The sequence below is a fragment of the Delphinapterus leucas genome, chromosome 11 (genome assembly GCF_059928025.1).
Source record: "Delphinapterus leucas isolate spDelLeu-1000000601 "Yukka" chromosome 11, BTC_Dleu_Yukka2, whole genome shotgun sequence".
Lineage (NCBI taxonomy): Eukaryota > Metazoa > Chordata > Mammalia > Artiodactyla > Monodontidae > Delphinapterus > Delphinapterus leucas.
This window is the reverse complement of record NC_143139.1, coordinates 83,725-153,034: the sequence shown is the minus strand read 5'-3', so window position 1 is coordinate 153,034 and position 69,310 is coordinate 83,725.

Here is a 69,310-nt window from a genome sequence, read left to right as displayed (position 1 = left end):
TAGGGTACGACAACGGTTTAGGGTGAGCGTACGTGTTAGGGTACGGGTTAGTGTTAGCGTACGGGTTAGGATTAGGGGACGGGTAAGGGTAAGGCTTCGGGTAAGGGTTAGGGTTAGGGTTAGGGTTAGGGTTAGGGGACGGGGACTGTTTAGGGTACAGGTTAGGGTACGACAACGGTTTAGCGTGAGCGTACGTGTTAGGGCACGGGTTAGTGTTAGCGTAAGGGTTAGGATTAGGGGACGGGTGAGGGTAAGGCTTCGTGTAAGGGTAAGGGTTAGGTTTAGTGTTAGGGTTAGGGGACGGGGACGGTTTAGGGTACAGGTTAGGGTACGACAACGGTTTAGGGTGAGCGTACGTGTTAGGGTACGGGTTAGTGTTAGCGTACGGGTTAGGATTAGGGGACGGGTGAGGGTAAGGCTTCGGGTAAGGGTTAGGGTTAGGGTTAGGGTTAGGGTTAGGGTTAGGGGAAGGGGACGGTTTAGGGTACAGGTTAGGGTACGACAACGGTTTATGGTGAGCGTACGTGATAGGGTACGGGTTAGTGTTAGCGTACGGGTTAGGATGAGGGGACGGGTGAGGGTAAGGCTTCCGGTAAGGGTTAGGGTTAGGGTTAGGGTTAGGGTTAGGGTTATGGGGCGGGGACGGTTTAGGGTACAGGTAAGTGTACGGCGACGGTTTAGGGTGAGCGTACGTGTTAGGGTACGGGTTATTGTTAGCGTACGGGTTAGGATTAGGGGACGGGTGAGGGTAAGGCTTCGGGTAAGGGTTAGGGTTAGGGTTAGGGTTAGGGTTAGGGGACGGGGACGGTTTAGGGTACAGGTTAGGGTACGACAACGGTTTAGGGTGAGCGTACGTGTTAGGGTACGGGTTAGTGTTAACGTACGGGTTAGGATTAGGGGACGGGTAAGGGTAAAGCTTCGGGTAAGGGTTTGGGTTAGGGTTAGGGTTAGGGTTAGGGGACGGGGACTGTTTAGGGTACAGGTTAGGGTACGACAACGGTTTAGGGTGAGCGTACATGTTAGGGTACGGGTTAGTGTTAGCGTATGGGTTAGGATTAGGGGACGGGAGAGTGTAAGGCTTCAGGTAAGGGTTAGGGTTAGGGTTAGGGTTAGGGGACGGGGACGGTTTAGGGTACAGGTTAGGGTACGACAACGGTTTAGTGTGAGCGTACGTGTTAGGGTACGGGTTAGTGTTAGCGTACGGGTTAGGATTGGGGACGGGTGAGGGTAAGGCTTCGGGTAAGGGTTAGGGTTAGGGTTAGGGTTAGGGTTAGGGTTAGGGATACGGGACGGGGACGGTTTAGGGTACAAGTTAGTGTACGACAACGGTTTAGGGTGAGCGTACGTGTTAGGGTATGGGTTATTGTTAGCGTACGGGTTAGGATTAGGGGACGGGTGAGGATAAGGCTTCGGGAAAGGGTTCGGGTTAGGGTTAGGGTTAGGGTTAGGGTTAGGGGACGGGGACGGTTTAGGGTACAGGTTAGGGTACGACAACGGTTTAGGGTGAGCGTACGTGTTAGGGTACGGGTTAGTGTTAGCGTACGGGTTAGGATTGGGGACGGGTGAGGGTAAGGCTTCCGGTAAGGGTTAGGGTTAGGGTTAGGGTTAGGGTTAGGGTTAGGGTTACGGGACGGGGACGGTTTAGGGTACAAGTTAGTGTACGGCAACGGTTTAGGGTGAGCGTACGTGTTAGGGTACGGGTTATTGTTAGCGTACGGGTTAGGATTAGGGGACGGGTGAGGATAAGGCTTCGGCTAAGAGTTCGGGTTAGGGTTAGGGTTAGGGTTAGGGTTAGGGGACGGGGCCGGTTTAGGGTACAGGTTAGGGTACGACAACGTTTTAGGGTGAGCGTACGTGTTAGGGTACGGGTTAGTGTTAGCGTACGGGTTAGGATTAGGGGACGGGTAAGGGTAAGGCTTCGGGTAAGGGTTAGGGTTAGGGTTAGGGTTAGGGTTAGGGGACGGGGACTGTTTAGGGTACAGGTTAGGGTACGACAACGGTTTAGGGTGAGCGTACGTGTTAGGGTACGGGTTTGTGTTAGCGTATGGGTTAGGATTAGGGGACGGGTGAGGGTAAGGCTTCGTGTAAGGGTTAGGGTTAGGTTTAGTGTTAGGCTTAGGGGACGGGGACGGTTTAGGGTACAGGTTAGGGTACGACAACGGTTTAGGGTGAGCGTACGTGTTAGGGTATGGGTTAGTGTTAGCGTACGGGTTAGGATTAGGGGACGGGTGAGGGTAAGGCTTCGGGTAAGGGTTAGGGTTTGGGTTAGGGTTAGGGTTAGGGTTAGGGGACGGGGACGGTTTAGGGTACAGGTTAGGGTACGACAACGTTTTAGGGTGAGCGTACGTGTTAGGGTACGGGTTAGTGTTAGCGTACGGGTTAGGATTAGGGGACGGGAGAGGGTAAGGCTTCAGGTAAGGGTTAGGGTTAGGGTTAGGGTTAGGGTTAGGGGACGGGGACGGTTTAGGGTACAGGTTAGGGTACGACAACTGTTTCGGGTGAGCGTACGTGTTAGGGTACGGGTTAGTGTTAGCGTACGGGTTAGGATTAGGGGACGGGTGAGGGTAAGGCTTCGGGTAAGGGTTAGGGTTAGGGTTAGGGTTAGGGGACGGGGACGGTTTAGGGTACAGTTTAGGGTACGACAACGGTTTAGGGTGAGCGTACGTGTTAGGGTACGGATTAGTGTTAGCGTACGGGTTAGGATGATGGGACGGGTGAGGGTAAGGCTTCGGGTAAGGGTTAGGGTTAGGGTTAGGGTTAGGGTTTGGGTTAGGGGACGGGGACGGTTTAGGGTACAAGTTAGGGTACGACAACGGTTTAGGGTGAGCGTACGTGTTAGGGTTCGGGTTAGTGTTAGCGTACGGGTTAGGATGAGGGGACGGGTGAGGATAAGGCTTCGGGTAAGGTTTAGGGTTAGGGTTAGGGTTAGGGTTAGGGTTAGGGGACGGGGACTTTTTAGGGTACAGGTTACGGTACGACAACGGTTTAGGGTGAACGTACGTGTTAGGGTACGGATTAGTGTTAGCGTACGGGTTAGGATTAGGGGACGGGTGAGGGTAAGGCTTCGGTTAAGGGTTAGGGTTAGGGTTAGGGTTACGGGACGGGGACGTTTTAGGGTACAGGTTAGGGTATGACAACGGTTTAGTGTGAGCGTACGTGTTAGGGTATGTGTTAGTGTTAGCGTACGGGTTAGGATTAGGGGACGGGTGAGGGTAAGGCTTCGGGTAAGGGTTAGGGTTAGGGTTAGGGATAGGGTTAGGGGACGGGGACGGGGACGGTTTAGTGTAGAGGTTAGGGTACAACAACGGTTTAGGGTCAGCGTACGTGTTAGGGTACGGGTTTGTGTTAGCGTACGGGTTAGGATTAGGGGACGGGTGAGTGTAAGGCTGCGGGTAAGGGTTAGTGTTAAGGTTAGGGATAGGGTTAGGGTTAGGGGACGGGGACGGTTTAGGGTACAGGTTAGCGTACGACAACGGTTTAGGGTGAGCGTACGTGTTAGGGTACGGGTTAGTGTTAGCGTACGGGTTAGGATTAGGGGACGGGTGAGGGTAAGGCTTTGGGTAAGGGTTAGGGTTAGGGTTAGGGTTAGGGTTAGGGTTACGGGACGGGGACGGTTTAGGGTACAAGTTAGAGTACGACAACGGTTTAGGGTGAGCGTACGTGTTAGGGTACGGGTTATTGTTAGCGTACGGTTTAGGATTAGGGGACGGGTGAGGATAAGGCTTCGGGTAAGGGTTCGGGTTAGGGTTAGGGTTAGGGTTAGGGTTAGGGGACGGGGACGGTTTAGGGTACAGGTTAGGGTACGACAACGGTTTATGGTGAGCGTACGTGATAGGGTACGGGTTAGTGTTAGCGTACGGGTTAGGATGAGGGGACGGGTGAGGGTAAGGCTTCCGGTAAGGGTTAGGGTTAGGGTTAGGGTTAGGGTTAGGGTTATGGGGCGGGGACGGTTTAGGGTACAGGTAAGTGTACGGCGACGGTTTAGGGTGAGCGTACGTGTTAGGGTACGGGTTATTGTTAGCGTACGGGTTAGGATTAGGGGACGGGTGAGGGTAAGGCTTCGGGTAAGTGTTAGGGTTAGGGTTAGGGTTAGGGTTAGGGGACGGGGACGGTTTAGGGTACAGGTTAGGGTACGACAACGGTTTAGGGTGAGCGTACGTGTTAGGGTACGGGTTAGTGTTAACGTACGGGTTAGGATTAGGGGACGGGTAAGGGTAAGGCTTCGGGTAAGGGTTTGGGTTAGGGTTAGGGTTAGGGTTAGGGGACGGGGACTGTTTAGGGTACAGGTTAGGGTACGACAACGGTTTAGGGTGAGCGTACATGTTAGGGTACGGGTTAGTGTTAGCGTATGGGTTAGGATTAGGGGACGGGAGAGTGTAAGGCTTCAGGTAAGGGTTAGGGTTAGGGTTAGGGTTAGGGGACGGGGACGGTTTAGGGTACAGGTTAGGGTACGACAACGGTTTAGTGTGAGCGTACGTGTTAGGGTACGGGTTAGTGTTAGCGTACGGTTTAGGATTGGGGACGGGTGAGGGTAAGGCTTCGGGTAAGAGTTAGGGTTAGGGTTAGGGTTAGGGTTAGGGTTAGGGATACGGGACGGGGACGGTTTAGGGTACAAGTTAGTGTACGACAACGGTTTAGGGTGAGCGTACGTGTTAGGGTATGGGTTATTGTTAGCGTACGGGTTAGGATTAGGGGACGGGTGAGGATAAGGCTTCGGGAAAGGGTTCGGGTTAGGGTTAGGGTTAGGGTTAGGGTTAGGGGACGGGGACGGTTTAGGGTACAGGTTAGGGTACGACAACGGTTTAGGGTGAGCGTACGTGTTAGGGTACGGGTTAGTGTTAGCGTACGGGTTAGGATTGGGGACGGGTGAGGGTAAGGCTTCCGGTAAGGGTTAGGGTTAGGGTTAGGGTTAGGGTTAGGGTTAGGGTTACGGGACGGGGACGGTTTAGGGTACAAGTTAGTGTACGGCAACGGTTTAGGGTGAGCGTACGTGTTAGGGTACGGGTTATTGTTAGCGTACGGGTTAGGATTAGGGGACGGGTGAGGATAAGGCTTCGGCTAAGAGTTCGGGTTAGGGTTAGGGTTAGGGTTAGGGTTAGGGGACGGGGCCGGTTTAGGGTACAGGTTAGGGTACGACAACGTTTTAGGGTGAGCGTACGTGTTAGGGTACGGGTTAGTGTTAGCGTACGGGTTAGGATTAGGGGACGGGTAAGGGTAAGGCTTCGGGTAAGGGTTAGGGTTAGGGTTAGGGTTAGGGGACGGGGACTGTTTAGGGTACAGGTTAGGGTACGACAACGGTTTAGGGTGAGCGTACGTGTTAGGGTACGGGTTTGTGTTAGCGTATGGGTTAGGATTAGGGGACGGGTGAGGGTAAGGCTTCGTGTAAGGGTTAGGGTTAGGTTTAGTGTTAGGCTTAGGGGACGGGGACGGTTTAGGGTACAGGTTAGGGTACGACAACGGTTTAGGGTGAGCGTACGTGTTAGGGTATGGGTTAGTGTTAGCGTACGGGTTAGGATTAGGGGACGGGTGAGGGTAAGGCTTCGGGTAAGGGTTAGGGTTTGGGTTAGGGTTAGGGTTAGGGTTAGGGGACGGGGACGGTTTAGGGTACAGGTTAGGGTACGACAACGTTTTAGGGTGAGCGTACGTGTTAGGGTACGGGTTAGTGTTAGCGTACGGGTTAGGATTAGGGGACGGGAGAGGGTAAGGCTTCAGGTAAGGGTTAGGGTTAGGGTTAGGGTTAGGGTTAGGGGACGGGGACGGTTTAGGGTACAGGTTAGGGTACGACAACGGTTTCGGGTGAGCGTACGTGTTAGGGTACGGGTTAGTGTTAGCGTACGGGTTAGGATTAGGGGACGGGTGAGGGTAAGGCTTCGGGTAAGGGTTAGGGTTAGGGTTAGGGTTAGGGGACGGGGACGGTTTAGGGTACAGGTTAGGGTACGACAACGGTTTAGGGTGAGCGTACGTGTTAGGGTACGGATTAGTGTTAGCGTACGGGTTAGGATGATGGGACGGGTGAGGGTAAGGCTTCGGGTAAGGGTTAGGGTTAGGGTTAGGGTTAGGGTTTGGGTTAGGGGACGGGGACGGTTTAGGGTACAAGTTAGGGTACGACAACGGTTTAGGGTGAGCGTACGTGTTAGGGTTCGGGTTAGTGTTAGCGTACGGGTTAGGATGAGGGGACGGGTGAGGATAAGGCTTCGGGTAAGGTTTAGGGTTAGGGTTAGGGTTAGGGTTAGGGTTAGGGGACGGGGACTTTTTAGGGTACAGGTTACGGTACGACAACGGTTTAGGGTGAACGTACGTGTTAGGGTACGGATTAGTGTTAGCGTACGGGTTAGGATTAGGGGACGGGTGAGGGTAAGGCTTCGGTTAAGGGTTAGGGTTAGGGTTAGGGTTACGGGACGGGGACGTTTTAGGGTACAGGTTAGGGTATGACAACGGTTTAGTGTGAGCGTACGTGTTAGGGTATGTGTTAGTGTTAGCGTACGGGTTAGGATTAGGGGACGGGTGAGGGTAAGGCTTCGGGTAAGGGTTCGGGTTAGGGTTAGGGTTAGGGTTAGGGGACGGGGACGGTTGAGGGTACAGGTTAGGGTACGACAAAGGTTTAGGTTGAGCCTACGTGTTAGGGTACGGGTTAGTGTTAGCGTATGGGTTAGGATTAGGGGACGGGTGAGGGTAAGGCTTCGGGTAAGGGTTAGGGTTAGGGTTAGGGTTAGGGTTAGGGTTAGGGGACGGGGACGGTTGAGGGTACAGGTTAGGGTACGACAACGGTTTAGGGTGAGCGTACGTGTTAGGGTACGGGTTAGTGTTAGCGTACGGGCTAGGATTAGGGGACGGGTGAGGGTAAGGCTTCGGGTAAGGGTTAGGGTTAGGGTTAGTGTTAGGGGACGGGGACGGTTTAGGGTACAGGTTTGGGTACGACAACGGTTAAGGGTGAGAGTACGTGTTAGGGTACGGATTAGTGTTATCGTACGGTTTAGGATGATGGGACGGGTGAGGGTAAGGCTTCGGGTAAGGGTTAGGGTTAGGGTTAGGGTTAGGGTTTGGGTTAGGGGACGGGGACGGTTTAGGGTACAGGTTAGGGTACGACAACGGTTTAGGGTGAGCGTACGTGTTAGGGTTCGGGTTAGTGTTAGCGTACGGGTTAGGATGAGGGGACGGGTGAGGATAAGGCTTCGGGTAAGGTTTAGGGTTAGGGTTAGGGTTAGGGTTAGGGTTAGGGGACGGGGACTTTTTAGGGTACAGGTTAGGGTACGACAACTGTTTAGGGTGAACGTACGTGTTAGGGTATGGATTAGTGTTAGCGTACGGGTTAGGATTAGGGGACGGGTGAGGGTAATGCTTCGGTTAAGGGTTAGGGTTAGGGTTAGGGTTAGGGTTAGCGTTAGGGGACTGGGACGTTTTAGGGTACAGGTTAGGGTATGACAACGGTTTAGTGTGAGCGTACGTCTTAGGGTATGTGTTAGTGTTAGCGTACGGGTTAGGATTAGGGGACGGGTGAGGGTAAGGCTTTGGGTAAGGGTTAGGGTTAGGGTTAGGGTTAGGGTTAGGGGACGGGGACGGGGACGGTTTAGGGTAGAGGTTCGGGTACAACAACGGTTTAGGGTCAGCGTACGTGTTAGGGTACGGGTTTGTGTTAGCGTACGGGTTAGGATTAGGGGACGGGTGAGGGTAAGGCTGCGGGTAAGGGTTAGTGTTAGGGTTAGGGTTAGGGTTAGGGTTAGGGGACGGGGACGGTTTAGGGTACAGGTTAGGGTACGACAACGGTTTAGGGTGAGCGTACGTGTTAGGGTACGGGTTAGTGTTAGCGTACGGGTTAGGATTAGGGGACGGGTGAGGGTAAGGCTTTGGGTAAGGGTTAGGGTTAGGGTTAGGGTTAGGGTTAGGGTTAGGGGACGGGGACGGTTTAGGGTACAGGTTAGTGTACGACAACGGTTTAGGGTGAGCGTACGTGTTAGGGTACGGGTTAGTGTTAGTGTACGGGTTAGGATTGTGGACGGGTGAGGGTAAGGCTTCGGGTAAGGGTTAGGGTTAGGGTTAGGGTTAGGTTTAGGGGACGGGGACGGTTTAGGGTACAGGTTAGGGTACGACAACGGTTTAGGGTGAGCGTACGTGTTAGGGTACGGGTTAGTGTTAGCGTACGGGTTAGGATGAGGGGACGGGTGAGGGTAAAGCTTCGGGTAGGGGTTAGGGTTAGGGTTAGGGTTAGGGTTAGGGTTAGGGGACGGGGACGGTTTAGGGTACAGGTTAGTGTACGACAACGGTTTAGGGTGAGCGTACGTGTTAGGGTACGGGTTAGTGTTAGCGTACGGGTTAGGATTAGGGGACGGGTGAGGGTAAGGCTTCGGGTAAGGGTTAGGGTTAGGGTTAGGGTTAGGGTTAGGGTTAGGGGAAGGGGACGGTTTAGGGTACAGGTTAGGGTACGACAACGGTTTATGGTGAGCGTACGTGATAGGGTACGGGTTAGTGTTAGCGTACGGGTTAGGATGAGGGGACGGGTGAGGGTAAGGCTTCCGGTAAGGGTTAGGGTTAGGGTTAGGGTTAGGGTTAGGGTTATGGGGCGGGGACGGTTTAGGGTACAGGTAAGTGTACGGCGACGGTTTAGGGTGAGCGTACGTGTTAGGGTACGGGTTATTGTTAGCGTACGGGTTAGGATTAGGGGACGGGTGAGGGTAAGGCTTCGGGTAAGGGTTAGGGTTAGGGTTAGGGTTAGGGTTAGGGGACGGGGACGGTTTAGGGTACAGGTTAGGGTACGACAACGGTTTAGGGTGAGCGTACGTGTTAGGGTACGGGTTAGTGTTAACGTACGGGTTAGGATTAGGGGACGGGTAAGGGTAAGGCTTCGGGTAAGGGTTTGGGTTAGGGTTAGGGTTAGGGTTAGGGGACGGGGACTGTTTAGGGTACAGGTTAGGGTACGACAACGGTTTAGGGTGAGCGTACATGTTAGGGTACGGGTTAGTGTTAGCGTATGGGTTAGGATTAGGGGACGGGAGAGTGTAAGGCTTCAGGTAAGGGTTAGGGTTAGGGTTAGGGTTAGGGGACGGGGACGGTTTAGGGTACAGGTTAGGGTACGACAACGGTTTAGTGTGAGCGTACGTGTTAGGGTACGGGTTAGTGTTAGCGTACGGTTTAGGATTGGGGACGGGTGAGGGTAAGGCTTCGGGTAAGGGTTAGGGTTAGGGTTAGGGTTAGGGTTAGGGATACGGGACGGGGACGGTTTAGGGTACAAGTTAGTGTACGACAACGGTTTAGGGTGAGCGTACGTGTTAGGGTATGGGTTATTGTTAGCGTACGGGTTAGGATTAGGGGACGGGTGAGGATAAGGCTTCGGGAAAGGGTTCGGGTTAGGGTTAGGGTTAGGGTTAGGGTTAGGGGACGGGGACGGTTTAGGGTACAGGTTAGGGTACGACAACGGTTTAGGGTGAGCTTACGTGTTAGGGTACGGGTTAGTGTTAGCGTACGGGTTAGGATTGGGGACGGGTGAGGGTAAGGCTTCCGGTAAGGGTTAGGGTTAGGGTTAGGGTTAGGGTTAGGGTTAGGGTTACGGGACGGGGACGGTTTAGGGTACAAGTTAGTGTACGGCAACGGTTTAGGGTGAGCGTACGTGTTAGGGTACGGGTTATTGTTAGCGTACGGGTTAGGATTAGGGGACGGGAGAGGGTAAGGCTTCAGGTAAGGGTTAGGGTTAGGGTTAGGGTTAGGGTTAGGGGACGGGGACGGTTTAGGGTACAGGTTAGGGTACGACAACGGTTTCGGGTGAGCGTACGTGTTAGGGTACGGGTTAGTGTTAGCGTACGGGTTAGGATTAGGGGACGGGTGAGGGTAAGGCTTCGGGTAAGGGTTAGGGTTAGGGTTAGGGTTAGGGGACGGGGACGGTTTAGGGTACAGGTTAGGGTACGACAACGGTTTAGGGTGAGCGTACGTGTTAGGGTACGGATTAGTGTTAGCGTACGGGTTAGGATGATGGGACGGGTGAGGGTAAGGCTTCGGGTAAGGGTTAGGGTTAGGGTTAGGGTTAGGGTTTGGGTTAGGGGACGGGGACGGTTTAGGGTACAAGTTAGGGTACGACAACGGTTTAGGGTGAGCGTACGTGTTAGGGTTCGGGTTAGTGTTAGCGTACGAGTTAGGATGAGGGGACGGGTGAGGATAAGGCTTCGGGTAAGGTTTAGGGTTAGGGTTAGGGTTAGGGTTAGGGTTAGGGGACGGGGACTTTTTAGGGTACAGGTTACGGTACGACAACGGTTTAGGGTGAACGTACGTGTTAGGGTACGGATTAGTGTTAGCGTACGGGTTAGGATTAGGGGACGGGTGAGGGTAAGGCTTCGGTTAAGGGTTAGGGTTAGGGTTAGGGTTACGGGACGGGGACGTTTTAGGGTACAGGTTAGGGTATGACAACGGTTTAGTGTGAGCGTACGTGTTAGGGTATGTGTTAGTGTTAGCGTACGGGTTAGGATTAGGGGACGGGTGAGGGTAAGGCTTCGGGTAAGGGTTAGGGTTAGGGTTAGGGATAGGGTTAGGGGACGGGGACGGGGACGGTTTAGTGTAGAGGTTAGGGTACAACAACGGTTTAGGGTCAGCGTACGTGTTAGGGTACGGGTTTGTGTTAGCGTACGGGTTAGGATTAGGGGACGGGTGAGTGTAAGGCTGCGGGTAAGGGTTAGTGTTAAGGTTAGGGATAGGGTTAGGGTTAGGGGACGGGGACGGTTTAGGGTACAGGTTAGCGTACGACAACGGTTTAGGGTGAGCGTACGTGTTAGGGTACGGGTTAGTGTTAGCGTACGGGTTAGGATTAGGGGACGGGTGAGGGTAAGGCTTTGGGTAAGGGTTAGGGTTAGGGTTAGGGTTAGGGTTAGGGTTACGGGACGGGGACGGTTTAGGGTACAAGTTAGAGTACGACAACGGTTTAGGGTGAGCGTACGTGTTAGGGTACGGGTTATTGTTAGCGTACGGTTTAGGATTAGGGGACGGGTGAGGATAAGGCTTCAGGTAAGGGTTCGGGTTAGGGTTAGGGTTAGGGTTAGGGTTAGGGGACGGGGACGGTTTAGGGTACAGGTTAGGGTACGACAACGGTTTAGGGTGAGCGTACGTGTTAGGGTACGGGTTAGTGTTAGCGTACGGGTTAGGATTAGGGGACGGGTAAGGGTAAGGCTTCGGGTAAGGGTTAGGGTTAGGGTTAGGGTTAGGGTTAGGGGACGGGGACTGTTTAGGGTACAGGTTAGGGTACGACAACGGTTTAGCGTGAGCGTACGTGTTAGGGCACGGGTTAGTGTTAGCGTAAGGGTTAGGATTAGGGGACGGGTGAGGGTAAGGCTTCGTGTAAGGGTAAGGGTTAGGTTTAGTGTTAGGGTTAGGGGACGGGGACGGTTTAGGGTACAGGTTAGGGTACGACAACGGTTTAGGGTGAGCGTACGTGTTAGGGTACGGGTTAGTGTTAGCGTACGGGTTAGGATTAGGGGACGGGTGAGGGTAAGGCTTCGGGTAAGGGTTAGGGTTAGGGTTAGGGTTAGGGTTAGGGTTAGGGGAAGGGGACGGTTTAGGGTACAGGTTAGGGTACGACAACGGTTTATGGTGAGCGTACGTGATAGGGTACGGGTTAGTGTTAGCGTACGGGTTAGGATGAGGGGACGGGTGAGGGTAAGGCTTCCGGTAAGGGTTAGGGTTAGGGTTAGGGTTAGGGTTAGGGTTATGGGGCGGGGACGGTTTAGGGTACAGGTAAGTGTACGGCGACGGTTTAGGGTGAGCGTACGTGTTAGGGTACGGGTTATTGTTAGCGTACGGGTTAGGATTAGGGGACGGGTGAGGGTAAGGCTTCGGGTAAGGGTTAGGGTTAGGGTTAGGGTTAGGGTTAGGGGACGGGGACGGTTTAGGGTACAGGTTAGGGTACGACAACGGTTTAGGGTGAGCGTACGTGTTAGGGTACGGGTTAGTGTTAACGTACGGGTTAGGATTAGGGGACGGGTAAGGGTAAGGCTTCGGGTAAGGGTTTGGGTTAGGGTTAGGGTTAGGGTTAGGGGACGGGGACTGTTTAGGGTACAGGTTAGGGTACGACAACGGTTTAGGGTGAGCGTACATGTTAGGGTACGGGTTAGTGTTAGCGTATGGGTTAGGATTAGGGGACGGGAGAGTGTAAGGCTTCAGGTAAGGGTTAGGGTTAGGGTTAGGGTTAGGGGACGGGGACGGTTTAGGGTACAGGTTAGGGTACGACAACGGTTTAGTGTGAGCGTACGTGTTAGGGTACGGGTTAGTGTTAGCGTACGGGTTAGGATTGGGGACGGGTGAGGGTAAGGCTTCGGGTAAGGGTTAGGGTTAGGGTTAGGGTTAGGGTTAGGGTTAGGGATACGGGACGGGGACGGTTTAGGGTACAAGTTAGTGTACGACAACGGTTTAGGGTGAGCGTACGTGTTAGGGTATGGGTTATTGTTAGCGTACGGGTTAGGATTAGGGGACGGGTGAGGATAAGGCTTCGGGAAAGGGTTCGGGTTAGGGTTAGGGTTAGGGTTAGGGTTAGGGGACGGGGACGGTTTAGGGTACAGGTTAGGGTACGACAACGGTTTAGGGTGAGCGTACGTGTTAGGGTACGGGTTAGTGTTAGCGTACGGGTTAGGATTGGGGACGGGTGAGGGTAAGGCTTCCGGTAAGGGTTAGGGTTAGGGTTAGGGTTAGGGTTAGGGTTAGGGTTACGGGACGGGGACGGTTTAGGGTACAAGTTAGTGTACGGCAACGGTTTAGGGTGAGCGTACGTGTTAGGGTACGGGTTATTGTTAGCGTACGGGTTAGGATTAGGGGACGGGTGAGGATAAGGCTTCGGCTAAGAGTTCGGGTTAGGGTTAGGGTTAGGGTTAGGGTTAGGGGACGGGGCCGGTTTAGGGTACAGGTTAGGGTACGACAACGTTTTAGGGTGAGCGTACGTGTTAGGGTACGGGTTAGTGTTAGCGTACGGGTTAGGATTAGGGGACGGGTAAGGGTAAGGCTTCGGGTACGGGTTAGGGTTAGGGTTAGGGTTAGGGTTAGGGGACGGGGACTGTTTAGGGTACAGGTTAGGGTACGACAACGGTTTAGGGTGAGCGTACGTGTTAGGGTACGGGTTTGTGTTAGCGTATGGGTTAGGATTAGGGGACGGGTGAGGGTAAGGCTTCGTGTAAGGGTTAGGGTTAGGTTTAGTGTTAGGCTTAGGGGACGGGGACGGTTTAGGGTACAGGTTAGGGTACGACAACGGTTTAGGGTGAGCGTACGTGTTAGGGTATGGGTTAGTGTTAGCGTACGGGTTAGGATTAGGGGACGGGTGAGGGTAAGGCTTCGGGTAAGGGTTAGGGTTTGGGTTAGGGTTAGGGTTAGGGTTAGGGGACGGGGACGGTTTAGGGTACAGGTTAGGGTACGACAACGTTTTAGGGTGAGTGTACGTGTTAGGGTACGGGTTAGTGTTAGCGTACGGGTTAGGATTAGGGGACGGGAGAGGGTAAGGCTTCAGGTAAGGGTTAGGGTTAGGGTTAGGGTTAGGGTTAGGGGACGGGGACGGTTTAGGGTACAGGTTAGGGTACGACAACGGTTTCGGGTGAGCTTACGTGTTAGGGTACGGGTTAGTGTTAGCGTACGGGTTAGGATTAGGGGACGGGTGAGGGTAAGGCTTCGGGTAAGGGTTAGGGTTAGGGTTAGGGTTAGGGGACGGGGACGGTTTAGGGTACAGTTTAGGGTACGACAACGGTTTAGGGTGAGCGTACGTGTTAGGGTACGGATTAGTGTTAGCGTACGGGTTAGGATGATGGGACGGGTGAGGGTAAGGCTTCGGGTAAGGGTTAGGGTTAGGGTTAGGGTTAGGGTTTGGGTTAGGGGACGGGGACGGTTTAGGGTACAAGTTAGGGTACGACAACGGTTTAGGGTGAGCGTACGTGTTAGGGTTCGGGTTAGTGTTAGCGTACGGGTTAGGATGAGGGGACGGGTGAGGATAAGGCTTCGGGTAAGGTTTAGGGTTAGGGTTAGGGTTAGGGTTAGGGTTAGGGGACGGGGACTTTTTAGGGTACAGGTTACGGTACGACAACGGTTTAGGGTGAACGTACGTGTTAGGGTACGGATTAGTGTTAGCGTACGGGTTAGGATTAGGGGACGGGTGAGGGTAAGGCTTCGGTTAAGGGTTAGGGTTAGGGTTAGGGTTACGGGACGGGGACGTTTTAGGGTACAGGTTAGGGTATGACAACGGTTTAGTGTGAGCGTACGTGTTAGGGTATGTGTTAGTGTTAGCGTACGGGTTAGGATTAGGGGACGGGTGAGGGTAAGGCTTCGGGTAAGGGTTAGGGTTAGGGTTAGGGATAGGGTTAGGGGACGGGGACGGGGACGGTTTAGTGTAGAGGTTAGGGTACAACAACGGTTTAGGGTCAGCGTACGTGTTAGGGTACGGGTTTGTGTTAGCGTACGGGTTAGGATTAGGGGACGGGTGAGTGTAAGGCTGCGGGTAAGGGTTAGTGTTAAGGTTAGGGATAGGGTTAGGGTTAGGGGACGGGGACGGTTTAGGGTACAGGTTAGCGTACGACAACGGTTTAGGGTGAGCGTACGTGTTAGGGTACGGGTTAGTGTTAGCGTACGGGTTAGGATTAGGGGACGGGTGAGGGTAAGGCTTTGGGTAAGGGTTAGGGTTAGGGTTAGGGTTAGGGTTAGGGTTACGGGACGGGGACGGTTTAGGGTACAAGTTAGAGTACGACAACGGTTTAGGGTGAGCGTACGTGTTAGGGTACGGGTTATTGTTAGCGTACGGTTTAGGATTAGGGGACGGGTGAGGATAAGGCTTCGGGTAAGGGTTCGGGTTAGGGTTAGGGTTAGGGTTAGGGTTAGGGGACGGGGACGGTTTAGGGTACAGGTTAGGGTACGACAACGGTTTATGGTGAGCGTACGTGATAGGGTACGGGTTAGTGTTAGCGTACGGGTTAGGATGAGGGGACGGGTGAGGGTAAGGCTTCCGGTAAGGGTTAGGGTTAGGGTTAGGGTTAGGGTTAGGGTTATGGGGCGGGGACGGTTTAGGGTACAGGTAAGTGTACGGCGACGGTTTAGGGTGAGCGTACGTGTTAGGGTACGGGTTATTGTTAGCGTACGGGTTAGGATTAGGGGACGGGTGAGGGTAAGGCTTCGGGTAAGGGTTAGGGTTAGGGTTAGGGTTAGGGTTAGGGGACGGGGACGGTTTAGGGTACAGGTTAGGGTACGACAACGGTTTAGGGTGAGCGTACGTGTTAGGGTACGGGTTAGTGTTAACGTACGGGTTAGGATTAGGGGACGGGTAAGGGTAAGGCTTCGGGTAAGGGTTTGGGTTAGGGTTAGGGTTAGGGTTAGGGGACGGGGACTGTTTAGGGTACAGGTTAGGGTACGACAACGGTTTAGGGTGAGCGTACATGTTAGGGTACGGGTTAGTGTTAGCGTATGGGTTAGGATTAGGGGACGGGAGAGTGTAAGGCTTCAGGTAAGGGTTAGGGTTAGGGTTAGGGTTAGGGGACGGGGACGGTTTAGGGTACAGGTTAGGGTACGACAACGGTTTAGTGTGAGCGTACGTGTTAGGGTACGGGTTAGTGTTAGCGTACGGTTTAGGATTGGGGACGGGTGAGGGTAAGGCTTCGGGTAAGGGTTAGGGTTAGGGTTAGGGTTAGGGTTAGGGTTAGGGATACGGGACGGGGACGGTTTAGGGTACAAGTTAGTGTACGACAACGGTTTAGGGTGAGCGTACGTGTTAGGGTATGGGTTATTGTTAGCGTACGGGTTAGGATTAGGGGACGGGTGAGGATAAGGCTTCGGGAAAGGGTTCGGGTTAGGGTTAGGGTTAGGGTTAGGGTTAGGGGACGGGGACGGTTTAGGGTACAGGTTAGGGTACGACAACGGTTTAGGGTGAGCGTACGTGTTAGGGTACGGGTTAGTGTTAGCGTACGGGTTAGGATTGGGGACGGGTGAGGGTAAGGCTTCCGGTAAGGGTTAGGGTTAGGGTTAGGGTTAGGGTTAGGGTTAGGGTTACGGGACGGGGACGGTTTAGGGTACAAGTTAGTGTACGGCAACGGTTTAGGGTGAGCGTACGTGTTAGGGTACGGGTTATTGTTAGCGTACGGGTTAGGATTAGGGGACGGGTGAGGATAAGGCTTCGGCTAAGAGTTCGGGTTAGTGTTAGGGTTAGGGTTAGGGTTAGGGGACGGGGCCGGTTTAGGGTACAGGTTAGGGTACGACAACGTTTTAGGGTGAGCGTACGTGTTAGGGTACGGGTTAGTGTTAGCGTACGGGTTAGGATTAGGGGACGGGTAAGGGTAAGGCTTCGGGTAAGGGTTAGGGTTAGGGTTAGGGTTAGGGTTAGGGGACGGGGACTGTTTAGGGTACAGGTTAGGGTACGACAACGTTTTAGGGTGAGCGTACGTGTTAGGGTACGGGTTTGTGTTAGCGTATGGGTTAGGATTAGGGGACGGGTGAGGGTAAGGCTTCGTGTAAGGGTTAGGGTTAGGTTTAGTGTTAGGCTTAGGGGACGGGGACGGTTTAGGGTACAGGTTAGGGTACGACAACGGTTTAGGGTGAGCGTACGTGTTAGGGTATGGGTTAGTGTTAGCGTACGGGTTAGGATTAGGGGACGGGTGAGGGTAAGGCTTCGGGTAAGGGTTAGGGTTTGGGTTAGGGTTAGGGTTAGGGTTAGGGGACGGGGACGGTTTAGGGTACAGGTTAGGGTACGACAACGTTTTAGGGTGAGCGTACGTGTTAGGGTACGGGTTAGTGTTAGCGTACGGGTTAGGATTAGGGGACGGGAGAGGGTAAGGCTTCAGGTAAGGGTTAGGGTTAGGGTTAGGGTTAGGGTTAGGGGACGGGGACGGTTTAGGGTACAGGTTAGGGTACGACAACTGTTTCGGGTGAGCGTACGTGTTAGGGTACGGGTTAGTGTTAGCGTACGGGTTAGGATTAGGGGACGGGTGAGGGTAAGGCTTCGGGTAAGGGTTAGGGTTAGGGTTAGGGTTAGGGGACGGGGACGGTTTAGGGTACAGTTTAGGGTACGACAACGGTTTAGGGTGAGCGTACGTGTTAGGGTACGGATTAGTGTTAGCGTACGGGTTAGGATGATGGGACGGGTGAGGGTAAGGCTTCGGGTAAGGGTTAGGGTTAGGGTTAGGGTTAGGGTTTGGGTTAGGGGACGGGGACGGTTTAGGGTACAAGTTAGGGTACGACAACGGTTTAGGGTGAGCGTACGTGTTAGGGTTCGGGTTAGTGTTAGCGTACGGGTTAGGATGAGGGGACGGGTGAGGATAAGGCTTCGGGTAAGGTTTAGGGTTAGGGTTAGGGTTAGGGTTAGGGTTAGGGGACGGGGACTTTTTAGGGTACAGGTTACGGTACGACAACGGTTTAGGGTGAACGTACGTGTTAGGGTACGGATTAGTGTTAGCGTACGGGTTAGGATTAGGGGACGGGTGAGGGTAAGGCTTCGGTTAAGGGTTAGGGTTAGGGTTAGGGTTACGGGACGGGGACGTTTTAGGGTACAGGTTAGGGTATGACAACGGTTTAGTGTGAGCGTACGTGTTAGGGTATGTGTTAGTGTTAGCGTACGGGTTAGGATTAGGGGACGGGTGAGGGTAAGGCTTCGGGTAAGGGTTAGGGTTAGGGTTAGGGATAGGGTTAGGGGACGGGGACGGGGACGGTTTAGTGTAGAGGTTAGGGTACAACAACGGTTTAGGGTCAGCGTACGTGTTAGGGTACGGGTTTGTGTTAGCGTACGGGTTAGGATTAGGGGACGGGTGAGTGTAAGGCTGCGGGTAAGGGTTAGTGTTAAGGTTAGGGGTAGGGTTAGGGTTAGGGGACGGGGACGGTTTAGGGTACAGGTTAGCGTACGACAACGGTTTAGGGTGAGCGTACGTGTTAGGGTACGGGTTAGTGTTAGCGTACGGGTTAGGATTAGGGGACGGGTGAGGGTAAGGCTTTGGGTAAGGGTTAGGGTTAGGGTTAGGGTTAGGGTTAGGGTTACGGGACGGGGACGGTTTAGGGTACAAGTTAGAGTACGACAACGGTTTAGGGTGAGCGTACGTGTTAGGGTACGGGTTATTGTTAGCGTACGGTTTAGGATTAGGGGACGGGTGAGGATAAGGCTTCGGGTAAGGGTTCGGGTTAGGGTTAGGGTTAGGGTTAGGGTTAGGGGACGGGGACGGTTTAGGGTACAGGTTAGGGTACGACAACGGTTTATGGTGAGCGTACGTGATAGGGTACGGGTTAGTGTTAGCGTACGGGTTAGGATGAGGGGACGGGTGAGGGTAAGGCTTCCGGTAAGGGTTAGGGTTAGGGTTAGGGTTAGGGTTAGGGTTATGGGGCGGGGACGGTTTAGGGTACAGGTAAGTGTACGGCGACGGTTTAGGGTGAGCGTACGTGTTAGGGTACGGGTTATTGTTAGCGTACGGGTTAGGATTAGGGGACGGGTGAGGGTAAGGCTTCGGGTAAGGGTTAGGGTTAGGGTTAGGGTTAGGGTTAGGGGACGGGGACGGTTTAGGGTACAGGTTAGGGTACGACAACGGTTTAGGGTGAGCGTACGTGTTAGGGTACGGGTTAGTGTTAACGTACGGGTTAGGATTAGGGGACGGGTAAGGGTAAGGCTTCGGGTAAGGGTTTGGGTTAGGGTTAGGGTTAGGGTTAGGGGACGGGGACTGTTTAGGGTACAGGTTAGGGTACGACAACGGTTTAGGGTGAGCGTACATGTTAGGGTACGGGTTAGTGTTAGCGTATGGGTTAGGATTAGGGGACGGGAGAGTGTAAGGCTTCAGGTAAGGGTTAGGGTTAGGGTTAGGGTTAGGGGACGGGGACGGTTTAGGGTACAGGTTAGGGTACGACAACGGTTTAGTGTGAGCGTACGTGTTAGGGTACGGGTTAGTGTTAGCGTACGGTTTAGGATTGGGGACGGGTGAGGGTAAGGCTTCGGGTAAGAGTTAGGGTTAGGGTTAGGGTTAGGGTTAGGGTTAGGGATACGGGACGGGGACGGTTTAGGGTACAAGTTAGTGTACGACAACGGTTTAGGGTGAGCGTACGTGTTAGGGTATGGGTTATTGTTAGCGTACGGGTTAGGATTAGGGGACGGGTGAGGATAAGGCTTCGGGAAAGGGTTCGGGTTAGGGTTAGGGTTAGGGTTAGGGTTAGGGGACGGGGACGGTTTAGGGTACAGGTTAGGGTACGACAACGGTTTAGGGTGAGCGTACGTGTTAGGGTACGGGTTAGTGTTAGCGTACGGGTTAGGATTGGGGACGGGTGAGGGTAAGGCTTCCGGTAAGGGTTAGGGTTAGGGTTAGGGTTAGGGTTAGGGTTAGGGTTACGGGACGGGGACGGTTTAGGGTACAAGTTAGTGTACGGCAACGGTTTAGGGTGAGCGTACGTGTTAGGGTACGGGTTATTGTTAGCGTACGGGTTAGGATTAGGGGACGGGTGAGGATAAGGCTTCGGCTAAGAGTTCGGGTTAGGGTTAGGGTTAGGGTTAGGGTTAGGGGACGGGGCCGGTTTAGGGTACAGGTTAGGGTACGACAACGTTTTAGGGTGAGCGTACGTGTTAGGGTACGGGTTAGTGTTAGCGTACGGGTTAGGATTAGGGGACGGGTAAGGGTAAGGCTTCGGGTAAGGGTTAGGGTTAGGGTTAGGGTTAGGGGACGGGGACTGTTTAGGGTACAGGTTAGGGTACGACAAAGGTTTAGGGTGAGCGTACGTGTTAGGGTACGGGTTTGTGTTAGCGTATGGGTTAGGATTAGGGGACGGGTGAGGGTAAGGCTTCGTGTAAGGGTTAGGGTTAGGTTTAGTGTTAGGCTTAGGGGACGGGGACGGTTTAGGGTACAGGTTAGGGTACGACAACGGTTTAGGGTGAGCGTACGTGTTAGGGTATGGGTTAGTGTTAGCGTACGGGTTAGGATTAGGGGACGGGTGAGGGTAAGGCTTCGGGTAAGGGTTAGGGTTTGGGTTAGGGTTAGGGTTAGGGTTAGGGGACGGGGACGGTTTAGGGTACAGGTTAGGGTACGACAACGTTTTAGGGTGAGCGTACGTGTTAGGGTACGGGTTAGTGTTAGCGTACGGGTTAGGATTAGGGGACGGGAGAGGGTAAGGCTTCAGGTAAGGGTTAGGGTTAGGGTTAGGGTTAGGGTTAGGGGACGGGGACGGTTTAGGGTACAGGTTAGGGTACGACAACGGTTTCGGGTGAGCGTACGTGTTAGGGTACGGGTTAGTGTTAGCGTACGGGTTAGGATTAGGGGACGGGTGAGGGTAAGGCTTCGGGTAAGGGTTAGGGTTAGGGTTAGGGTTAGGGGACGGGGACGGTTTAGGGTACAGGTTAGGGTACGACAACGGTTTAGGGTGAGCGTACGTGTTAGGGTACGGATTAGTGTTAGCGTACGGGTTAGGATGATGGGACGGGTGAGGGTAAGGCTTCGGGTAAGGGTTAGGGTTAGGGTTAGGGTTAGGGTTTGGGTTAGGGGACGGGGACGGTTTAGGGTACAAGTTAGGGTACGACAACGGTTTAGGGTGAGCGTACGTGTTAGGGTTCGGGTTAGTGTTAGCGTACGGGTTAGGATGAGGGGACGGGTGAGGATAAGGCTTCGGGTAAGGTTTAGGGTTAGGGTTAGGGTTAGGGTTAGGGTTAGGGGACGGGGACTTTTTAGGGTACAGTTTACGGTACGACAACGGTTTAGGGTGAACGTACGTGTTAGGGTACGGATTAGTGTTAGCGTACGGGTTAGGATTAGGGGACGGGTGAGGGTAAGGCTTCGGTTAAGGGTTAGGGTTAGGGTTAGGGTTACGGGACGGGGACGTTTTAGGGTACAGGTTAGGGTATGACAACGGTTTAGTGTGAGCGTACGTGTTAGGGTATGTGTTAGTGTTAGCGTACGGGTTAGGATTAGGGGACGGGTGAGGGTAAGGCTTCGGGTAAGGGTTAGGGTTAGGGTTAGGGATAGGGTTAGGGGACGGGGACGGGGACGGTTTAGTGTAGAGGTTAGGGTACAACAACGGTTTAGGGTCAGCGTACGTGTTAGGGTACGGGTTTGTGTTAGCGTACGGGTTAAGATTAGGGGACGGGTGAGTGTAAGGCTGCGGGTAAGGGTTAGTGTTAAGGTTAGGGATAGGGTTAGGGTTAGGGGACGGGGACGGTTTAGGGTACAGGTTAGCGTACGACAACGGTTTAGGGTGAGCGTACGTGTTAGGGTACGGGTTAGTGTTAGCGTACGGGTTAGGATTAGGGGACGGGTGAGGGTAAGGCTTTGGGTAAGGGTTAGGGTTAGGGTTAGGGTTAGGGTTAGGGTTACGGGACGGGGACGGTTTAGGGTACAAGTTAGAGTACGACAACGGTTTAGGGTGAGCGTACGTGTTAGGGTACGGGTTATTGTTAGCGTACGGTTTAGGATTAGGGGACGGGTGAGGATAAGGCTTCGGGTAAGGGTTCGGGTTAGGGTTAGGGTTAGGGTTAGGGTTAGGGGACGGGGACGGTTTAGGGTACAGGTTAGGGTACGACAACGGTTTAGGGTGAGCGTACGTGTTAGGGTACGGGTTAGTGTTAGCGTACGGGTTAGGATTAGGGGACGGGTAAGGGTAAGGCTTCGGGTAAGGGTTAGGGTTAGGGTTAGGGGACGGGGACTGTTTAGGGTACAGGTTAGGGTACGACAACGGTTTAGCGTGAGCGTACGTGTTAGGGCACGGGTTAGTGTTAGCGTAAGGGTTAGGATTAGGGGACGGGTGAGGGTAAGGCTTCGTGTAAGGGTAAGGGTTAGGTTTAGTGTTAGGGTTAGGGGACGGGGACGGTTTAGGGTACAGGTTAGGGTACGACAACGGTTTAGGGTGAGCGTACGTGTTAGGGTACGGGTTAGTGTTAGCGTACGGGTTAGGATTAGGGGACGGGTGAGGGTAAGGCTTCGGGTAAGGGTTAGGGTTAGGGTTAGGGTTAGGGTTAGGGTTAGGGGAAGGGGACGGTTTAGGGTACAGGTTAGGGTACGGCAACGGTTTATGGTGAGCGTACGTGATAGGGTACGGGTTAGTGTTAGCGTACGGGTTAGGATGAGGGGACGGGTGAGGGTAAGGCTTCCGGTAAGGGTTAGGGTTAGGGTTAGGGTTAGGGTTAGGGTTATGGGGCGGGGACGGTTTAGGGTACAGGTAAGTGTACGGCGACAGTTTAGGGTGAGCGTACGTGTTAGGGTACGGGTTATTGTTAGCGTACGGGTTAGGATTAGGGGACGGGTGAGGGTAAGGCTTCGGGTAAGGGTTAGGGTTAGGGTTAGGGTTAGGGTTAGGGGACGGGGACGGTTTAGGGTACAGGTTAGGGTACGACAACGGTTTAGGGTGAGCGTACGTGTTAGGGTACGGGTTAGTGTTAACGTACGGGTTAGGATTAGGGGACGGGTAAGGGTAAGGCTTCGGGTAAGGGTTTGGGTTAGGGTTAGGGTTAGGGTTAGGGGACGGGGACTGTTTAGGGTACAGGTTAGGGTACGACAACGGTTTAGGGTGAGCGTACATGTTAGGGTACGGGTTAGTGTTAGCGTATGGGTTAGGATTAGGGGACGGGAGAGTGTAAGGCTTCAGGTAAGGGTTAGGGTTAGGGTTAGGGTTAGGGGACGGGGACGGTTTAGGGTACAGGTTAGGGTACGACAACGGTTTAGTGTGAGCGTACGTGTTAGGGTACGGGTTAGTGTTAGCGTACGGGTTAGGATTGGGGACGGGTGAGGGTAAGGCTTCGGGTAAGGGTTAGGGTTAGGGTTAGGGTTAGGGTTAGGGTTAGGGATACGGGACGGGGACGGTTTAGGGTACAAGTTAGTGTACGACAACGGTTTAGGGTGAGCGTACGTGTTAGGGTATGGGTTATTGTTAGCGTACGGGTTAGGATTAGGGGACGGGTGAGGATAAGGCTTCGGGAAAGGGTTCGGGTTAGGGTTAGGGTTAGGGTTAGGGTTAGGGGACGGGGACGGTTTAGGGTACAGGTTAGGGTACGACAACGGTTTAGGGTGAGCGTACGTGTTAGGGTACGGGTTAGTGTTAGCGTACGGGTTAGGATTGGGGACGGGTGAGGGTAAGGCTTCCGGTAAGGGTTAGGGTTAGGGTTAGGGTTAGGGTTAGGGTTAGGGTTACGGGACGGGGACGGTTTAGGGTACAAGTTAGTGTACGGCAACGGTTTAGGGTGAGCGTACGTGTTAGGGTACGGGTTATTGTTAGCGTACGGGTTAGGATTAGGGGACGGGTGAGGATAAGGCTTCGGCTAAGAGTTCGGGTTAGGGTTAGGGTTAGGGTTAGGGTTAGGGGACGGGGCCGGTTTAGGGTACAGGTTAGTGTACGACAAGGTTTTAGGGTGAGCGTACGTGTTAGGGTACGGGTTAGTGTTAGCGTACGGGTTAGGATTAGGGGACGGGTAAGGGTAAGGCTTCGGGTAAGGGTTAGGGTTAGGGTTAGGGTTAGGGTTAGGGGACGGGGACTGTTTAGGGTACAGGTTAGGGTACGACAACGGTTTAGGGTGAGCGTACGTGTTAGGGTACGGGTTTGTGTTAGCGTATGGGTTAGGATTAGGGGACGGGTGAGGGTAAGGCTTCGTGTAAGGGTTAGGGTTAGGTTTAGTGTTAGGCTTAGGGGACGGGGACGGTTTAGGGTACAGGTTAGGGTACGACAACGGTTTAGGGTGAGCGTACGTGTTAGGGTATGGGTTAGTGTTAGCGTACGGGTTAGGATTAGGGGACGGGTGAGGGTAAGGCTTCGGGTAAGGGTTAGGGTTTGGGTTAGGGTTAGGGTTAGGGTTAGGGGACGGGGACGGTTTAGGGTACAGGTTAGGGTACGACAACGGTTTCGGGTGAGCGTACGTGTTAGGGTACGGGTTAGTGTTAGCGTACGGGTTAGGATTAGGGGACGGGTGAGGGTAAGGCTTCGGGTAAGGGTTAGGGTTAGGTTTAGGGTTAGGGGACGGGGACGGTTTAGGGTACAGGTTAGGGTACGACAACGGTTTAGGGTGAGCGTACGTGTTAGGGTACGGATTAGTGTTAGCGTACGGGTTAGGATGATGGGACGGGTGAGGGTAAGGCTTCGGGTAAGGGTTAGGGTTAGGGTTAGGGTTAGGGTTTGGGTTAGGGGACGGGGACGGTTTAGGGTACAAGTTAGGGTACGACAACGGTTTAGGGTGAGCGTACGTGTTAGGGTTCGGGTTAGTGTTAGCGTACGGGTTAGGATGAGGGGACGGGTGAGGATAAGGCTTCGGGTAAGGTTTAGGGTTAGGGTTAGGGTTAGGGTTAGGGTTAGGGGACGGGGACTTTTTAGGGTACAGGTTACGGTACGACAACGGTTTAGGGTGAACGTACGTGTTAGGGTACGGATTAGTGTTAGCGTACGGGTTAGGATTAGGGGACGGGTGAGGGTAAGGCTTCGGTTAAGGGTTAGGGTTAGGGTTAGGGTTACGGGACGGGGACGTTTTAGGGTACAGGTTAGGGTATGACAACGGTTTAGTGTGAGCGTACGTGTTAGGGTATGTGTTAGTGTTAGCGTACGGGTTAGGATTAGGGGACGGGTGAGGGTAAGGCTTCGGGTAAGGGTTAGGGTTAGGGTTAGGGATAGGGTTAGGGGACGGGGACGGGGACGGTTTAGTGTAGAGGTTAGGGTACAACAACGGTTTAGGGTCAGCGTACGTGTTAGGGTACGGGTTTGTGTTAGCGTACGGGTTAGGATTAGGGGACGGGTGAGTGTAAGGCTGCGGGTAAGGGTTAGTGTTAAGGTTAGGGATAGGGTTAGGGTTAGGGGACGGGGACGGTTTAGGGTACAGGTTAGCGTACGACAACGGTTTAGGGTGAGCGTACGTGTTAGGGTACGGGTTAGTGTTAGCGTACGGGTTAGGATTAGGGGACGGGTGAGGGTAAGGCTTTGGGTAAGGGTTAGGGTTAGGGTTAGGGTTAGGGTTAGGGTTACGGGACGGGGACGGTTTAGGGTACAAGTTAGAGTACGACAACGGTTTAGGGTGAGCGTACGTGTTAGGATACGGGTTATTGTTAGCGTACGGTTTAGGATTAGGGGACGGGTGAGGATAAGGCTTCGGGTAAGGGTTCGGGTTAGGGTTAGGGTTAGGGTTAGGGTTAGGGGACGGGGACGGTTTAGGGTACAGGTTAGGGTACGACAACGGTTTAGGGTGAGCGTACGTGTTAGGGTACGGGTTAGTGTTAGCGTACGGGTTAGGATTAGGGGACGGGTGAGGGTAAGGCTGCGGGTAAGGGTTAGTGTTAAGGTTAGGGTTAGGGTTAGGGTTAGGGGACGGGGACGGTTTAGGGTACAGGTTAGGGTACGACAACGGTTTAGGGTGAGCATACGTGTTAGGGTACGGGTTAGTGTTAGCGTACGGGTTAGGATTAGGGGACGGGTGAGGGTAAGGCTTTGGGTAAGTGTTAGGGTTAGGGTTAGGGTTTGGGTTAGGGTTAGGGGACGGGGACGGTTTAGGGTACAGGTTAGGATACGACAACGGTTTAGGGTGAGCGTACGTGTTAGGGTACGGGTTAGTGTTAGCGTACGGGTTAGGATTGGGGATGGGTGAGGGTAAGGCTTCGGGTAAGGGTTAGGGTTAGGGTTAGGGTTAGGGTTAGGGTTAGGGGACGGGGACGGTTTAGGGTACAGGTTAGGGTACGACAACGGTTTAGGGTTAGCGTACGTGTTAGGGTACGGGTTAGTGTTAGCGTACGGGTTAGGATGACGGGACGGGTGAGGATAAGGCTTCGGGTAGGGGTTAGGGTTAGGGTTAGGGTTAGGGTTAGGGTTAGGGGACGGGGAAGGTTTAGGGTACAGGTTAGTGTACGACAACGGTTTAGGGTGAGCGTACGTGTTAGGGTACGGGTTAGTGATAGCGTACGGGTTAGGATTAGGGGACGGGTGAGGGTAAGGCTTCGGGTAAGGGTTAGGGTTAGGGTTAGGGTTAGGGGACGGGGACGGTTTAGGTTACAGGTTAGGGTACGACAACGGTTTAGGGTGAACGTACGTGATAGGGTACGGGTTAGTGTTAGCGTACGGGTTAGGATGAGGGGACGGGTGAGGGTAAGGCTTCCGGTAAGGGTTAGGGTTAGGGTTAGGGTTAGGGTTAGGGTTATGGGGCGGGGACGGTTTAGGGTACAGGTTAGTGTACGGCGACGGTTTAGGGTGAGCGTACGTGTTAGGGTACGGGTTATTGTTAGCGTACGGGTTAGGATTAGGGGACGGGTGAGGGTAAGGCTTTGGGTAAGGGTTAGGGTTAGGGTTAGGGTTAGGGTTAGGGTTAGGGGATGGGGACGGTTTAGGGTACAGGTTAGTGTACGGCGACGGTTTAGGGTGAGCGTATGTGTTAGGGTATGGATTAGTGTTAGTGTACGGGTTAGGATTAGGGGACAGGTGAGGGTAAGGCTGCGGGTAAGGTTTAGGGTTAGGGTTAGGGTTAGGGTTAGGGGACGGGGACGGTTTAGGGTATAGGTTAGGGTACGACAACGGTTTAGGGTGAGCGTACGTGTTAGGGTACGGGTTAGTGTTAGCGTACGGTTTAGGATTAGGGGACGAGTGAGGGTAAGGATTCGGGTAAGGGTTAGGGTTAGGGTTAGGGTTAGGGTTAGGGTTAGGGGACGGGGAAGGTTTAGGGTACAGGTTAGGGTACGACAACATTTTAGGGTGAGCGTACGTGTTAGGGTACGGGTTAGTGTTAGCGTACGGGTTAGGATTAGAGGACGGGTGAGGGTAAGGCTTCGGGTAAGGGTTAGGGTTAGGGTTAGGGTTAGGGGACGGGGACGGTTTAGGGTACAGGTTAGGGTACGACAACGGTTTAGGGTGAGCGTACGTGATAGGGTACGGGTTAGTGTTAGCGTACGGGTTAGGATGAGGGGACGGGTGAGGGTAAGGCTTCCGGTAAGGGTTAGGGTTAGGGTTAGGGTTAGGGTTAGGGTTAGGGTTACGGGATGGGGACGGTTTAGGGTACAGGTTAGGGTACGACAACGGTTTAGGGTGAGCGTACGTGTTAGGGTACGGGTTAGTGTTAGCGTACGGGTTACGATTAGGGGACGGGTAAGGGTAAGGCTTCGGGTAAGGGTTAGGGTTAGGGTTAGGGTTAGGGTTAGGGTTAGGGGACGGGGACTGTTTAGGGTACAGGTTAGGGTACGACAACGGTTTAGGGTGAGCGTACGTGTTAGGGTAGGGGTTAGTGTTAGCGTACGGGTTAGGATTAGGGGACGGGTGAGGGTAAGGCTTCGGGTAAGTGTTAGGGTTAGGGTTAGGGTTAGGGTTAGGGGACGGGGACGGTTTAGGGTACAGGTTAGGGTACGACAATGGTTTAGGGTGAGCGTACGTGATAGGGTACGGGTTAGTGTTAGCGTACGGGTTAGGATGAGGGGACGGGTGAGGGTAAGGCTTCCGGTAAGGGTTAGGGTTAGGGTTAGGGTTAGGGTTAGGGTTACGGGACGGGGACGGTTTAGGGTACAGGTTAGTGTACGACAACGGTTTAGGGTGAGCGTATGTTTTAGGGTACGGGTTATTGTTAGCGTACGGGTTAGGATTAGGGGACGGGTGAGGGTAAGGCTTCGGGTAAGGGTTAGGGTTAGGGTTAGGGTTAGGGTTAGGGTTAGGGGACGGGGACGGTTTAGGGTACAGGTTAGGGTACGACAACGGTTTAGGGTGAGCGTACGTGTTAGGGTACGGGTTAGTGTTAGCGTACGGGTTAGGATTAGGGGACGGGTGAGTGTAAGGCTTCGGGAAAGGGTTAGGGTTAGGGTTAGGGGACGGGGACGGGGACGGTTTAGGGTACAAGTTAGGGTACGATAACGGTTTAGGGTGAGCGTACGTGATAGGGTACGGGTTAGTGTTAGCGTACGGGTTAGGATGAGGGGACGGGTGAGGGTAAGGCTTCCGGTAAGTGTTAGGGTTAGGGTTAGGGTTAGGGTTAGGGTTAGGGTTAGGGTTACGGGACGGGGACGGTTGAGGGTACAAGTTAGGGTACGACAACGGTTTAGGGTGAGCGTACGTGTTAGGGTACGGGTTATTGTTAGCGTACGGGTTAGGATTAGGGGACGGGTGAGGGTAAGGCTTCGGGTAAGGGTTAGGGTTAGGGTTAGGGTTATGGTTAGGGGACGGGGACGGTTTAGGGTACAGGTTAGGGTACGACAACGGTTTAGGGTGAACGTACGTTAGGGTACGGATTAGTGTTAGCGTACGGGTTAGGATTATGGGACGGGTGAGGGAAAGGCTTCGGTTAAGGGTTAGGGTTAGGGTTAGGGTTAGGGTTAGGGGACGGGGACGTTTTAGGGTACAGGTTAGGGTACGACAACGGTTTAGGGTGAGCGTACGTTTTGGGGTATGTGTTAGTGTTAGCGTACGGGTTAGGATTAGGGGACGGGTGAGGGTAAGGCTTCGGGTAAGGGTTAGGGTTAGGGTTAGGGTTAGGGTTAGGGGACGGGAACGGGGACGGTTTAGGGTACAGGTTAGGGTACAACAACGGTTAAGGGTCAGCGTACGTGTTAGGGTACGGGTTTGTGTTAGCGTACGGGTTAGGTTTAGGGGACGGGTGAGGGTAAGGCTGCGGGTAAGGGTTAGAGTTAGGGTTAGGGTTAGGGTTAGGGTTAGGGGACGGGGACGGTTTAGGGTACAGGTTAGGGTACGACAACGATTTAGGGTGAGCGTACGTGTTAGGCTACGGGTTAGTGTTAGCGTACGGGTTAGGATTAGGGGACGGGTGAGGGTAAGGCTTTGGGTAAGGGTTAGGGTTAGGGTTAGGGTTAGGGTTAGGGTTAGGGGACGGGGACAGTTTAGGGTACAGGTTAGGGTACGACAACAGTTTAGGGTGAGCGTACGTGTTAGGGTACGGGTTAGTGTTAGCGTACGGGTTAGGATTGGGGACGGGTGAGGGTAAGGCTTCGGGTAAGGGTTAGGGTTAGAGTTAGGGTTAGGGTTAGGGTTAGGGGACGGGGACGGTTTGGGTACAGGTTAGGGTACGACAACGGTTTAGTGTGAGCGTACGTGTTAGGGTACGGGTTAGTGTTAGCGTACGGGTTAGGATGAGGGCACGGGTGAGGGTAAGGCTTCGGGTAGGGGTTAGGGTTAGGGTTAGGGTTAGGGTTAGGGTTAGGGGACGGGGACGGTTTAGGGTACAGGTTAGTGTACGACAACGATTTAGGGAGAGCGTACGTGTTAGGGTACGGGTTAGTGTTAGCGTACGGGTTAGGATTAGGGGACGGGTGAGGGTAAGGCTTCGGGTAAGGGTTAGGGTTAGGGTTAGGGTTAGGGTGAGGGGACGGGGACGGTTTAGGGTACAGGTTAGGGTACGACAACGGTTTAGGGTGAGCGTACGTGTTAGGGTACGGGTTAGTGTTAGCGTACGGGTTAGGATTAGGGGACGGGTGAGGGTAAGGCTTCGGGTAAGGGTTAGGGTTAGGGTTAGGGTTAGGGTTAGGGTTAGGGGACGGGGACGGTTTAGGGTACAGCTTAGGGTACGACAACGGTTTAGGGTGAGCGTACGTGTTAGGGTATGGATTAGTGTTAGCGTACGGGTTAGGATGATGGGACGGGTGAGGGTAAGGCTTCGGGTAAGGGTTAGGGTTAGGGTTAGGGTTAGGGTTTGGGTTAGGGGACGGGGACGGTTTAGGGTACAGGTTAGGGTACGACAACGGTTTAGGGTGAGCGTACGTGTTAGGGTTCGGGTTAGTGTTAGCGTACGGGTTAGGATGAGGGGACGGGTGAGGATAAGGCTTCGGGTAAGGTTTAGGGTTAGGGTTAGGGTTAGGGTTAGGGTTAGAGGACGGGGACGGTTTAGGGTACAGGTTAGGGTACGACAACGGTTTAGGGTGAACGTACGTGTTAGGGTACGGATTAGTGTTAGCGTACGGGTTAGGATTAGGGGACGGGTGAGGGTAAGGCTTCGGTTAAGGGTTAGGGTTAGGGTTAGGGTTAGGGTTAGGGTTAGGGGACGGGGACGTTTTAGGGTACAGGTTAGGGAACGACAACGGTTTAGGGTGAGCGTACGTGTTAGGGTATGTGTTAGTGTTAGCGTACGGGTTAGGATTAGGGGACGGGTGAGGGTAAGGCTTCGGGTAAGGGTTAGGGTTAGGGTTAGGGTTAGGGTTAGGGGACGGGAACGGGGACGGTTTAGGGTAGAGGTTAGGGTACAACAACGGTTTAGGGTCAGCGTACGTGTTAGGGTACGGGTTTGTGTTAGCGTACGGGTTAGGATTAGGGGACGGGTGAGGGTAAGGCTGCGGGTAAGGGTTAGGGTGAGGGTTAGGGTTAGGGTTAGGGGACGGGGACGGTTTAGGGTACAGGTTAGGGTTACGCCAACAGTTTAGGGTGAGCGTATGTGTTAGGGTACTGGTTAGTGTTAGCGTACGGGTTGGGATGAGGGGAAGGGTGAGGGTAAGGCTTCGGGTAAGGGTAGGGTTAGGGTTAGGGTTAGGGTTAGGGTTAGGGGACGGGGACGGTTTAGGGTACAGGTTAGGGTACGACAACGGTTTAGGGTGAGCGTACGTGTTAGGGTACGGGTTAGTGTTAGCGTACGGGTTATTATTATGGGACGGGTGAGGGTAAGGCTTCGGGTAAGGGTTAGGGTTAGGGTTAGAGTTAGGGGACGGGGATGGTTTAGGGTACAGGTTAGGGTACGACAACGGTTTAGGGTGAGCGTACGTGTTAGGGTACGGGTTAGTGTTAGCGTACGGGTTAGGATTTGGGGACGGGTGAGGGTAAGGCTTCGGGTAAGGGTTAGGGTTAGGGTTAGGGTTACGGTTAAGGTTAGGGGACGGGGACGGTTTAGGGTACAGGTTAGGGTACGACAACGGTTTAGGGTGAGCGTACGTGTTAGGGTACGGATTAGTGTTAGCGTACGGGTTAGGATTAGGGGACGGGTGAGGGTAAGGCTTCGGGTAAGTGTTAGGGTTAGGGTTAGGGTTAGGGTTAGGGTTAGGGGACGGGGATGTTTTAGGGTAAAGGTTAGGGTACGACAACAGTTTAGGGTGAGCGTACGTGTTAGGGTATGTGTAAGTGTTAGCGTACGGGTTAGGATTAGGGGACGGGTGAGGGTAAGGCTACGGGTAAGAGTTAGGTTTAGGGTTAGGGTTAGGGTTAGGGTTAGGGGACGGGGACGGTTTAGGGTACAGGTTAGCGTACGGCAACGGTTTAGGGTGAGCGTACGTGTTAGGATACGGGTTAGTGTTAGCGTACGGGTTAGTATTAGGGGACGGGTGAGGGTAAGGCTTCGGGTAAGGGTTAGGGTTAGGGTTAGGGTTAGGGTTAGGGGACGGGGACGGTTTAGGGTACAGGTTAGGGTACGACAACGGTTTAGGGTGAGCGTACGTGTTAGGGTACGGTTTAGTGTTAGCGTACGGGTTAGGATTAGGGGACGGGTGAGGGTAAGGCTTCGGGTAAGGGTTAGGGTTAGGGTTAGGGTAAGGGTTAGGGGACGGGGACGGTTTAGTGTACAGGTTAGGGTACGACAACCGTTTAGGGTGAGCGTACGTGTTAGGGTACGGGATAGTGTTAGCGTACGGGTTAGGATTAGGGGACGGGTGAGGGTAAGGCTTCGGATAAGGGTTAGGGTTAGGGTTAGGGTTAGGGTTAGGGGACGGGGACGGTTTAGGGTACAGGTTGGGTACGACAACGGTTTAGGGTGAGCGTACGTGTTAGGGTACGGGTTAGTGTTAGCGTACGGGTTAGGATTAGGGGACGGGTGAGGGTAAGGCTTCGGGTAAGGGTTAGGGTTTGGGTTAGGGTTAGGGTTAGGGGACGGGGACGGGGACGGTTTAGGGTACAGGTTAGGGTACGACAACGGTTTAGGGTGAGCGTACGTGTTAGGGTACGGGTTAGTGTTAGCGTACGGGTTAGGATTAGGGGACGGGTGAGGGTAAGGCTTCGGGTAAGGGTTAGGGTTAGGGTTAGGGTTAGGGTTAGGGTTAGGGGACGGGGACGGTTTAGGGTACAGGTTAGTGTACGAGAACGGTTTAGGGTGAGCATACGTGTTAGGGTATGGGTTAGTGTTAGCGTACGGGTTAGGATTAGGGGACGGGTGAGGGTAAGGCTTCGGGTAAGGGTTAGGGTTAGGGTTAGGGTTAGGATTAGGGTTAGGGGACGGGGACGGTTTAGGGTACAGGTTAGGGTACGACAACGGTTTAGGGTGAGCGTACGTGTTAGGGTACGGGTTAGTGTTAGCGTACGGGTTAGGATGAGGGGACGTGTGAGGGTAAGGCTTCGGTTAAGGGTTAGGGTTAGGGTTAGGGTTAGGGTTAGGGTTAGGGGACGGGGACGATTTAGGGTACAGGTTAGGGTACGACAACGGTTTAGGGTGAGCGTACGTGTTAGGGTACGGGTTAGTGTTAGCGTACGGGTTAGGATTAGGGGACGGGTGAGGGTAAGGCTTCGAGTAAGGGTTAGGTTTAGGGTTCGGGTTAGGGTTAGGTTTAGGGGACGGGGACGGTTTAGGGTAGAGGTTAGGGTACAACATCTGTTTATGGTGAGCTCACGTGTTAGGGTACTGGTTAGTGTTAGCGTACGGGTGAGTATTAGGGGACGGGTGAGGGTAAGGCTTCGGGTAAGGGTTAGGGTTAGGGTTAGGGTTAGGGTTAGGTTTGGGGGACGGAGACAGTTTAGGGTACAGGTTAGGGTACGACAACGGTTTAGGGTGAGCGTACGTGTTAGGGTACGGGTTAGTGTTAGCGTACGGGTTAGGATTAGGGGACGGGTGAGGGTAAGGCTTTGGGTAAGGGTTAGGGTTAGGGTTAGGGTTAGGGTTAGGGGACGGTTACGGTTTAGGGTACAGGTTAGGGTACGACAACGGTTTAGGGTGAGCGTACGTGTTAGGGTATGGGTTAGTGTTAGCGTACGGTTTAGGATTAGGGGACGGGTGAGGGTAAGGCTTCGGGTAAGGTTTAGGGTTAGGGTTAGGGTTAGGGTTAGGGGACGGGGACGGTTTAGGGTACAGGTTAGGGTACGACAACGGTTTAGGGTGAGCGTACGTGTTAGGGTACGGGTTAGTGTTAGCGTACGGGTTAGGATTAGGTGACGGGTGAGGGTAAGGCTTCGGGTACGGTTTAGGGTTAGGGTTATGGTTAGGGTTAGGGTTAGGTGACAGGGACGGTTTAGGGTACAGGTTAGGGTACGACAACGGTTTAGGGTGAGCGTACGTGTTAAGGTTCGGGTTAGTGTTAGCGTACGGGTTAGGATGAGGGGACGGGTGATGGTAAGGCTTCGGGTAAGGGTTAGGGTTAGGGTGAGGGTTAGGGGACGGGGACGGTTTAGGGTACAGGTTAGTGTGCGACAACGTTTTAGGGTGAGCGTACGTGTTAGGCTATGGGTTAGTGTTAGCGTACGGGTTAGGATTAAGGGACGGGTGAGGGTAAGGCTTCGGGTAAGGGTTAGGGTTAGGGTTAGGGTTAGGGTTAGGCGACGGGGACGGTTTAGGGTACAGGTTAGGGTACGACAACAGTTTAGGGTGAGCGTACGTGTTAGGGTACGGGTTAGTGTTAGCGTACGGGTTAGGATTAGGGGACGGGTGAGGGTAAGGCTTCGGGTAAGGGTTAGGGTTAGGGTTAGGGTTACGGTTAAGGTTAGGGGACGGGGACGGTTTAGGGTACAGGTTAGGGTACGACAACGGTTTAGGGTGAGCGTATGTGTTAGGGTACGGATTAGTGTTAGCGTACGGGTTAGGATTAGGGGACGGGTGAAGGTAAGGCTTCGGGTAAGGGTTAGGGTTAGGGTTAGGGTTAGGGTTATGGTTAGGGGACGGGGACGGTTTAGGGTACAGGTTAGGGTACGACAACGGTTTAGGGTGAGAGTACGTGTTAGGGTACGGGTTAGTGTTAGCGTACGGGTTAGGATTAGGGGACGGGTGAGGGTAAGGCTTCGGGTAAGGGTTAGGGTTAGGGTTAGGGTTAGGGATAGAGTTAGGGGACGGGGATGTTTTAGGGTAAAGGTTAGGGTACGACAACAGTTTAGAGTGAGCGTACGTGTTAGGGTACGGGTAAGTGTTAGCGTACGGGTTAGGATTAGGGGACGGGTGAGGGTAAGGCTTCGGGTAAGGGTTAGGTTTAGGGTTAGGGTTAGGGTTAGGGTTAGGGGACGGGGACGGTTTAGGGTACAGGTTAGCGTACGGCAACGGTTTAGGGTGAGCGTACGTGTTAGGGTACGGGTTAGTGTTAGCGTACGGGTTAGGATTAGGGGACGGGTGAGGGTAAGGGTTAGGGTTAGGGTTAGGGTTTGGGTTAGGGGACGGGGACGGTTTAGGGTACAGGTAAGGGTACGACAACGGTTTAGGGTGAGCGTACGTGTTAGGGTACGGGTTAGTGTTAGCGTACGGGTTAGGATTAGGGGACGGGTGAGGGTAAGGCTTTGGGTAAGGGTTAAGGTTAGGGTTAGGGTTAGGGTTAGGGTTAGGGTTAGGGGACGGGGACTATTTAGGGTACAGGTTAGGGTACGACAACGGTTTCGGGTGAGCGTACGTGTTAGGGTACGGGTTAGTGTTAGCGTACGGTTTAGGATTAGGGGACGGGTGAGGGTAAGGCTTCGGGTAAGGGTTAGGGTTAGGGTTAGGGTTAGGGTTAGGGGACGGGGACGGTTTAGGGTACAGGTTAGTGTACGACAACGTTTTAGGGTGAGCGTACGTGTTAGGATACGGGTTAGTGTTAGCGTACGGGTTAGGATTAGGGGACGGGTGAGGGTAAGGCTTCGGCTAAGGGTTAGGGTTAGGGTTAGGGTTAGGGTTAGGGGACGGGGACGGGGACGGTTTAGGGTACAGGTTAGGGTACGACAACGGTTTAGGGTGAGCGTACGTGTTAGGGTACGGGTTAGTGTTAGCGTACGGGTTAGGATTAGGGGACGGGTGAGGGTAAGGGTTAGGGTTAGTGTTAGGGTTAGGGTTAGGGTTAGGGGACGGGGACGGTTTAGGGTACAGGTAAGGGTACGACAACGGTTTAGTGTGAGCGTACGTGTTAGGGTACGGGTTAGTGTTAGCGTACGGGTTAGGATTAGGGGACGGGTGAGGGTAAGGCTTTGGGTAAGGGTTAGGGTTAGGGTTAGGGTTAGGGTTAGGGGACGGGGACGGTTTAGGGTACAGGTTAGGGTACGACAACGGTTTAGGGTGAGCGTACGTGTTAGGGTACGGGTTAGTGTTAGCGTACGGTTTAGGATTAGGGGACGGGAGAGGGTAAGGCTTCGGGTAAGGGTTAGGGTTAGGGTTAGGGTTAATGTTAGGGGACGGGGACGGTTTAGGGTACAGGTTAGGGTACGACAAAGGTTTAGGGTGAGCGTACGTGTTAGGGTACGGGTTAGTGTTAGCGTACGGGTTAGGATTAGGTGACGGGTGAGGGTAAGGCTTCGGGTAAGGGTTAGGGTTAGGGTTAGGGTTAGGGTTAGGGTTAGGGGACGGGGACGGTTTAGGGTACAGGTTAGGTTACGACAACGGTTTAGGGTGAGCGTACGTGTTAAGGTTCGGGTTAGTGTTAGCGTACGGGTTAGGATGAGGGGACGGGTGAGGGTAAGGCTTCGGGTAAGGGTTAGGGTTAGGGTTAGGGTTAGGGTTAGGGGACGGGGACGGTTTAGGGTACAGGTTAGTGTACGACAACGGTTTAGGGTGAGCGTAAGTGTTAGGGTACGGGTTTGTGTTAGCGTATGGGTTAGGATTAGGGGACGGGTGAGGGTAAGGCTTCGGGTAAGGTTTAGGGTTAGGGTTAGGGTTAGGGGACGGGGACGGTTTAGGGTACAGGTTAGGGTACGACAACGGTTTAAGGTGAGTGTACGTGTTAGGGTACGGGTTAGTGTTAGCGTACGGGTTAGGATGAGGGGACGGGTGAGTGTAAGGCTTCGGGTAAGGGTTAGGGTTAGGGTTAGGTTTAGGGTTAGGGTTAGGGGACGGGGACGGTTTAGAGTACAGGTTAGGGTACGACAACGGTTTAGGGTGAGCGTACGTGTTAGGGCACGGGTTAGTGTTAGCGTACGGGTTAGGATAAGGGGACGGGTGAGGGTAAGGCTTCGTTTAAGGGTTAGGGTTAGGGTTAGGGTTAGGGTTAGGGTTAGGGGATGGGGACGGTTTAGGGTACAGGTTAGGGTACGACAACGGTTTAGGGTGAGCGTACGTGTTAGGGTACGGGTTAGTGTTAGCGTACGGGTTAGGATTAGGGGACGGGTGAGGATAAGGCTTCGGGTAAGGGTTTGGGTTAGGGTTAGGCTTAGGGTTAGGGTTAGGGGACGGGGACGGTGTAGGGTACAGGTTAGGGTACGACAACGGTTTAGGGTGAGCGTACGTGTTAGGGTACGGGTTAGTGTTAGCGTACGGGTTAGGATTATGGGACCGGTGAGGGTAAGGCTTCGGGAAAGGGTTAGGGTTAGGTTTAGGGTTAGGGTTAGGGTTAGGGGACGGGGACGGTTTAGGGTACAGGTTAGGGTACGACAACGGTTTAGGGTGAGCGTACGTGTTAGGCTACGGGTTAGTGTTAGCGTACGTGTTAGGATTAAGGGACGGGTGAGGGTAAGGCTTCGGGTAAGGGTTAGGGTTAGGGTTAGGGTTAGGGTTAGGGTTAGGGGACGGTTTAGGGTACAGGTTAGGGTACGACAACAGTTTAGGGTGAGCGTACTTGTTAGGGTACTGGTTAGTGTTAGCGTACGGGTTGGGATGAGGGGAAGTGTGAGGGTAAGGCTTCGGGTAAGGGTAGGGTTAGGGTTAGGGTAAGGGTTAGGGTTAGGGGACGGGGACGGTTTAGGGTACAGGTTAGGGTACGACAACGGTTTAGGGTGAGCGTACGTGTTAGGGTACGGGTTAGTGTTAGCGTACGGGTTAGGATTAGGGGACGGGTGAGGGTAAGGCTTCGGGTAAGGGTTAGTGTTAGGGTTAGGGTTACGGTTATGGTTAGGGGACGGGGACCGTTTAGGGTACAGGTTAGTGTACGACAACGGTTTAGGGTGAGCGTACGTGTTAGGGTACGGTATAGTGTTAGCGTACGGGTTAGGATTAGGGGACGGGTGAGGGTAAGGCTTCGGGTAAGGGTTAGGGTTAGGGTTAGGGTTAGGGTTAGGGTTAGGGGACGGGGACGGTTTAGGGTACAGGTTAGGGTACGACAACGGTTTAGGGTGAGAGTACGTGTTAGGGTACGGGTTAGTGTTAGCGTACGGGTTAGGATTAGGGGACGGGTGAGGGTAAGGCTTCGGGTAAGGGTTAGGTTTAGGGTTAGGGTTAGGGTTAGGGTTAGGGGACGGGGACGGTTTAGGGTACAGGTTAGGGTACGACAACGGTTTAGGGTGAGCGTACGTGTTAGAGTACGGTTTAGTGTTAGCGTACGGGTTAGGATTAGGGGACGGGTGAGGGTAAGGCTTCGGGTAAGGGTTAGGGTTAGGGTTAGGGTTAGCGTTAGGGGACGGGGACGGTTTAGGGTACAGGTTAGGGTTACGCCAACAGTTTAGGGTGAGCGTATGTGTTAGGGTACTGGTTAGTGTTAGCGTACGGGTTGGGATGAGGGGAAGGGTGAGGGTAAGGCTTCGGGTAAGGGTAGGGTTAGGGTTAGGGTTAGGGTTAGGGTTAGGGGACGGGGACGGTTTAGGGTACAGGTTAGGGTACGACAACGGTTTAGGGTGAGCGTACGTGTTAGGGTACGGGTTAGTGTTAGCGTACGGGTTATTATTATGGGACGGGTGAGGGTAAGGCTTCGGGTAAGGGTTAGGGTTAGGGTTAGAGTTAGGGGACGGGGATGGTTTAGGGTACAGGTTAGGGTACGACAACGGTTTAGGGTGAGCGTACGTGTTAGGGTATGGGTTAGTGTTAGCGTACGGGTTAGGATTAGGGGACGGTTGAGGGTAAGGCTTCGGGTAAGGGTTAGGGTTATGGCTAGGGTTAGGGTTAGGGTTAGGGGACGGGGACGTTTTAGGGTAAAGGTTAGGGTACGACAACGGTTTAGGGTGAGCGTACGTGTTAGGGTACGGGTTAGTGTTAGCGTACGGGTTAGGATTTGGGGACGGGTGAGGGTAAGGCTTCGGGTAAGGGTTAGGGTTAGGGTTAGGGTTACGGTTAAGGTTAGGGGACGGGGACGGTTTAGGGTACAGGTTAGGGTACGACAACGGTTTAGGGTGAGCGTACGTGTTAGGGTACGGATTAGTGTTAGCGTACGGGTTAGGATTAGGGGACGGGTGAGGGTAAGGCTTCGGGTAAGTGTTAGGGTTAGGGTTAGGGTTAGGGTTAGGGTTAGGGGACGGGGATGTTTTAGGGTAAAGGTTAGGGTACGACAACAGTTTAGGGTGAGCGTACGTGTTAGGGTATGTGTAAGTGTTAGCGTACGGGTTAGGATTAGGGGACGGGTGAGGGTAAGGCTTCGGGTAAGAGTTAGGTTTAGGGTTAGGGTTAGGGTTAGGGTTAGGGGACGGGGACGGTTTAGGGTACAGGTTAGCGTACGGCAACGGTTTAGGGTGAGCGTACGTGTTAGGATACGGGTTAGTGTTAGCGTACGGGTTAGTATTAGGGGACGGGTGAGGGTAAGGCTTCGGGTAAGGGTTAGGGTTAGGGTTAGGGTTAGGGTTAGGGGACGGGGACGGTTTAGGGTACAGGTTAGGGTACGACAACGGTTTAGGGTGAGCGTACGTGTTAGGGTACGGTTTAGTGTTAGCGTACGGGTTAGGATTAGGGGACGGGTGAGGGTAAGGCTTCGGGTAAGGGTTAGGGTTAGGGTTAGGGTAAGGGTTAGGGGACGGGGACGGTTTAGGGTACAGGTTAGGGTACGACAACGGTTTAGGGTGAGCGTACGTGTTAGGGTACGGGTTAGTGTTAGCGTACGGGTTAGGATTAGGGGACGGGTGAGGGTAAGGCTTCGGATAAGGGTTAGGGTTAGGGTTAGGGTTAGGGTTAGGGGACGGGGACGGTTTAGGGTACAGGTTCGGTACGACAACGGTTTAGGGTGAGCGTACGTGTTAGGGTACGGGTTAGTGTTAGCGTACGGGTTAGGATTAGGGGACGGGTGAGGGTAAGGCTTCGGGTAAGGGTTAGGGTTTGGGTTAGGGTTAGGGTTAGGGGACGGGGACGGGGACGGTTTAGGGTACAGGTTAGGGTATGACAACGGTTTAGGGTGAGCGTACGTGTTAGGGTACGGGTTAGTGTTAGCGTACGGGTTAGGATTAGGGGACGGGTGAGGGTAAGGCTTCGGGTAAGGGTTAGGGTTAGGGTTAGGGTTAGGGTTAGGGTTAGGGGACGGGGACGGTTTAGGGTACAGGTTAGTGTACGAGAACGGTTTAGGGTGAGCATACGTGTTAGGGTATGGGTTAGTGTTAGCGTACGGGTTAGGATTAGGGGACGGGTGAGGGTAAGGCTTCGGGTAAGGGTTAGGGTTAGGGTTAGGGTTAGGATTAGGGTTAGGGGACGGGGACGGTTTAGGGTACAGGTTAGGGTACGACAACGGTTTAGGGTGAGCGTACGTGTTAGGGTACGGGTTAGTGTTAGCGTACGGGTTAGGATGAGGGGACGTGTGAGGGTAAGGCTTCGGTTAAGGGTTAGGGTTAGGGTTAGGGTTAGGGTTAGGGTTAGGGGACGGGGACGATTTAGGGTACAGGTTAGGGTACGACAACGGTTTAGGGTGAGCGTACGTGTTAGGGTACGGGTTAGTGTTAGCGTACGGGTTAGGATTAGGGGACGGGTGAGGGTAAGGCTTCGAGTAAGGGTTAGGTTTAGGGTTCGGGTTAGGGTTAGGTTTAGGGGACGGGGACGGTTTAGGGTAGAGGTTAGGGTACAACATCTGTTTATGGTGAGCTCACGTGTTAGGGTACTGGTTAGTGTTAGCGTACGGGTGAGTATTAGGGGACGGGTGAGGGTAAGGCTTCGGGTAAGGGTTAGGGTTAGGGTTAGGGTTACGGTTAGGTTTGGGGGACGGAGACAGTTTAGGGTACAGGTTAGGGTACGACAACGGTTTAGGGTGAGCGTACGTGTTAGGGTACGGGTTAGTGTTAGCGTACGGGTTAGGATTAGGGGACGGGTGAGGGTAAGGGTTAGGGTTAGTGTTAGGGTTAGGGTTAGGGTTAGGGGACGGGGACGGTTTAGGGTACAGGTAAGGGTACGACAACGGTTTAGGGTGAGCGTACGTGTTAGGGTACGGGTTAGTGTTAGCGTACGGGTTAGGATTAGGGGACGGGTGAGGGTAAGGCTTTGGGTAAGGGTTAGGGTTAGGGTTAGGGTTAGGGTTAGGGGACGGTTACGGTTTAGGGTACAGGTTAGGGTACGACAACGGTTTAGGGTGAGCGTACGTGTTAGGGTATGGGTTAGTGTTAGCGTACGGTTTAGGATTAGGGGACGGGTGAGGGTAAGGCTTCGGGTAAGGTTTAGGGTTAGGGTTAGGGTTAGGGTTAGGGGACGGGGACGGTTTAGGGTACAGGTTAGGGTACGACAACGGTTTAGGGTGAGCGTACGTGTTAGGGTACGGGTTAGTGTTAGCGTACGGGTTAGGAGTAGGTGACGGGTGAGGGTAAGGCTTCGGGTACGGTTTAGGGTTAGGGTTATGGTTAGGGTTAGGGTTAGGTGACAGGGACGGTTTAGGGTACAGGTTAGGGTACGACAACGGTTTAGGGTGAGCGTACGTGTTAAGGTTCGGGTTAGTGTTAGCGTACGGGTTAGGATGAGGGGACGGGTGATGGTAAGGCTTCGGGTAAGGGTTAGGGTTAGGGTGAGGGTTAGGGGACGGGGACGGTTTAGGGTACAGGTTAGTGTGCGACAACGTTTTATGGTGAGCGTACGTGTTAGGCTATGGGTTAGTGTTAGCGTACGGGTTAGGATTAAGGGACGGGTGAGGGTAAGGCTTCGGGTAAGGGTTAGGGTTAGGGTTAGGGTTAGGGTTAGGCGACGGGGACGGTTTAGGGTACAGGTTAGGGTACGACAACAGTTTAGGGTGAGCGTACGTGTTAGGGTACGGGTTAGTGTTAGCGTACGGGTTAGGATTAGGGGACGGGTGAGGGTAAGGCTTCGGGTAAGGGTTAGGGTTAGGGTTAGGGTTACGGATAAGGTTAGGGGACGGGGACGGTTTAGGGTACAGGTTAGGGTACGACAACGGTTTAGGGTGAGCGTATGTGTTAGGGTACGGATTAGTGTTAGCGTACGGGTTAGGATTAGGGGACGGGTGAGGGTAAGGCTTCGGGTAAGGGTTAGGATTAGGGTTAGGGTTAGGGTTATGGTTAGGGGACGGGGACGGTTTAGGGTACAGGTTAGGGTACGACAACGGTTTAGGGTGAGAGTACGTGTTAGGGTACGGGTTAGTGTTAGCGTACGGGTTAGGATTAGGGGACGGGTGAGGGTAAGGCTTCGGGTAAGGGTTAGGGTTAGGGTTAGGGTTAGGGATAGAGTTAGGGGACGGGGATGTTTTAGGGTAAAGGTTAGGGTACGACAACAGTTTAGAGTGAGCGTACGTGTTAGGGTACGGGTAAGTGTTAGCGTACGGGTTAGGATTAGGGGACGGGTGAGGGTAAGGCTTCGGGTAAGGGTTAGGTTTAGGGTTAGGGTTAGGGTTAGGGTTAGGGGACGGGGACGGTTTAGGGTACAGGTTAGCGTACGGCAACGGTTTAGGGTGAGCGTACGTGTTAGGGTACGGGTTAGTGTTAGCGTACGGGTTAGGATTAGGGGACGGGTGAGGGTAAGGGTTAGGGTTAGGGTTAGGGTTTGGGTTAGGGGACGGGGACGGTTTAGGGTACAGGTAAGGGTACGACAACGGTTTAGGGTGAGCGTACGTGTTAGGGTACGGGTTAGTGTTAGCGTACGGGTTAGGATTAGGGGACGGGTGAGGGTAAGGCTTTGGGTAAGGGTTAAGGTTAGGGTTAGGGTTAGGGTTAGGGTTAGGGTTAGGGGACGGGGACTATTTAGGGTACAGGTTAGGGTACGACAACGGTTTCGGGTGAGCGTACGTGTTAGGGTACGGGTTAGTGTTAGCGTACGGTTTAGGATTAGGGGACGGGTGAGGGTAAGGCTTCGGGTAAGGGTTAGGGTTAGGGTTAGGGTTAGGGTTAGGGGACGGGGACGGTTTAGGGTACAGGTTAGTGTACGACAACGTTTTAGGGTGAGCGTACGTGTTAGGATACGGGTTAGTGTTAGCGTACGGGTTAGGATTAGGGGACGGGTGAGGGTAAGGCTTCGGCTAAGGGTTAGGGTTAGGGTTAGGGTTAGGGTTAGGGGACGGGGACGGGGACGGTTTAGGGTACAGGTTAGGGTACGACAACGGTTTAGGGTGAGCGTACGTGTTAGGGTACGGGTTAGTGTTAGCGTACGGGTTAGGATTAGGGGACGGGTGAGGGTAAGGGTTAGGGTTAGTGTTAGGGTTAGGGTTAGGGTTAGGGGACGGGGACGGTTTAGGGTACAGGTAAGGGTACGACAACGGTTTAGTGTGAGCGTACGTGTTAGGGTACGGGTTAGTGTTAGCGTACGGGTTAGGATTAGGGGACGGGTGAGGGTAAGGCTTTGGGTAAGGGTTAGGGTTAGGGTTAGGGTTAGGGTTAGGGGACGGGGACGGTTTAGGGTACAGGTTAGGGTACGACAACGGTTTAGGGTGAGCGTACGTGTTAGGGTACGGGTTAGTGTTAGCGTACGGTTTAGGATTAGGGGACGGGAGAGGGTAAGGCTTCGGGTAAGGGTTAGGGTTAGGGTTAGGGTTAATGTTAGGGGACGGGGACGGTTTAGGTTACAGGTTAGGGTACGACAAAGGTTTAGGGTGAGCGTACGTGTTAGGGTACGGGTTAGTGTTAGCGTACGGGTTAGGATTAGGTGACGGGTGAGGGTAAGGCTTCGGGTAAGGGTTAGGGTTAGGGTTAGGGTTAGGGTTAGGGTTAGGGGACGGGGACGGTTTAGGGTACAGGTTAGGTTACGACAACGGTTTAGGGTGAGCGTACGTGTTAAGGTTCGGGTTAGTGTTAGCGTACGGGTTAGGATGAGGGGACGGGTGAGGGTAAGGCTTCGGGTAAGGGTTAGGGTTAGGGTTAGGGTTAGGGTTAGGGGACGGGGACGGTTTAGGGTACAGGTTAGTGTACGACAACGGTTTAGGGTGAGCGTAAGTGTTAGGGTACGGGTTTGTGTTAGCGTATGGGTTAGGATTAGGGGACGGGTGAGGGTAAGGCTTCGGGTAAGGTTTAGGGTTAGGGTTAGGGTTAGGGGACGGGGACGGTTTAGGGTACAGTTTAGGGTACGACAACGGTTTAAGGTGAGTGTACGTGTTAGGGTACGGGTTAGTGTTAGCGTACGGGTTAGGATGAGGGGACGGGTGAGTGTAAGGCTTCGGGTAAGGGTTAGGGTTAGGGTTAGGTTTAGGGTTAGGGTTAGGGGACGGGGACGGTTTAGAGTACAGGTTAGGGTACGACAACGGTTTAGGGTGAGCGTACGTGTTAGGGTACGGGTTAGTGTTAGCGTACGGGTTAGGATAAGGGGACGGGTGAGGGTAAGGCTTCGTTTAAGGGTTAGGGTTAGGGTTAGGGTTAGGGTTAGGGTTAGGGGATGGGGACGGTTTAGGGTACAGGTTAGGGTACGACAACGGTTTAGGGTGAGCGTACGTGTTAGGGTACGGGTTAGTGTTAGCGTACGGGTTAGGATTAGGGGACGGGTGAGGATAAGGCTTCGGGTAAGGGTTTGGGTTAGGGTTAGGCTTAGGGTTAGGGTTAGGGGACGGGGACGGTTTAGGGTACAGGTTAGGGTACGACAACGGTTTAGGGTGAGCGTACGTGTTAGGGTACGGGTTAGTGTTAGCGTACGGGTTAGGATTATGGGACCGGTGAGGGTAAGGCTTCGGGAAAGGGTTAGGGTTAGGTTTAGGGTTAGGGTTAGGGTTAGGGGACGGGGACGGTTTAGGGTACAGGTTAGGGTACGACAACGGTTTAGGGTGAGCGTACGTGTTAGGCTACGGGTTAGTGTTAGCGTACGTGTTAGGATTAAGGGACGGGTGAGGGTAAGGCTTCGGGTAAGGGTTAGGGTTAGGGTTAGGGTTAGGGTTAGGGTTAGGGGACGGTTTAGGGTACAGGTTAGGGTACGACAATGGTTTAGGGTGAGCGTACGTGTTAGGGTACGGGTTAGTGTTAGCGTACGGGTTAGGATTAGGAGACGGGTGAGGGTAAGGCTTCGGCTAAGGGTAAGTGTTAGGGTTAGGGTTAGGTTTAGGGTTAGGGGATGGGGACGGTTTAGGGTACAGGTTAGGGTACGACAACAGTTTAGGGTGAGCGTACTTGTTAGGGTACTGGTTAGTGTTAGCGTACGGGTTGGGATGAGGGGAAGTGTGAGGGTAAGGCTTCGGGTAAGGGTAGGGTTAGGGTTAGGGTAAGGGTTAGGGTTAGGGGACGGGGACGGTTTAGGGTACAGGTTAGGGTACGACAACGGTTTAGGGTGAGCGTACGTGTTAGGGTACGGGTTAGTGTTAGCGTACGGGTTAGGATTAGGGGACGGGTGAGGGTAAGGCTTCGGGTAAGGGTTAGTGTTAGGGTTAGGGTTACGGTTATGGTTAGGGGACGGGGACCGTTTAGGGTACAGGTTAGTGTACGACAACGGTTTAGGGTGAGCGTACGTGTTAGGGTACGGTATAGTGTTAGCGTACGGGTTAGGATTAGGGGACGGGTGAGGGTAAGGCTTCGGGTAAGGGTTAGGGTTAGGGTTAGGGTTAGGGTTAGGGTTAGGGGACGGGGACGGTTTAGGGTACAGGTTAGGGTACGACAACGGTTTAGGGTGAGAGTACGTGTTAGGGTACGGGTTAGTGTTAGCGTACGGGTTAGGATTAGGGGACGGGTGAGGGTAAGGCTTCGGGTAAGGGTTAGGTTTAGGGTTAGGGTTAGGGTTAGGGTTAGGGTACGGGGACGGTTTAGGGTACAGGTTAGGGTACGACAACGGTTTAGGGTGAGCGTACGTGTTAGAGTACGGGTTAGTGTTAGCGTACGGGTTAGGATTAGGGGACGGGTGAGGGTAAGGCTTCGGGTAAGGGTTAGGGTTAGGGTTAGGGTTAGCGTTAGGGGACGGGGACGGTTTAGGGTACAGGGTAGGGTACGACAACGGTTTAGGGTGAGCGTACGTGTTAGGGTATGGCTTAGTGTTAGCGTACGGGTTAGGATTAGGGGACGGGTGAGGGTAAGGCTTCAGGTAAGGGTTAGGGTTAAGGTTAGGGTTAGGGTTAGGGGACGGGGACGGGGACGGTTTTGGGTACAGGTTAGGGTACGACAACGGTTTAGGGTGAGCGTACGTGTTAGGGTACGGGTTAGTGTTAGCGTACGGGTTAGGATTAGGGGACGGGTGAGGGTAAGGCTTCGGGTAAGGGTTAGGGTTAGGGTTAGGGTTAGGGTTAGGGTTAGGGGATGGGGACGGTTTAGGGTACAGGTTAGTGTACGACAACGGTTTAGGGTGAGCATACGTGTTAGGGTACGGGTTAGTGTTAGCGTACGGATTAGGATTAGGGGACGGGTGAGGGTAAGGCTTCGGGTAAGGGTTAGGGTTAGGGTTAGGGTTAGGGTTAGGGTTAGGGGACGGGGACGGTTTAGGGTACAGGTTAGGGTACGACAACGGTTTAGGGTGAGCGTACGTGTTAGGGTACGGGTTAGTGTTAGCGTACGGATTAGGATGAGGGGACGTGTGAGGGTAAGGCTTCGGGTAAGGGTTAGGGTTAGGGTTAGGGTTAGGGTTAGGGTTAGGGGACGGGGACGGTTTAGGGTACAGGTTAGGGTACGACAACGGTTTAGGGTGAGCGTACGTGTTAGGGTATGGGTTAGTGTTAGCGTACGGGTTAGTGTTAGCGTACGGGTTAGCATTAGGGAACGGGTGAGGGTAAGGCTTCGGGTAAGGGTTAGGTTTAGGGTTCGGGTTAGGGTTAGGATTAGGGGACGGGGACTGTTTAGGGTAGAGTTTAGGGTACAACAAGGGTTTAGGGTGAGCCTACGTGTTAGGGTATGGGTTAGTGTTAGCGTACGGGCTAGGATTAGGGGACGGGTGAGGGTAAGGCTTCGGGTAAGGGTTAGAGTTAGGGTTAGGGTTAGGGTTAGGGTACGGGGACTGTTTAGGGTACAGGTTAGGGTACGACAATGGTTTAGGGTGAGCGTACGTGTTAGGGTACGGGTTAGTGTTAAAGTACGGGTTAGGATTAGGGGACGGGTGAGGGTAAGGGTTAGGGTTAGGGTTAGGGTTAGGGTTAGGGTTAGGGGACGGGGACGGTTTAGGGTACAGGTAACGGTACGACAACGGTTTAGGGTGAGCGTACGTATTAGGGTACGGGTTAGTGTTAGCGTACGGGTTAGGATTAGGGGACGGGTGAGGGTAAGGCTTTGGGTAAGGGTTAGGGTTGGGTTAGGGTTAGGGTTAGGGGACGGGGACGGTTTAGGGTACAGGTTAGGGTACGACAATGGTTTAGGGTGAGCGTACGTGTTAGGGTACGGGTTAGTGTTAGCGTACGGTTTAGGATTAGGGGACGGGTGAGTGTAAGGCTTCGGGTAAGGGTTAGGGTTAGGGTTAGGGTTAGGGGACAGGGACGGGGACGGTTTAGGGTACAGGTTAGGGTACGACAACGGTTTAGGGTGAGCGTACGTGTTAAGGTACGGGTTAGTGTTAGCGTACGGGTTAGGATGAGGGGACGGGTGAGGGTAAGTCTTCGGGTAAGGGTTAGGGTTAAGGTTAGGGTTAGGGTTAGGGTTAGGGGACGGGGACGGTTTAGGGTACAGGTTAGTATACGACAACGGTTTAGGGTGAGCGTAAGTGTTAGGGTACGGGTTAGTGTTAGCGTACGGGTTAGGATTAGGGGACGGGTGAGGGTAAGGCTTCGGGTAAGGGTTAGCGTTAGGGTTAGGGTTAGGGGACGGGGACGGTTTAGGGTACAGGTTAGGGTACGACAACGGTTTAGGGTGAGCGTACGTGTTAGGGTACGGGTTAGTGTTAGCGTACGGGTTAGGATGAGGGGACGGGTGAGGGTAAGGCTTCGGGTAAGGGTTAGGGTTAGGGTTAGGGTTAGGGTTAGGGTTAGGGGACGGGGACGGTTTAGGGTACAGGTTAAGGTACGACAATGGTTTAGGGTGAGAGTACGTGTTAGGGTACGGGTTAGTGTTAGCGTACGGGTTAGGATTAGGGGACGGGTGAGGGTAAGGATTCGGGTAAGGGTTAGGGTTAGGGTTAGGGTTAGGGTTAGAGTTAGGGGACGGGGATGTTTTAGGGTAAAGGTTAGGGTACGACAATAGTTTAGGGTTAGCGTACGTGTTAGGGTACGGGTAAGTGTTAGCGTACGGGTTAGGATTAGGGGACGGGTGAGGGTAAGGCTTCGGGTAAGGGTTAGGTGTAGGGTTAGGGTTAGGGTTAGGGTTAGGGGACGGGGACGATTTAGGGTACAGGTTAGCGTACGGCAACGGTTTAGGGTGAGCGTACGTGTTAAGGTACGGGTTAGTGTTAGCGTACGGGTTAGGATTAGGGGACGGGTGAGGGTAAGGGTTAGGGTTAGGGTTAGGGTTAGGGTTAGGGTTAGGTGACGGGGACGGTTTAGGGTACAGGTAAGGGTACGACAATGGTTTAGGGTGAGCGTACGTGTCAGGGTACGGGTTAGTGTTAGCGTACGGGTTTGGATTAGGGGACGGGTGAGGGTAAGGCTTTGGGTAAGGGTTAGGGTTAAGGTTAGGGTTAGGGTTAGGGGACGGGGACGGGGACGGTTTTGGGTACAGGTTAGGGTACGACAACGGTTTAGGGTGAGCGTACGTGTTAGGGTACGGGTTAGTGTTAGCGTACGGGTTAGGATTAGGGGACGGGTGAGGGTAAGGCTTCGGGTAAGGGTTAGGGTTAGGGTTAGGGTTAGGGTTAGGGTTAGGGGATGGGGACGGTTTAGGGTACAGGTTAGTGTACGACAACGGTTTAGGGTGAGCATACGTGTTAGGGTACGGGTTAGTGTTAGCGTACGGATTAGGATTAGGGGACGGGTGAGGGTAAGGCTTCGGGTAAGGGTTAGGGTTAGGGTTAGGGTTAGGGTTAGGGTTAGGGGACGGGGACGGTTTAGGGTACAGGTTAGGGTACGACAACGGTTTAGGGTGAGCGTACGTGTTAGGGTACGGGTTAGTGTTAGCGTACGGGTTAGGATGAGGGGACGTGTGAGGGTAAGGCTTCGGGTAAGGGTTAGGGTTAGGGTTAGGGTTAGGGTTAGGGTTAGGGGACGGGGACGGTTTAGGGTACAGGTTAGGGTACGACAACGGTTTAGGGTGAGCGTACGTGTTAGGGTACGGGTTAGTGTTAGCGTACGGGTTAGTGTTAGCGTACGGGTTAGGATTAGGGAACGGGTGAGGGTAAGGCTTCGGGTAAGGGTTAGGTTTAGGGTTCGGGTTAGGGTTAGGATTAGGGGACGGGGACTGTTTAGGGTAGAGTTTAGGGTACAACAAGGGTTTAGGGTGAGCCTACGTGTTAGGGTATGGGTTAGTGTTAGCGTACGGGCTAGGATTAGGGGACGGGTGAGGGTAAGGCTTCGGGTAAGGGTTAGAGTTAGGGTTAGGGTTAGGGTTAGGGTACGGGGACTGTTTAGGGTACAGGTTAGGGTACGACAATGGTTTAGGGTGAGCGTACGTGTTAGGGTACGGGTTAGTGTTAAAGTACGGGTTAGGATTAGGGGACGGGTGAGGGTAAGGGTTAGGGTTAGGGTTAGGGTTAGGGTTAGGGTTAGGGGACGGGGACGGTTTAGGGTACAGGTAACGGTACGACAACGGTTTAGGGTGAGCGTACGTATTAGGGTACGGGTTAGTGTTAGCGTACGGGTTAGGATTAGGGGACGGGTGAGGGTAAGGCTTTGGGTAAGGGTTAGGGTTGGGTTAGGGTTAGGGTTAGGGGACGGGGACGGTTTAGGGTACAGGTTAGGGTACGACAATGGTTTAGGGTGAGCGTACGTGTTAGGGTACGGGTTAGTGTTAGGGTACGGTTTAGGATTAGGGGACGGGTGAGTGTAAGGCTTCGGGTAAGGGTTAGGGTTAGGGTTAGGGTTAGGGGACAGGGACGGGGACGGTTTAGGGTACAGGTTAGGGTACGACAACGGTTTAGGGTGAGCGTACGTGTTAGGGTACGGGTTAGTGTTAGCGTACGGGTTAGGATTAGGTGACGGGTGAGGGTAAGGCTTCGGGTAAGGGTTAGGGTTAGGGTTAGGGTTAGGGTTAGGGTTAGGGGACGGGGACAGTTTAGGGTACAGGTTAGGGTACGACAACGTTTTAGGGTGAGCGTACGTGTTAAGGTACGGGTTAGTGTTAGCGTACGGGTTAGGATGAGGGGACGGGTGAGGGTAAGTCTTCGGGTAAGGGTTAGGGTTAAGGTTAGGGTTAGGGTTAGGGTTAGGGGACGGGGACTGTTTAGGGTACAGGTTAGTATACGACAACGGTTTAGGGTGAGCGTAAGTGTTAGGGTACGGGTTAGTGTTAGCGTACGGGTTAGGATTAGGGGACGGGTGAGGGTAAGGCTTCGGGTAAGGGTTAGGGTTAGGGTTAGGGTTAGGGGACGGGGACGGTTTAGGGTACAGGTTAGGGTACGACAACGGTTTAGGGTGAGCGTACGTGTTAGGGTACGGGTTAGTGTTAGCGTACGGGTTAGGATGAGGGGACGGGTGAGGGTAAGGCTTCGGGTAAGGGTTAGGGTTAGGGTTAGGGTTAGGGTTAGGGTTAGGGGACGGGGACGGTTTAGGGTACAGGTTAAGGTACGACAATGGTTTAGGGTGAGAGTACGTGTTAGGGTACGGGTTAGTGTTAGCGTACGGGTTAGGATTAGGGGACGGGTGAGGGTAAGGATTCGGGTAAGGGTTAGGGTTAGGGTTAGGGTTAGGGTTAGAGTTAGGTGACGGGGATGTTTTAGGGTAAAGGTTAGGGTACGACAACAGTTTAGGGTGAGCGTACGTGTTAGGGTACGGGTAAGTGTTAGCGTACGGGTTAGGATTAGGGGACGGGTGAGGGTAAGGCTTCGGGTAAGGGTTAGGTGTAGGGTTAGGGTTAGGGTTAGGTTTAGGGGACGGGGACGATTTAGGGTACAGGTTAGCGTACGGCAACGGTTTAGGGTGAGCGTACGTGTTAAGGTACGGGTTAGTGTTAGCGTACGGGTTAGGATTATGGGACGGGTGAGGGTAAGGGTTAGGGTTAGGGTTAGGGTTAGGGTTAGTGTTAGGTGACGGGGACGGTTTAGGGTACAGGTAAGGGTACGACAATGGTTTAGGGTGAGCGTACGTGTCAGGGTACGGGTTAGTGTTAGCGTACGGGTTTGGATTAGGGGACGGGTGAGGGTAAGGCTTTGGGTAAGGGTTAGGGTTAGGGTTAGGGTTAGGGTTAGGGTTAGGGGACGGGGACGGTTTAGGGTACAGGTTAGGGTACGACAACGGTTTAGGGTGAGCGTACGTGTTAGGGTATGGGTTAGTGTTAGCGTACGGTTTAGGATTAGGGGACGGGTGAGGGTAAGGCTTCGGGTAAGGGTTAGGGTTAGGGTTAGGGTTAATGTTAGGGGACGGGGACGGTTTAGGGTACAGGTTAGGGTACGACAACGGTTTAGGGTGAGCGTATGTGTTAGGGTACGGGTTAGTGTTAGCGTACGGGTTAGGATTAGGTGACGGGTGAGGGTAAGGCTTCGGGTAAGGGTTAGGGTTAGGGTTAGGGTTAGGGTTAGGGTTAGGGGACGGGGACGGTTTAGGGTACAGGTTAGGGTACGACAACGGTTTAGGGTGAGCGTACGTGTTAAGGTTCGGGTTAGTGTTAGCGTACGGGTTAGGATGAGGGGACGGGTGAGGGTAAGGCTTCGGGTAACGGTTAGGGTTAGGGTTAGGGTTAGGGTTAGGGGACGGGGACGGTTTAGGGTACAGGTTAGCGTACGGCAGCGGTTTAGGGTGAGCGTAAGTGTTAGGATACGGGTTAGTGTTAGCGTACGGGTTAGGATTAGGGGACGGGTGAGGGTAAGGGTTAGGGTTAGGGTTAGGGTTAGGGTTAGGGTTAGGGGACGGGGACGGTTTAGGGTACAGGTAAGGGTACGACAACGGTTTAGGGTGAGCGTACGTATTAGGGTACGGGTTAGTGTTAATGTACGGGTTAGGATTAGGGGACGGGTGAGGGTAAGGCTTTGGGTAAGGTTTATGGTTGGGTTAGGGTTAGGGTTAGGGGACGGGGACGGTTTAGGGTACAGGTTAGGGTACGACAACGGTTTAGGGTGAGCGTACGTGTTAGGGTACGGGTTAGTGTTAGCGTACGGTTTAGGATTAGAGGACGGGTGAGTGTAAGGCTTCGGGTAAGGGTTAGGGTTAGGGTTAGGGTTAGGGTTAGGGGACGGGGACGGTTTAGGGTACAGGTTAGGGTACGACAACGGTTTAGGGTGAGCGTACGTGTTAGGGTACGGGTTAGTGTTAGCGTACGGTTTAGGATTAGGTGACGGGTGAGGGTAAGGCTTCGGTAAGGGTTAGGGTTAGGGTTAGGGTTAGGGTTAGGGTTAGGGGACGGGGACGGTTTAGGGTACAGGTTAGGGTACGACAACGTTTTAGGGTGAGTGTACGTGTTAAGGTACGGGTTAGTGTTAGCGTACGGGTTAGGATAAGGGGACGGGTGAGGGTAAGGCTGCGGGTAAGGGTTAGTGTTAAGGTTAGGGTTAGGGTTAGGGTTAGGGGACGGGGACGGTTTAGGGTACAGGTTAGGGTACGACAACGGTTTAGGGTGAGCGTACGTGTTAGGGTACGGGTTAGTGTTAGCGTACGGGTTAGGATTAGGGGACGGGTGAGGGTAAGGCTTTGGGTAAGGGTTAGGGTTAGGGTTAGGGTTAGGGTTAGGGTTAGGGGACGGGGACGGTTTAGGGTACAGGTTAGGGTACGACAACGGTTTAGGGTGAGCGTACGTGTTAGGGTACGGGTTAGTGTTAGCGTACGGGTTAGGATTGGGGACGGGTGAGGGTAAGGCTTCGGGTAACGGTTAGGGTTAGGGTAAGGGTTAGGGTTAGGGTTAGGGGACGGGGATGGTTTAGGGTACAGGTTAGGGTACGACAACGGTTTAGGGTTAGCGTACGTGTTAGAGTACGGGTTAGTGTTAGCGTACGGGTTAGGATGACGGGACGGGTGAGGGTAAGGCTTCGGGTAGGGGTTAGGGTTAGGGTTAGGGTTAGGGTTAGGATTAGGGGACGGGGACGGTTTAGGGTACAGGTTAGTGTACGACAACGGTTTAGGGTGAGCGTACGTGTTAGGGTACGGGTTAGTGTTAGCGTACGGGTTAGGATTAGGGGACGGGTGAGGGTAAGGCTTCGGGTAAGGGTTAGGTTTAGGGTTAGGGTTAGGGGACGGGGACGGTTTAGGTTACAGGTTAGGGTACGACAACGGTTTAGGGTGAACGTACGTGATAGGGTACGGGTTAGTGTTAGCGTACGGGTTAGGATGAGGGGACGGGTGAGAGTAAGGCTTCCGGTAAGGGTTAGGGTTAGGGTTAGGGTTAGGGTTAGGGTTATGGGGCGGGGACGGTTTAGGGTACAGGTTAGTGTACGGCGACGGTTTAGGGTGAGCGTACGTGTTAGGGTACGGGTTATTGTTAGCGTACGGGTTAGGATTAGGGGACGGGTGAGGGTAAGGCTTTGGGTAAGGGTTAGGGTTAGGGTTAGGGTTAGGGTTAGGGTTAGGGGATGGGGACGGTTTAGGGTACAGGTTAGTGTACGACAACGGTTTAGGGTGAGCGTACGTGTTAGGGTACGGGTTAGTGTTAGTGTATGGGTTAGGATTAGGGGACGGGTGAGGGTAAGGCTTCGGGTAAGGGTTAGGGTTAGGGTTAGGGTTAGGGTTAGGGGACGGGGACGGTTTAGGGTACAGGTTAGGGTACGACAACGGTTTAGGGTGAGCGTACGTGTTAGGGTACGGGTTAGTGTTAGCGTACGGGTTAGGATGAGGGGACGGGTGAGGGTAAGGCTGCGGGTAAGGGTTAGGGTTAGGGTTAGGGTTAGGGATAGGGTTAGGGTTACGGGACGGGGACGGGTTAGGGTACAGGTTAGGGTACGACAACGGTTTAGGGTGAGCGTACGTGTTAGGGTACGGGTTAGTGTTAGCGTACGGGTTAGGATTAGGGGACGGGTAAGGGTAAGGCTTCGGGTAAGGGTTAGGGTTAGGGTTAGGGGACGGGGACGGGGACGGTTTAGGGTACAAGTTAGGGTACGACAACGGTTTAGGGTGAGCGTACGTGATAGGGTACGGGTTAGTGTTAGCGTACGGGTTAGGATGAGGGGACGGGTGAGGGTAAGGCTTCCGGTAAGGGTTAGGGTTAGGGTTAGCGTTAGGGTTAGGGTTAGGGTTAGGGTTAGGGTTACGGGACGGGGACGGTTGAGGGTACAGGTTAGGGTACGACAACGGTTTAGGGTGAGCGTACGTGTTAGGGTACGGGTTATTGTTATTGTACGGGTTAGGATTAGGGGACGGGTGAGGGTAAGGCTTCGGGTAAGGGTTAGGGTTAGGGTTAGGGTTATGGTTAGGGGACGGGCACGGTTTAGGGTACAGGTTAGGGTACGACAACTGTTTAGGGTGAGCGTAGGTGTTAGGCTACGGGTTAGTGTTAGCGTACGGGTTAGGATTAGGGGACAGGTGAGGGTAAGGCTTCGGGTAAGGGTTAGGGTTAGGGTTAGGGTTAGGGGACGGGGACGGTTTAGGGTACAGGTTTGGGTACGACAACGGTTTAGGGTGAGCGTACGTGTTAGGGTACGGGTTAGTGTTAGCGTACGGGTTAGGATTAGGGGACGGGTAAGGGTAAGGCTTCGGGTAAGGTTTAGGGTTAGGGTTAGGGTTAGGGTTAGGGGACGGGGACGGGGACGGTTTAGGGTACAGGTTAGGGTACGACAACGGTTTAGGGTGAGCGTACGTGTTAGGGTACTGGTTAGTGTTAGCGTACGGGTTAGGATTAGGGGACGGGTGAGGGTAAGGCTTCGGGTAAGGGTTAGGGTTAGGGTTAGGGTTAGGGTTAGGGTTAGGGGACGGGGTCGGTTTAGGGTACAGGTTAGTGTACGAGAACGGTTTAGGGTGAGCATACGTGTTAGGGTACGGGTTAGTGTTAGCGTACGGGTTAGGATTAGGGGACGGGTGAGGGTAAGGCTTCGGGTAAGGTTTAGGGTTAGGGTTAGGGTTAGGGTTAGGGTTAGGGGACGGGGACGGTTTAGGGTACAGGTTAGGGTACGACAACGGTTTAGGGTGAGCGTACGTGTTAGGGTACGGGTTAGTGTTAGCGTACGGGTTAGGATGAGGGGACGTTTGAGGGTAAGGCTTCGGGTAAGGGTTAGGGTTAGGTTTAGGGTTAGGGTTAGGGTTAGGGGACGGGGACGATTTAGGGTACAGGTTAGGGTACGACAACGCTTTAGGGTGAGCGTACGTGTTAGGGTACGGGTTAGTGTTAGCGTACGGGTTAGGATTAGGGGACGGGTGACTGTAAGGCTTCGGGTAAGGGTTAGGTTTAGGGTTCGGGTTAGGGTTAGGGTTAGGGGACGGGGACGGTTTAGGGTAGAGGTTAGATTACAACAACGGTTTATGGTGAGCCTACGTGTTAGGGTACGGGTTAGGATTAGGGGACGGGTGAGGGTAAGGCTTCGAGTAAGGGTTAGGGTTAGGGTTAGGGTTAGGGTTAGGGTTGGGGGACGGGGACGGTTTAGGGTACAGGTTAGAGTACGACAACGGTTTAGGGTGAGCGTACGTGTTAGGGTACGGGTTAGTGTTAGCGTACGGGTTAGGATTAGGGGACGGGTGAGGGTAAGGATTAGGGTTAGGGTTAGGGTTAGGGTTAGGGTTAGGGGACTGGGACGGTTTAGGGTACAGGTAAGGGTACGACAACGGTTTAGGGTGAGCGTACGTGTTAGGGTACGGGTTAGTGATAGCGTACGGGTTAGGATTAGGGGACGGGTGAGGGTAAGGCTTTGGGTAAGGGTTAGGATTAGGGTTAGGGTTAGGGTTAGGGGACGGGGATGGTTTAGGGTACAGGTTAGGGTACGACAACGGTTTAGGGTGAGCGTACGTGTTAGGGTACGGGTTAGTGTTAGCATACGGTTTAGGATTAGGGGACGTGTGAGGGTAAGGCTTCGGTAGGGTTAGGGTTAGGGTTAGGGTTAGGGGACGGAGACGGTTTAGGGTACAGGTTAGCGTACGACAACGGTTTAGGGTGAGCGTACGTGTTAGGGTACGGGTTAGTGTTAGCGTACGGGTTAGGATTAGGTGACGGGTGAGGGTAAGGCTTCGGGTAAGGGTTAGGGTTAGGGTTAGGGTTAGGGTTAGGGTTAGGGGACAGGGACGGTTTAGGGTACAGGTTAGGGTACGACAACGGTTTAGGGTGAGCGTACGTGTTAAGGTTCGGGTTAGTGTTAGCGTACGGGTTAGGATGAGGGGACGGGTGATGGTAAGGCTTCGGGTAAGGGTTAGGGTTAGGGTTAGTGTTAGGGTTAGGGTTAGGGGACTGGGACGGTTTAGGGTACAGGTTAGTGTACGACAACGTTTTAGGGTGAGCGTAAGTGTTAGGGTACGGGTTAGTGTTAGCGTACGGGTTAGGATTAGGGGACGGGTGAGGCTAAGGCTTCGGGTAAGGGTTAGGGTTAGGGTTAGGGTTAGGGGACGGGGACGGTTTAGGGTACAGGTTAGGGTACGACAACGGTTTAGGGTGAGTGTACGTGTTAGGGTACGGGTTAGTGTTAGCGTACAGGTTAGGATGAGGGGACGGGTGAGTGTAAGGCTTCGGGTAAGGGTTAGGGTTAGGGTTAGGTTTAGGGTTAGGGTTAGGGGACGGGGACGGTTTAGGGTACAGGTTAGGGTACGACAACGGTTTAGGGTGAGCGTACGTGTTAGGGTACGGGTTAGTGTTAGCGTACGGGTTAGGATAAGGGGACGGGTGAGGGTAAGGCTTCGTTTAAGGGTTAGGGTTAGGGTTAGGGTTAGGGTTAGGGTTAGGGGACGGGGACGGTTTAGGGTACAGGTTAGGGTACGGCAACGGTTTAGGGTGAGCGTACGTGTTAGGGTACGGGTTAGTGTTAGCGTACGGGTTAGGATTAGGGGACGGGTGAGGATAAGGCTTCGGGTAAGGGTTTGGGTTAGGGTTAGGCTTAGGGTTAGGGTTAGGGGACGAGGACGGTTTAGGGTACAGGTTAGGGTACGACAACGGTTTAGGGTGAGCGTACGTGTTAGGGTACGGGTTAGTGTTAGCGTACGGGTTAGGATTAGGGGACCGGTGAGGGTAAGGCTTCTGGAAAGGGTTAGGGTTAGGTTTAGGGTTAGGGTTAGGGTTAGGGGACGGGGACGGTTTAGGGTACAGGTTAGGGTACGACAACGGTTTAGGGTGAGCGTACGTGTTAGGCTACGTGTTAGTGTTAGCGTTCGGGTTAGGATTAAGGGACGGGTGAGGGTAAGGCTACGGGTAAGGGTTAGGGTTAGGGGACGGGGACGGTTTAGGGTACAGGTTAGGGTACGACAACAGTTTAGGGTGAGCGTACGTGTTAGGGTACGGGTTAGTGTTAGCGTACGGGTTAGGATTAGGGGACGGGTGAGGGTAAGGCTTCGGCTAAGGGTTAGTGTTAGGGTTAGGGTTAGGGTTAGGGTTAGGGGACGGGGACGGTTTAGGGTACAGGTTAGGGTACTACAACAGTTTAGGGTGAGCGTACTTGTTAGGATACTGGTTAGTGTTAGCGTACGGGTTGGGATGAGGGGACGTGTGAGGGTACGGCTTCGGGTAAGGGTAGGGTTAGGGTTAGGGTTAGGGTTAGGGTTAGGGAACGGGGACGGTTTAGGGTACAGGTTAGGGTACGACAACGGTTTAGGGTGAGCGTACGTGTTAGGGTACAGGTTAGTGTTAGCGTACGGGTTAGGATTAGGGGACGGGTGAGGGTAAGGCTTCGGGTAAGGGTTAGGTTTAGGGGTAGGGTTACGGTTAAGGTTAGGGGACGGGGATGGTTTAGGGTACAGGTTAGGGTACGACAACGGTTTAGGGTGAGCGTATGTGTTAGGGTACGGATTAGTGTTAGCATACGGGTTAGGATTAGGGGACGGGTGAGGGTAAGGCTTCGGGTAGGGGTTAGGGTTAGGGTTAGGTTTAGGGTTAGGGTTAGGGGACGGGGACGGTTTAGGGTACAGGTTAAGGTACGACAACGGTTTAGGGTGAGAGTACGTGTTAGGGTACGGGTTAGTGTTAGCGTACGGGTTAGGATTAGGGGACGGGTGAGGGTAAGGATTTGAGTAAGGGTTAGGGTTAGGGTTAGGGTTAGGGTTAGAGTTAGGGGATGGGGATGTTTTAGGGTAAAGGTTAGGGTACGACAACAGTTTAGGCTGAGCGTACGTGTTAGGGTACGGGTAAGTGTTAGCGTACGGTTTAGGATTAGGGGACGGGTGAGGGTAAGGCTTCGGGTAAGTGTTAGGTGTAGGGTTAGGGTTAGGGTTAGGGTTAGGGGACGGGGACGGTTTAGGGTACAGGTTAGCGTACGGCAACGGTTTAGGGTGAGCGTACGTGTTAGGGTACGGGTTAGTGTTAGCGTACGGGTTAGGATGAGGGGACGGGTGAGGGTAAGTCTTCGGGTATGGGTTAGGGTTAAGGTTAGGGTTAGGGTTAGGGTTAGGGGACGGGGACGGTTTAGGGTACAGGTTAGTATACGACAACGGTTTAGGGTGAGCGTACGTGTTAGGGTACGGGTTAGTGTTAGCGTACGGGTTAGGATTAGGGGACGGGTGAGGGTAAGGCTTCGGGTAAGGGTTAGGGTTAGGGTTAGGGTTAGGGGACGGGGACGGTTTAGGGTACAGGTTAGGGTACGACAACGGTTTAGGGTGAGCGTACGTGTTAGGGTACGGGTTAGTGTTAGCGTACGGGTTAGGATGAGGGGACGGGTGAGGGTAAGGCTTCGGGTAAGGGTTAGGGTTAGGGTTAGGGTTAGGGTTAGGGTTAGGGCACGGGGACGGTTTAGGGTACAGGTTAAGGTACGACAATGGTTTAGGGTGAGAGTACGTGTTAGGGTACGGGTTAGTGTTAGCGTACGGGTTAGGATTAGGGGACGGGTGAGGGTAAGGATTCGGGTAAGGGTTAGGGTTAGGGTTAGGGTTAGGGTTAGAGTTAGGGGACGGGGATGTTTTAGGGTAAAGGTTAGGGTACGACAACAGTTTAGGGTGAGCGTACGTGTTAGGGTACGGGTAAGTGTTAGCGTACGGGTTAGGATTAGGGGACGGGTGAGGGTAAGGCTTCGGGTAAGGGTTAGGTGTAGGGTTAGGGTTAGGGTTAGGGTTAGGGGACGGGGACGATTTAGGGTACAGGTTAGCGTACGGCAACGGTTTAGGGTGAGCGTACGTGTTAAGGTACGGGTTAGTGTTAGCGTACGGGTTAGGATTAGGGGACGGGTGAGGGTAAGGGTTAGGGTTAGGGTTAGGGTTAGGGTTAGGGTTAGGTGACGGGGACGGTTTAGGGTACAGGTAAGGGTACGACAATGGTTTAGGGTGAGCGTACGTGTCAGGGTACGGGTTAGTGTTAGCGTACGGGTTTGGATTAGGGGACGGGTGAGGGTAAGGCTTTGGGTAAGGGTTAGGGTTAGGGTTAGGGTTAGGGTTAGTGTTAGGGGACAGGGACGGTTTAGGGTACAGGTTAGGGTACGACAACGGTTTAGGGTGAGCGTACGTGTTAGGGTATGGGTTAGTGTTAGCGTACGGTTTAGGATTAGGGGACGGGTGAGGGTAAGGCTTCGGGTAAGGGTTAGGGTTAGGGTTAGGGTTAATGTTAGGGGACGGGGACGGTTTAGGGTACAGGTTAGGGTACGACAACGGTTTAGGGTGAGCGTACGTGTTAGGGTACGGGTTAGTGTTAGCGTACGGGTTAGGATTAGGTGACGGGTGAGGGTAAGGCTTCGGGTAAGGGTTAGGGTTAGGGTTAGGGTTAGGGTTAGGGTTAGGGGACGGGGACGGTTTAGGGTACAGGTTAGGGTACGACAACGGTTTAGGGTGAGCGTACGTGTTAAGGTTCGGGTTAGTGTTAGCGTACGGGTTAGGATGAGGGGACGGGTGAGGGTAAGGCTTCGGGTAAGGGTTAGGGTTAGGGTTAGGGTTAGGGTTAGGGGACGGGGACGGTTTAGGGTACAGGTTAGCGTACGGCAGCGGTTTAGGGTGAGCGTAAGTGTTAGGATACGGGTTAGTGTTAGCGTACGGGTTAGGATTAGGGGACGGGTGAGGGTAAGGGTTAGGGTTAGGGTTAGGGTTAGGGTTAGGGTTAGGGGACGGGGACGGTTTAGGGTACAGGTAAGGGTACGACAACGGTTTAGGGTGAGCGTACGTATTAGGGTACGGGTTAGTGTTAGTGTACGGGTTAGGATTAGGGGACGGGTGAGGGTAAGGCTTTGGGTAAGGTTTATGGTTGGGTTAGGGTTAGGGTTAGGGGACGGGGACGGTTTAGGGTACAGGTTAGGGTACGACAACGGTTTAGGGTGAGCGTACGTGTTAGGGTACGGGTTAGTGTTAGCGTACGGTTTAGGATTAGAGGACGGGTGAGTGTAAGGCTTCGGGTAAGGGTTAGGGTTAGGGTTAGGGTTAGGGTTAGGGGACGGGGACGGTTTAGGGTACAGGTTAGGGTACGACAACGGTTTAGGGTGAGCGTACGTGTTAGGGTACGGGTTAGTGTTAGCGTACGGTTTAGGATTAGGTGACGGGTGAGGGTAAGGCTTCGGTAAGGGTTAGGGTTAGGGTTAGGGTTAGGGTTAGGGTTAGGGGACGGGGACGGTTTAGGGTACAGGTTAGGGTACGACAACGTTTTAGGGTGAGCGTACGTGTTAAGGTACGGGTTAGTGTTAGCGTACGGGTTAGGATTAGGGGACGGGTGAGGGTAAGGCTGCGGGTAAGGGTTAGTGTTAAGGTTAGGGTTAGGGTTAGGGTTAGGGGACGGGGACGGTTTAGGGTACAGGTTAGGGTACGACAACGGTTTAGGGTGAGCGTACGTGTTAGGGTACGGGTTAGTGTTAGCGTACGGGTTAGGATTAGGGGACGGGTGAGGGTAAGGCTTTGGGTAAGGGTTAGGGTTAGGGTTAGGGTTAGGGTTAGGGTTAGGGGACGGGGACGGTTTAGGGTACAGGTTAGGGTACGACAACGGTTTAGGGTGAGCGTACGTGTTAGGGTACGGGTTAGTGTTAGCGTACGGGTTAGGATTGGGGACGGGTGAGGGTAAGGCTTCGGGTAAGGGTTAGGGTTAGGGTAAGGGTTAGGGTTAGGGTTAGGGGACGGGGATGGTTTAGGGTACAGGTTAGGGTACGACAACGGTTTAGGGTTAGCGTACGTGTTAGAGTACGGGTTAGTGTTAGCGTACGGGTTAGGATGACGGGACGGGTGAGGGTAAGGCTTCGGGTAGGGGTTAGGGTTAGGGTTAGGGTTAGGGTTAGGATTAGGGGACGGGGACGGTTTAGGGTACAGGTTAGTGTACGACAACGGTTTAGGGTGAGCGTACGTGTTAGGGTACGGGTTAGTGTTAGCGTACGGGTTAGGATTAGGGGACGGGTGAGGGTAAGGCTTCGGGTAAGGGTTAGGTTTAGGGTTAGGGTTAGGGGACGGGGACGGTTTAGGTTACAGGTTAGGGTACGACAACGGTTTAGGGTGAACGTACGTGATAGGGTACGGGTTAGTGTTAGCGTACGGGTTAGGATGAGGGGACGGGTGAGAGTAAGGCTTCCGGTAAGGGTTAGGGTTAGGGTTAGGGTTAGGGTTAGGGTTATGGGGCGGGGACGGTTTAGGGTACAGGTTAGTGTACGGCGACCTTTTAGGGTGAGCGTACGTGTTAGGGTACGGGTTATTGTTAGCGTACGGGTTAGGATTAGGGGACGGGTGAGGGTAAGGCTTTGGGTAAGGGTTAGGGTTAGGGTTAGGGTTAGGGTTAGGGTTAGGGGATGGGGACGGTTTAGGGTACAGGTTAGTGTACGACAACGGTTTAGGGTGAGCGTACGTGTTAGGGTACGGGTTAGTGTTAGCGTATGGGTTAGGATTAGGGGACGGGTGAGGGTAAGGCTTCGGGTAAGGGTTAGGGTTAGGGTTAGGGTTAGGGTTAGGGGACGGGGACGGTTTAGGGTACAGGTTAGGGTACGACAACGGTTTAGGGTGAGCGTACGTGTTAGGGTACGGGTTAGTGTTAGCGTACGGGTTAGGATGAGGGGACGGGTGAGGGTAAGGCTGCGGGTAAGGGTTAGGGTTAGGGTTAGGGTTAGGGATAGGGTTAGGGTTACGGGACGGGGACGGGTTAGGGTACAGGTTAGGGTACGACAACGGTTTAGGGTGAGCGTACGTGTTAGGGTACGGGTTAGTGTTAGCGTACGGGTTAGGATTAGGGGACGGGTAAGGGTAAGGCTTCGGGTAAGGGTTAGTGTTAGGGTTAGGGGACGGGGACGGGGACGGTTTAGGGTACAAGTTAGGGTACGACAACGGTTTAGGGTGAGCGTACGTGATAGGGTACGGGTTAGTGTTAGCGTACGGGTTAGGATGAGGGGACGGGTGAGGGTAAGGCTTCCGGTAAGGGTTAGGGTTAGGGTTAGCGTTAGGGTTAGGGTTAGGGTTAGGGTTAGGGTTACGGGACGGGGACGGTTGAGGGTACAGGTTAGGGTACGACAACGGTTTAGGGTGAGCGTACGTGTTAGGGTACGGGTTATTGTTATTGTACGGGTTAGGATTAGGGGACGGGTGAGGGTAAGGCTTCGGGTAAGGGTTAGGGTTAGGGTTAGGGTTATGGTTAGGGGACGGGCACGGTTTAGGGTACAGGTTAGGGTACGACAACTGTTTAGGGTGAGCGTAGGTGTTAGGCTACGGGTTAGTGTTAGCGTACGGGTTAGGATTAGGGGACAGGTGAGGGTAAGGCTTCGGGTAAGGGTTAGGGTTAGGGTTAGGGTTAGGGGACGGGGACGGTTTAGGGTACAGGTTTGGGTATGACAACGGTTTAGGGTGAGCGTACGTGTTAGGGTACGGGTTAGTGTTAGCGTACGGGTTAGGATTAGGGGACGGGTAAGGGTAAGGCTTCGGGTAAGATTTAGGGTTAGGGTTAGGGTTAGGGTTAGGGGACGGGGACGGGGACGGTTTAGGGTACAGGTTAGGGTACGACAACGGTTTAGGGTGAGCGTACGTGTTAGGGTACTGGTTAGTGTTAGCGTACGGGTTAGGATTAGGGGACGGGTGAGGGTAAGGCTTCGGGTAAGGGTTAGGGTTAGGGTTAGGGTTAGGGTTAGGGTTAGGGGACGGGGACGGTTTAGGGTACAGGTTAGTGTACGAGAACGGTTTAGGGTGAGCATACGTGTTAGGGTACGGGTTAGTGTTAGCGTACGGGTTAGGATTAGGGGACGGGTGAGGGTAAGGCTTCGGGTAAGGTTTAGGGTTAGGGTTAGGGTTAGGGTTAGGGTTAGGGGACGGGGACGGTTTAGGGTACAGGTTAGGGTACGACAACGGTTTAGGGTGAGCGTACGTGTTAGGGTACGGGTTAGTGTTAGCGTACGGGTTAGGATGAGGGGACGTTTGAGGGTAAGTCTTCGGGTAAGGGTTAGGGTTAGGGTTAGGGTTAGGGTTAGGGTTAGGGGACGGGGACGATTTAGGGTACAGGTTAGTGTACGACAACGCTTTAGGGTGAGCGTACGTGTTAGGGTACGGGTTAGTGTTAGCGTACGGGTTAGGATTAGGGGACGGGTGACTCTAAGGCTTCGGGTAAGGGTTAGGTTTAGGGTTCGGGTTAGGGTTAGGGTTAGGGGACGGGGACGGTTTAGGGTAGAGGTTAGATTACAACAACGGTTTATGGTGAGCCTACGTGTTAGGGTACGGGTTAGGATTAGGGGACGGGTGAGGGTAAGGCTTCGAGTAAGGGTTAGGGTTAGGGTTAGGGTTAGGGTTAGGGTTGGGGGACGGGGACGGTTTAGGGTACAGGTTAGAGTACGACAACGGTTTAGGGTGAGCGTACGTGTTAGGGTACGGGTTAGTGTTAGCGTACGGGTTAGGATTAGGGGACGGGTGAGGGTAAGGATTAGGGTTAGGGTTAAGGTTAGGGTTAGGGTTAGGGGACTGGGACGGTTTAGGGTACAGGTAAGGGTACGACAACGGTTTAGGGTGAGCGTACGTGTTAGGGTACGGGTTAGTGATAGCGTACGGGTTAGGATTAGGGGACGGGTGATGGTAAGGCTTTGGGTAAGGGTTAGGATTAGGGTTAGGGTTAGGGTTAGGGGACGGGGATGGTTTAGGGTACAGGTTAGGGTACGACAACGGTTTAGGGTGAGCGTACGTGTTAGGGTACGGGTTAGTGTTAGCATACGGTTTAGGATTAGGGGACGTGTGAGGGTAAGGCTTCGGTAGGGTTAGGGTTAGGGTTAGGGTTAGGGGACGGAGACGGTTTAGGGTACAGGTTAGCGTACGACAACGGTTTAGGGTGAGCGTACGTGTTAGGGTACGGGTTAGTGTTAGCGTACGGGTTAGGATTAGGTGACGGGTGAGGGTAAGGCTTCGGGTAAGGGTTAGGGTTAGGGTTAGGGTTAGGGTTAGGGTTAGGGGACAGGGACGGTTTAGGGTACAGGTTAGGGTACGACAACGGTTTAGGGTGAGCGTACGTGTTAAGGTTCGGGTTAGTGTTAGCGTACGGGTTAGGATGAGGGGACGGGTGATGGTAAGGCTTCGGGTAAGGGTTAGGGTTAGGGTTAGTGTTAGGGTTAGGGTTAGGGGACTGGGACGGTTTAGGGTACAGGTTAGTGTACGACAACGTTTTAGGGTGAGCGTAAGTGTTAGGGTACGGGTTAGTGTTAGCGTACGGGTTAGGATTAGGGGACGGGTGAGGCTAAGGCTTCGGGTAAGGGTTAGGGTTAGGGTTAGGGTTAGGGGACGGGGACGGTTTAGGGTACAGGTTAGGGTACGACAACGGTTTAGGTTGAGTGTACGTGTTAGGGTACGGGTTAGTGTTAGCGTACAGGTTAGGATGAGGGGACGGGTGAGTGTAAGGCTTCGGGTAAGGGTTAGGGTTAGGGTTAGGTTTAGGGTTAGGGTTAGGGGACGGGGACGGTTTAGGGTACAGGTTAGGGTACGACAACGGTTTAGGGTGAGCGTACGTGTTAGGGTACGGGTTAGTGTTAGCGTACGGGTTAGGATAAGGGGACGGGTGAGGGTAAGGCTTCGTTTAAGGGTTAGGGTTAGGGTTAGGGTTAGGGTTAGGGTTAGGGGACGGGGACGGTTTAGGGTACAGGTTAGGGTACGGCAACGGTTTAGGGTGAGCGTACGTGTTAGGGTACGGGTTAGTGTTAGCGTACGGGTTAGGATTAGGGGACGGGTGAGGATAAGGCTTCGGGTAAGGGTTTGGGTTAGGGTTAGGCTTAGGGTTAGGGTTAGGGGACGAGGACGGTTTAGGGTACAGGTTAGGGTACGACAACGGTTTAGGGTGAGCGTACGTGTTAGGGTACGGGTTAGTGTTAGCGTACGGGTTAGGATTAGGGGACCGGTGAGGGTAAGGCTTCTGGAAAGGGTTAGGGTTAGGTTTAGGGTTAGGGTTAGGGTTAGGGGACGGGGACGGTTTAGGGTACAGGTTAGGGTACGACAACGGTTTAGGGTGAGCGTACGTGTTAGGCTACGGGTTAGTGTTAGCGTTCGGGTTAGGATTAAGGGACGGGTGAGGGTAAGGCTACGGGTAAGGGTTAGGGTTAGGGGACGGGGACGGTTTAGGGTACAGGTTAGGGTACGACAACAGTTTAGGGTGAGCGTACGTGTTAGGGTACGGGTTAGTGTTAGCGTACGGGTTAGGATTAGGGGACGGGTGAGGGTAAGGCTTCGGCTAAGGGTTAGTGTTAGGGTTAGGGTTAGGGTTAGGGTTAGGGGACGGGGACGGTTTAGGGTACAGGTTAGGGTACTACAACAGTTTAGGGTGAGCGTACGTGTTAGGATACTGGTTAGTGTTAGCGTACGTGTTAGGATTAAGGGACGGGTGAGGGTAAGGCTTCGGGTAAGGGTTAGGGTTAGGGTTAGGGTTAGGGTTAGGGGACGGGGACGGTTTAGGGTACAGGTTAGGGTACGACAACGGTTTAAGGTGAGCGTACGTGTTAGGGTACGGGTTAGTGTTAGCGTACGGGTTAGGATTAGGGGACGGGTGAGGGTAAGGCTTCGGCTAAGGGTAAGTGTTAGGGTTAGGGTTAGGTTTAGGGTTAGGGGATGGGGACGGTTTAGGGTACAGGTTAGGGTACGACAACAGTTTAGGGTGAGCGTACGTGTTAGGGTACTGGTTAGTGTTAGCGTACGGGTTGGGATGAGGGGAAGTGTGAGGGTAAGGCTTCGGGTAAGGGTAGGGTTAGGGTTAGGGTTAGGGTTAGGGGACGGGGACGGGGACGGTTTAGGGTACAGGTTAGGGTACGACAACGGTTTAGGGTGAGCGTACGTGTTAGGGTACGGGTTAGTGTTAGCGTACGGGTTAGGATTAGGGGACGGGTGAGGGTAAGGCTTCGGGTAAGGGTTAGTGTTAGGGTTAGGGTTACGGTTAAGGTTAGGGGACGGGGACCGTTTAGGGTACAGGTTAGTGTACAACAATGGTTTAGGGTGAGCGTACGTGTTAGGGTACGGATTAGTGTTAGCGTACGGGTTAGGATTAGGGGACGGGTGAGGGTAAGGCTTCGGGTAAGGGTTAGGGTTAGGGTTAGGGTTAGGGTTAGGGGACGGGGACGGGGACGGTTTAGGGTACAGGTTAGGGAACGACAACGATTTAGGGTGAGAGTACGTGTTAGGGTACGGGTTAGTGTTAGCGTACGGGTTAGGATTAGGGGACGGGTGAGGGTAAGGCTTCGGGTAGGGGTTAGGTTTAGGGTTAGGGTTAGGGTTAGGGTTAGGGGACGGGGACGGTTTAGGGTACAGTTTAGGGTACGACAACGGTTTAGGGTGAGCGTACGTGTTAGAGTACGGGTTAGTGTTAGCGTACGGGTTAGGATTAGGGGACGGGTGAGGGTAAGGCTTCGGGTAAGGGTTAGGTTTAGGGTTAGGGTTAGGGTTAGGGTTAGGGGACGGGGACGGTTTAGGGTACAGGTTAGGGTACGACAACGGTTTAGGGTGAGCGTACGTGTTAGAGTACGGGTTAGTGTTAGCGTACGGGTTAGGATTAGGGGACGGGTGAGGGTAAGGCTTCGGGTTAGGGTTAGGGTTAAGGTTAGGGTTAGGGTTAGGGGACGGGGACGGGGACGGTTTTGGGTACAGGTTAGGGTACGACAACGGTTTAGGGTGAGCGTACGTGTTAGGGTACGGGTTAGTGTTAGCGTACGGGTTAGGATTAGGGGACGGGTGAGGGTAAGGCTTCGGGTAAGGGTTAGGGTTAGGGTTAGGGTTAGGGTTAGGGTTAGGGGACGGGGACGGTTTAGGGTACAGGTTAGTGTACGACAACGGTTTAGGGTGAGCATACGTGTTAGGGTACGGGTTAGTGTTAGCGTACGGATTAGGATTAGGGGACGGGTGAGGGTAAGGCTTCGTGTAAGGGTTAGGGTTAGCGTTAGGGTTAGGGTTAGGGTTAGGGGACGGGGACGGTTTAGGGTACAGGTTAGGGTACGACAACGGTTTAGGGTGAGCGTACGTGTTAGCGTACGGGTTAGTGTTAGCGTACGGGTTAGGATGAGGGGACGTGTGAGGGTAAGGCTTCGGGTAAGGGTTAGGGTTAGGGTTAGGGTTAGGGTTAGGGTTAGGGGACGGGGACGGTTTAGGGTACAGGTTAGGGTACGACAACGGTTTAGGGTGAGCGTACGTGTTAGGGTACGGGTTAGTGTTAGCGTACGGGTTAGGATTAGGGGACGGGTGAGGGTAAGGCTTCGGGTAAGGGTTAGGTTTAGGGTTCGGGTTAGGGTTAGGGTTAGGGGACGGCGACTGTTTAGGGTAGAGTTTAGGGTACAACAACGGTTTAGGGTGAGCCTACGTGTTAGGGTACGGGTTAGTGTTAGCGTACGGGTTAGGATTAGGGGACGGGTGAGGGTAAGGCTTCGGGTAAGGGTTAGGGTTAGGGTTAGGGTTAGGGTTAGGGGACGGGGACTGTTTAGGGTACAGGTTAGGGTACGACAATGGTTTAGGGTGAGCGTACGTGTTAGGGTACGGGTTAGTGTTAAAGTACGGGTTAGGATTAGGGGACGGGTGAGGGTAAGGGTTAGGGTTAGGGTTAGGGTTAGGGTTAGGGTTAGGGGACGGGGACGGTTTAGGGTACAGGTAACGGTACGACAACGGTTTAGGGTGAGCGTACGTACTAGGGTACGGGTTAGTGTTAGCGTACGGGTTAGGATTAGGGGACGGGTGAGGGTAAGGCTTTGGGTAAGGGTTAGGGTTGGGTTAGGGTTAGGGTTAGGGGACGGGGACGGTTTAGGGTACAGGTTAGGGTACGACAACGGTTTAGGGTGAGCGTACGTGTTAGGGTACGGGTTAGTGTTAGCGTACGGTTTAGGATTAGGGGACGGGTGAGTGTAAGGCTTCGGGTAAGGGTTAGGGTTAGGGTTAGGGTTAGGGTTAGGGGACGGGGACGGTTTAGGGTACAGGTTAGGGTACGACAACGGTTTAGGGTGAGCGTACGTGTTAGGGTACGGGTTAGTGTTAGCGTACGGGTTAGGATTAGGTGACGGGTGAGGGTAAGGCTTCGGGTAAGGGTTAGGGTTAGGGTTAGGGTTAGGGTTAGGGTTAGGGGACGGGGACGGTTTAGGGTACAGGTTAGTGTACGACAACGGTTTAGGGTGAGCGTAAGTGTTAGGGTACGGGTTAGTGTTAGCGTACGGGTTAGGTTTAGGGGACGGGTGAGGGTAAGGCTTCGGGTAAGGGTTAGGGTTAGGGTTAGGGTTAGGGGACGGGGACGGTTTAGGGTACAGGTTAGGGTACGACAACGGTTTAGGGTTAGCGTACGTGTTAGGGTACGGGTTAGTGTTAGCGTACGGGTTAGGATGACGGGACGGGTGAGGGTAAGGCTTCGGGTAGGGGTTAGGGTTAGGGTTAGGGTTAGGGTTAGGGTTAGGGGACGGGGACGGTTTAGGGTACAGGTTAGTGTACGACAACGGTTTAGGGTGAGCGTACGTGTTAGGGTACGGGTTAGGGTTAGCGTACGGGTTAGGATTAGGGGACGGGTGAGGGTAAGGCTTCGGGTAAGGGTTAGGTTTAGGGTTAGGGTTAGGGGACGGGGACGGTTTAGGTTCCAGGTTAGGGTGCGACAACGGTTTAGGGTGAACGTACGTGATAGGGTACGGGTTAGTGTTAGCGTACGGGTTAGGATGAGGGGACGGGTGAGAGTAAGGCTTCCGGTAAGGGTTAGGGTTAGGGTTAGTGTTAGGGTTAGGGTTATGGGGCGGGGACGGTTTAGCCTACAGGTTAGTGTACGGCGACGGTTTAGGGTGAGCGTACGTGTTAGGGTACGGGTTATTTTTAGCGTACGGGTTAGGATTAGGGGACGGGTGAGGGTAAGGCTTTGGGTAAGGGTTAGGGTTAGGGTTAGGGTTAGGGTTAGGGTTAGGGGATGGGGACGGTTTAGGGTACAGGTTAGTGTACGACAACGGTTTAGGGTGAGCGTACGTGGTAGGGTACGGGTTAGTGTTAGCGTATGGGTTAGGATTAGGGGACGGGTGAGGGTAAGGCTTCGGGTAAGGGTTAGGGTTAGGGTTAGGGTTAGGGTTAGGGGACGGGGACGGTTTAGGGTACAGGTTAGGGTACGACAACGGTTTAGGCTGAGCGTACGTGTTAGGGTACGGGTTAGTGTTAGCGTACGGGTTAGGATTAGGGGACGGGTGAGGGTAAGGCTGCGGGTAAGGGTTAGGGTTAGGGTTAGGATTAGGGTTAGGGGACGGGGACGGTTTAGTGTATAGGTTAGGGTACGACAACGGTTTAGGGTGAGCGTACGTGTTAGGGTACGGGTTAGTGTTAGCGTACCGGTTAGGATTAGGGGACGGGTGAGGGTAAGGCTTCCGGTAAGGGTTAGGGTTAGGGTTAGGGTTAGGGTTAGGGTTAGGGTTACGGGACGGGGACGGTTTAGGGTACAGGTTAGGGTACGACAACGGTTTAGGGTGAGAGTACGTGTTAGGGTACGGGTTAGTGTTAGCGTATGGGTTACGATTAGGGGACGGGTAAGGGTAAGGCTTCGGGTAAGGGTTAGGGTTAGGGTTAGGGTTAGGGTTAGGGGACGGGGACTGTTTAGGGTACAGGTTAGGGTACGACAATGGTTTAGGGTGAGCGTACGTGTTAGGGTACGGGTTAGTGTTAGCGTACGGGTTAGGATTAGGGGACGGGTGAGGGTAAGGCTTCGGGTAAGGGTTAGGGTTAGCGTTACGGTTAGGGTTAGGGTTAGGGGACGGGGACGGTTTAGGGTACAGCTTAGGGTACGACAACGGTTTAGGGTGAGCCTACGTGTTAGGGTACGTATTAGTGTTAGCGTACGGGTTAGGATGATGGGACGGGTGAGGGTAAGGCTTCGGGTAAGGGTTAGGGTTAGGGTTAGGGTTAGGGTTTGGGTTAGGGGACGGGGACGGTTTAGGGTACAGGTAAGGGTACGACAACAGTTTAGGGTG